A 72,089-nucleotide genomic window follows, 5' to 3' on the forward strand; every position below is an offset into this window, starting at 1 on the left:
AATCAAACGTCTTGTCCTGCTGCCTTTTTACTTTACAATTAATCTGTGAGCTAAAGCTTTAATAGAATAAGATACAGCCAGTTTCAGCGCACTATTCCAGTTTTCTAAAAACCTGGATCAAACACTTCACCAGCAGTAGTTTTTGGTGTCGTATGTTTTTTAAAATCACCTCTTAAAATACCTTTAAAACAGAGGTAAAGTGATATTACAGTAATGCACACACTGACATGATTTGCACACTCATTCCTGGCCGTAGTCGCTCCACTCCTCTATTGCATAACTGCGGTTCGCTCCTTTTTTTATCTCCTGTACCGCGAGGAGGGTGGAGTCACAACCAGTGATGTAGTGGTGAATTCAAAAGTGGGTAAGCGATGTCATCCAGTTGGAGATCACCATAAGGAAAACCATCACCATAAGGAAAACCACCACCAAGCCAAAAAAAAAAAAAAAAAAAAAGCCTCAGAACAAGCTATCCTTGTATAGTTCAGTTTGAAGCTACTTTTTTATTTTGTTTTGTATACTTTCAATCTGTCCCATAAAGATTTTTTATCAGGCTAAGGGCAGTTTATAGTACAACGACTTATGATCGGCCGATGGACATCGCTACAAAGTCACCAACATTCCATCATCGCTCAACTTTGATTTTGGACGATGTTGCTCATAAAAAGTATAAACACTAGAGCAGTGATTATCAACCTTTTTCATATCAGGGAACCTTATTTAGTCCACATTAGAGCCACAGACCCCCATTTGATGAGATTTTGTCTCTCAAACCCAAATCTGAGAATATTTCTATTGTCAGATATGATTTTGTCCAGAACTCCATGACTGTCTGTATTGTAGGTAGAGAGGTAACAGAGAAACTATGATCAGAACAGTCATTCTTCTATATTCTCTAATTGTGTTAACTTCTTGTAAATGAAATAATGCTGAAGTTTAATTATTCATCAGTTTGCTGGGGACCCCCTGGAACCCCCTCAAGGACCCCTGGTGGTCCCCGGACCCCACACTGGTCCCCGAACCACTGCACTAGAGCGATTACAGAACGCATCGCAGAGGTTCAGTCATTTGCTCTCATGTAGTTACTTTACTTTATTACTATAGTTCTAAATAGCAACTAGTTACTTTACTAAGTTAGTCTTTATTAAAAGTAACTCAGTCGAGTGCTTTCAAGTTACCCGCTTAAAAACTTAACTTTTATGTCTTCTGGTGATGTTCTCACTAGTAGGCTATAGAAATAATCACCGAGTACACCGCTGTTATCTACTTATCTGTCATCTACTTAACACGCAGCTTTCATTTATTCGGGGTCTGATCGCCTTTATGGTAAACTAGTAGCCTATATGATCACAGAGGCAGCCTTGATTAATCATGTCTGGTCTAAAAAATAAACAGTGGATAGTTTTCACAACACATTGGCCAGTGCTTTCAGTTCTCAGATGTACAGGTAACAATAATGTTCTTACCCTTTTCTTCCATCAGTTCAAAGTAATGCAAATATTCCCAGATAGTGAAGTTTATTGTTGTGTCTGTTCTGAAAGCGAGTCCACCGCGCGTCAACCAGCTGCTGCAGTCTGCTTTTAATAACGCAAATATATTTTCTTAATTGCACTAATTGAAAATGTAACCATTTGAAAGGAAAATAATAATAATAGTTTGTAAACCAGTCTGCAGAATAGCCTAATGTACCTACATGTTATGTAACTGTTTTTGCAATGTTATTTTTCACTCTTTCTTTTTAAATAAGAAGTTTCATTCAAGTAAATCTATTGTCTTTATCCAGGTCTAGATAAATAGCATAAATCAGTGATTCTCAACATTTTTCATATCAAGGGCCCCTAATTTAGTCCACGGACCCCCATTTGATGACATCTTGTGTCTCAGACCCAAATCTGAGAATTTGTCCAGAACTCCATGACTGTCTGTATTGTAGGAAGAGAGAGAACAGTGAAACTTTACCAAAACAGTCAGTCCTCTGCATTCTCTAATTGTTTTAACTTCTTGTCAATTAAATAATGCTGAAGTTTAACAATTCATCAATTTGCTGGGGACCCCCTGGAACTCCCTCAAGGACCCCTGGTGGTCCCCGGACCCCACGTTGAGAACCACTGGCATAAATTGTCTCCTCAGTGTACGTTTTATTCTACAGTCTATTACAAAAGTACGGTCTTCCAGGGCTGTTGATTACCGATTTAATTTGAGCTCAGAGAATTAATCGACGTTTGGATAAGAGAGTGCCATAATGTTGTCATGACAACTGAGCCAGCGATGGGATCAAAGTTCAATCCAATTTAGGCCTCAACGAAGGGCGCAACGACCATCGCAACGATGACAGATCGCCTGTCGCTGGAAGTATAAACAACATGTCATTGCGACCGACGATCATAAATCGCTGTATTATAAACTGCCCGAAGATTTCTAAGCAGAAGGTATACAGCAGATAATGGAAAGACAAATCAATGAGACTTCCCAAGTGGGATAGCCCTCACAACTTAAAGGTGAAGTTAAACAAAACATAAAACAGGATTTATGCATGATAATCCTCTAATCTTGGACAGTTTAATCAGTATTTATTAAAAAAACCAGCAACTCTCTCACTAAAGCTGGAATCTGGAGACCAAAGCCTCAAAAATCTGAGAAGTCAAGACACAAAACCTGGAGCTCAGAGCCAGGCTCGTGGCTTCACAGAACGCTTGTTTGAAGTATTACATGCAAATGGCTTTGATTCAGTGTATAGTGCCAACAGGTATGAAGCAGAAAATGTGCTCATATCCCCGGTACAGTCACCCACAAAGCCAGTTTCTCATTCACCGTCTGTAGAGCAGCTCCAAGTTTTTTGTCATGAATTCCTGGATCTGAATTACGGCTCTTGGATCTCTCCTTTCTAGTTTTGGGAAATCGTTTTTTTTCACACATTCACACATCAAGAGAGGAATAATTCCAGGAAATAAAGTGGATTTTTCTTCCCCCCTCTCTCTCTCTCTCTCTCTCTCTTTCCTCTGATTCTGTGACAGAAAACATTCACAGAGACGCTGAAAATCCTGACATCGGCATCTTTATTGCACAACATTCCCATAAAATTGGGAAAAGAATAATAATTTGAGGAGACAATATTCTTAAAGACAATCTGTACAAATAAATGGAAATAAACTTGAGTATGTACAATTTACATGAACCGTTACGCACACCGTGGCCTACTAAATAATTTATTCATATACAAAGAGGGAAAAGCAGATATAAATTCATACCTTTTTAAACGTAATGGCGGGGCGGGGGGGGGGGGGGGGTTGTACAAAATGTAGGCTGATATAGCGGAGCATCTTCCATACAGTAACAAGCATGTATATATATATATATATATATATATATATATCTCAATTTTTCACCAGCAAAACAAAGTTCTCCAGAAGCCTCTGATGCATTCATGCCACATGTCCATTAAGACTCAGGTTATATTCAGGGTGCGATTTGGGTTTTTAAAAAAGAAAACAAGAGTGTGGGGGGGATTTTTTTGGAACGGGGACTGTCTAGTTCCTGGAGGGAAAAATTGCCATTTCATCCTGCATTTTCTACCAATACAAGCTAGCATACAAATTAAACATATATTGTATACATAATGTTGATCAGCAAGCTCTGTTACATACAGTATTTGAAAGAGGGAGCGAGAAGCCTAAGCAGCATTCAAATTTTAAAATGTAATGTGTGTGAAATTTGTCACGAAAACCAGAAACCACTTACAGGTTAAATCTGGTTGAGCAGAGTTAATGGACTCAGTCTGGAGTTCATATTTTCTCCCTTTGCTTACAATTCCCAGTCATGAAGGGAAATTTACCAGCACAGTACAATGGGAAAGTACAATGTGGGTTATGCATAAATCTGGAGCTCAAGGGTTCCTCTCTGTTTTTTGAAGGAAATATTGGGTGCAGTCACTTTTGGCTGCTACAGAGAGAATACAGATTAATTTCTAGCAGCCTTAACGCAATCAGCTGCTGGCTTTCATTAAAAATAATAATAATAATAATAATAATGAAAAGAGGTCTGTCTGGCCCCACCGGAGATGAAACTTTATGCTCATAGAGGCAGGGAATCCAAAAGCAGAAGGTGGGAAAGCAACACTAGTACACCCCCCCCCCCCCCATTCCCCCAGCAAATCGCACCCTGGTTATATGGCATAACCTCCAAAATCACACACATATCAATGTCATGGAAAAATTACAAAACAGTAAAATAAAATAAAACAAAAGTATAAGTGGTGCTACTGTAGTTTTCCATTTTGCATTCTGTGGTATTTTGCGAATAAACACGTCCTCCAAACACAGGAGGATGTTTGAAAATCTAGTGTGTAAATGATACATGTTTTAACCCACTGTAAGGCCGACACTCTTGTTCCTCCTCTCCCGTCTCTGAAGCAAAACGTCAAAAGCCGTAAACATCGTATGAAGGTGGCGAAAGCTATAAAAGTGTGAAAATATTTCAGCATTTTGGTTTTAAAATAGATGTAGATAATGCGTGTTTTAGCTTTTTTCCCACAGTAGAAAGGGACCCTTCTCCTTCATCACATTCTGAAGCAAAAATATGTCGGTTTTTTTTCTTTGTCCAACGATCATCTTAAAAAAAAAAAAAGGAATAAAACAACAGTCTTCCCTTTTTTTTCACAAAGAACACAGCATAGAGTCCGCACACAGTTCACGCTGACATTCCTCTGATTAAAATAGCATAAAAAGTATACCTCAGGGTTTTCTATGGGGCGGTTGTAAATGTGTGTAGTATCCATTGCCCATATTAAGATCTGAGGTAGTGCTGTACCTATGATAAGAATGTCAAAGCCACTTTTAGCCATTTCAAAACCAGTTTGTAGAGAACTAAAAATCACTGTGTGCATCGATTAATCCCCACTTGGCCCGAAAAATAGGCTTTAAAGTCAGAATTTATGGAGGCGTGCATTGTAATTTAACAAAAAAAATTCTCATTGAGATATCTCAGGGAAAGTTCGCTTGTAAACAAATACATGAAGATAAACAAAATAACATAATTGGCGTAAGTGAGATTGATAATGTTCTCAATGATATTTACCATAAAGTAAATAAAAATAAATGTCCATCCCATTCCCTTAAACAGGTAGTCCTTTGCTTCCTATGACTGGGTTTAAGATTGTACAGAAAAAAAAAAAACACAGTAGAAATGAAATCCATTGTTGTTATAGATCTTAATTTTCATTCTCAACTGGAAAAATTAATAAAGTCTTTGGCTTTTGTGTCCAAAAGAAGAAAAGAAAGAAGTCCTGTTTTAAAAGAAACATTCAAAAACAGGAGCAGGTCATTTCAGGGACGCTTCAGTCGTCAGCAGAGCCTCGCTCCCTCGGCGGGACTGTGGTCTCTGACTCCCCCTGGTGGTACAAAATCAGTATTGCACCAAATCCAGCAGCAGCAGCCGCCGCCAGCTCTCTGAGGAGAGGAGGCGGCGGCGCCGGCGGTGGCCGTGGTCCAAGAGGCCACGCTCTGCGAAGCCCCGACTCAGCCTCAGCACACAGGTCAGGAAGCCATGTTGGGGCAGCTGTGCAGGAGCGTGGACGGCCATTTTGGGGCCAGAGCGGCACCGCCGGGTCTGACTGGTTTTCCTCAGGTGCCGTCGCAGTCTCACAGCAGGATCTGGGCCACGTAGGGAGAGTGAGTGCTGGCCACCGCTGCCAACAGGGGAAGGTCGCTGGACTCGATTCTGGAAGGATAAAAGAGCCAAAATCAGAAAAGGATAAACTCCAAGCTGGTAGGTCTGGAGGTAAACACAGGTGTCCTACTAGAAGTGACATACACTACCAGTCAAAAGTTTGGACACACCACATTTTTCTTTATTTTTGCCATTTTCCACATTTTAGAATAATAGTAAAGACATCAAAACTATGAAATAACACAAATGGAATTACGCAGCGACCAAAAAAAGTGTTAAACAAATCAAAACTATCTTATATTTTAGATTCTTTAAATTCTTTGCCTTGATGGAAAGGCAAAGGCTTTGGAAAGAAATTCATACATAGGCATCAACTTTCAAATTTCAAGCATTTAAGCATAAAGCCTTTAGATCAAAATGGTCTCGTCTTCAGAATTTCTGCATGAATTTCTGAAAAAAGGGCAGGATTGGAGCTTGAAATAAAGCTTTTATACCATCTGTGAGGTTGGAATGAAGAGAACTGCTTACCCTAGGACCATGCCCAGCTCTTTGACATGGACTCGAGTCTGGCCCTTCAAATACTCAGCCAGCATCTTGCTCTTGAAGTAGATCTCCTGCAAGCGGTCCTCAAGGTGCATTATACACTGGGAGAGAGGAGAGAGACGGGAACGTGCACGGTTGGTAACGCAGGAGAATCAATGTGGTGAGGCAGCCCAAAAAAGGAGGGAATACAGCAGATAGGGTGCCGAGAATACAAATCGGCATTAGAAATTAATAGGACACAGATATATTCAATTTGGTGGAAGCTTTAAACCAAAGCATCTTACAATATCATGAATGCAAACATTTTTAATCTGGATGACCTCAGTGGGAATTGAACCCAGAAAAACAAACCAAAAAAAACAATCCTCCAAACCCTAAAATCCCTATAATAGGTGAATGTGTTTCAGACTAGACTGAAATCAAAGTCTTGTACAATCAGTCCTTAAAACAGAAGGCCATCGAGCCGTTTCTTTACACCAAAGTGTAAATGAAGTGCTCACAAGATGGCATGTTGACTGGGTCGCTATGCAACTTATTCTACTTGCTTCACAAATATTATAGAAGCAACTATGAGGGGTGTAACGTACAAAGTTGGGTGAGAGGTTGAGTTTGTAGAGCTGGTGAGTGGACTGCAGTAAGCTGGAAACCAGGCTGGACACCAGCACCTCCTTCCCCAGCTTGTTGACGTCTGTGGCCCGTCTCTGGCTGCTGGCCACCTGCACTGTCCACTTGTCTGTGTCTGCTATAATGCAGACAGCCTCCGCTATGGGCTCATCCAACACTGGATGCTATGGAAACGGGACAGAATGTTCATGTCAGACAGTACAGCATATACAAAAAAGGGGAAAAAAAAGGTTTCTTACATATAAATATAAGAAAATTGTGAGAGAACATTCTAAGGAGGAATAATACAATAATTTTTGTCCAAATACCTTAAACTTATGAATTCTGCATTGTTCAGAAAAAGCAATATAATCCGAGCCAGTATTTAGAATCTAGTATTCTGTATCTCTATTGGCAGTGGAAAAACGTAAAGTTCCCTTCTGAATAGATCCAAACACTTCAATCCATTACCTGCACAGCATGGGTCAATTCCGCCATGAGGCCCTGCCGTAACTTCTCGTCGCTGGGCATCCCATGCAGTACAAAGTCTGGCACGTAGGTGGGGCAGTAGCCTCCAAACAGAGACCGGCCAAAGTTGGCGATGGTTGGCTTGGAGTAGTTCTCCACCAACTTTGACCTGTTAATGGAAAAATATGCCATGAGATTTGTGTCAAAAATATTTATCAAACGATGAGGATGAATAGTTGCTGTTCTCACTTGATTACAACTAAAGCTTTGACAATATATACTGAATTGCACTTCATGCCAATACAGCTGACTGTGTGTGTGAACTGGAAGAGAAAAGTCTGTGAGTGTGTGTGTGCCTGAGTGTGTGTGTGTGTCCTCCTACTCACCCAGGGAAAGGCACCACCACTTCCTCCTGCCAATCCTCCGTCTCCTCGCTCTCACTGTCCCCCAGCGCGCTGTCTGAGCTCTCGTTGCGTGGGATCTCCCAGTCGTTGACTGGCGCCGCCTTCCTCTTTTGGTCCCCTTTGTTGTCGCTGCCGTTGTTGTTGTTGCCATCTTGGGGGATGGCGCCCGACACAACGATGCCCTTGTCCTGCTCAGCAGAACAGCCCCTGCAGCAGCAGGTCTCGGCGGAGTCTGTGGACCCACACCTACACCTCCTCTGGACCTCCATCGAAGTCTCCCCCTTCCTGTCCCCCGTTCTACAGGACCCTACATCTCCACTACCTGAACTTAGACACAGACCCAAACCCAAACCCAAAATCTGACACTGGACGGCCTCTGCGACACGGGGCCGAGGGACTCCCGAGGGGTCCAGCAACTCTTTGTGCATTTTGTCCGTTGCACTGGCGTCCTGTCGTTGTTTGGACACGTCGTCTATAGTCCTGGTCTCAACAGGGTTCTCCAGGCTGAAATACTCATCAAACTCGCTGTAGTCCATACAGTCGGGGCTCCATTGGGGCATCTTACTGGAGACCCGCAGCAGGGCTGGAGCCTCCTTGGTCTGTTTGGTTTGGTCCGCTAATGATGCGCTGCTGTTGCTGGTCTTTGAATCTGCTCCTTTCATCTGCTGCTGCTGCTGCTGCTGCTGTTGATGTTTTTGCTGTTGTTGTTGATGCAGTAGCAGTTGCTGTTGAAGCAGTTGTTTGTCCTTGAGGTGTTTCTTGTGCTTTTTGATCTCCTCCTCCACTTTCCTCCTGCGGCTCTCTGTATCCGACTCAGGAGACATCGAGTCTCCGATGAGGAAGGTAACTTTCGTGGCCGGCTCTTCCTCTTCTGTCAGTGTCAGCGTCATGGGCCCCGTCGCCGTGTTTCCAGGCATCCCCGGTACCGGCACTGCGGCAGGCAGGTTCTTATCCGGGGGCTTCTTCTCTAGAGGGATCCCCAAGATTCGGGGGGCCAGCACTTTAATGGGCTTGGCCCACACCCCTGCCTCCATCCCAGCCTCTGCCTCTGCGTCCTTCCCCTCTGGGCTAATTAGAGTTGGGGATGAGTCTGGTGTCAGGGCCGTGGGTATGGATGGGACCAGGAGCTCCAGGTCGCCCTTGGTCTCTGCATCCAGCACACAGACCTGCTCCCTGGGGGAAGCCGAGCCGACGCGCAGCACCGTCTCCAGTCTGGCCTCAGCGTGCAGCGGGCTACCTGACTCCGTGTGCAGCTCCCTGGTTTCAGCCGCCTCCTCAGTCCTGATAATAGGAACCGTGCCTTGGCTCCGACAGTGACTTTCGCTGTGTCCGGTCTGAAGCACGCTGCTCCTGGACCCTTGACTCTCGCTGCTGTCCTCCTCGTCTTCCTCGTCCTCTTCTTCGTCTTCCTCCTTGGGCGTGTCCCCGGCACCGGGCTCCGCCTCCGTGTCCGTGTAGGTGCTGCTCTGGAGGCTGTTGTCCGAGGGGTAGCTGCTGTCCTCGGCCTCAACCTGCCGGCCATGAGCCCCCTGGGACAGGTAGTCCCCGCTGGGCTTGTGGACGGTTACCAGGACGTAGTCGGACTCCTCCACCTCTCCTCTCCTCAGGGAGGTGGTGATGAGGGAGCCGGGCATGACGATGGCCTCGTCCTCGGCGCTGTCCAGCATGTGGGTCTCCAGGAGCTCGGAGCAACGGATGAAGTAGGTGAGGACATACAGGAGCCGCTGGACCAGCTCCTGTCTGCGGCCGACCACCACTGTCCTGGACAGACGCACCGGAGAGCCAATGGCACCGTACAGGTCACCTAAAAACACGGACATCAAGAGATTGGAAAGTAGCATCAGTGAACAGGTTTTTATATGTGTCTACTTATTTTAATAATGAATATGTGTTTTTATTTACTTGACTGTTGCTTTTTTATCTTATGAAATACTAAATATTAGAGGTTACACTGTAACCTCTGGAGAAAGTCTGTCAATATTCATATTTTAGTGGTTTGTAAAATGCCAAGGTTTTCTTTGATCTCAATTGAGCTGTGATAGAGAGAGGACAACACAAATTACACTTTTTCTGGACTGATAAAAGCATCTTCAAGTATTACTGTTCCCTGTTTTTAGTACTATACAGTTATACATATTTTAACACTGCCATGCTTCTCATCTCTTCTTTACTTGCTTTACTTCAGTGATCCATTTCTTAAATTTAACATGATACATTGATGCACCGCTCTGCAGTTCTCTAGTCCGAACACCGGGTGGCACTGTTTACTCAGTTTCCAATTGTTATCCATTGCACTTACAGTGAGAATGCTGACTATTCAATAAACTCTTTAAGCTGTCTGATATTTATAGCATGTCATTACTTATATGCATCTATAAATCAACACACCTATTCACACATTTGGGCTCCATCTATTTTTGCTGAAATGTATCCACGGGTTTCCACTAATCCAACGTGCTCCATTACAAGCAAGCACAATGTTTCCGACCCCTATCAACTGGCCTATACTTGGAAAATTATGGATTTTTATTCAATTTTCACACTATACTCACTCATTTTAACACTTCAACTGTGGCTGAACTCAACTGCCCCTTCAGTTTCCTCTTAATTATCCTCAAAGGTAAGGAAAAACACTATTATCTGTGTGTTCATGTCATCCATGTGTTCTCATTTCAAACCTTCATTCTAAGCTAAAACATGTCTATATGAGTGGCAGAATAAAACCTCAGATGCCAGTTTCTTAGGGCAGTACCATTACATCACCATTAGAAACTAGGAGGCTCTATATTGTCCATGTTTCCTTTTTTTTTTTTTAGCTAGCATGACACTCTTTCACAGGAAATGCTGGTACTGAGATGAGCAAAGCGTGGTTATGAGTAGTGCACTATGACACCTATGACTATTACACTGACAAACCAATGAGAGAGATTAAAGCGTTAGTGGATAATAGAGATTAAAGAGAAGGGCTGAGAGCTTGTCCGAACTGGTCTTAATGTTGTAATCAACAAGAATGGTATGTTAGGATGCCTGGAGTCTAGATGAAGACCGAGAACAGGCGTCATGTTTTACTTGTTAACTACCACAGGTGTTCTTCAGTGCTTTGAAGAATACACAAGTCTGTGTGTGTGTGTGTGTGTGTGTGTGTGTGTGTGTGTGTGTGTGTGTGTGTGTGTGTGTGTGTGTGTGTGTGTGTGTGTCTCACCTAGCTGTGCCCACAGTGGGTTGTAGGGGTGTGTCTTGGCCAGCATGTCGACACTCTGGGAAGAGTGCTTCTCTAGGAAGATTTTGATTGGAGGCTGCCCATTAGGCATGACTGTGGGCACCCAGGCCAGATGATTGGTCAGGATGGCTGTCAATAACGCAGGGAGGAATCTGGAAAATAGGAAGACAGCTTGGTCAGCAGAGAATAGAGTAGAATCGAATAGAATAGAATAAGAAGGTAGAATAAATGATAATAAAAAGAAAAAAGGCAACTGTTTATAACCGATGTGGACTGTATTTTTTTCTCCCTTTCCCCTCCAGATCTTGGTTGGCCAAGTCAAATGTTCTCTCACTACACACACACACACACACACACACACTTTGGTCAGGTGCTTTCTTGACACATTCAGTGCCACGCACACACACACACACGCACAAACACAACGCATGCATGACACACATGCATCGATACTCAGCCACATGCCAATACACACATGGATTGTGCTCGCATGACACTGATCCACACACACACATTCTATTAGTGTGATTCACTTCTCAGTCTTGACCACAAGTGTCTACTTCCCTTCCTGTCCCATGACTCACAGTGTCATGGTGGTCAGGTCCAAGCGTGTGTCAGAACACAGTTGTAATAGTGCACGTCATCGCAACTTTCAGTCATGTGAATAGTGACTTGAGGCCTGAATTAAGAATTTGTGTGATACAGTAATCCCAATGGTTGCCAAGGAGACGCAAGGCTTCATTTGAGGGTTAAGTAGCTGTTTGGTTGTCAACATAACCAGTGTTTGTGGGAATAGTGACTTGAAGCCTGAACTAGGAAGTGATGGTTGCCAAGGAGACACGTGGCTTCAATTCAACATTTTAGAAAGTGTTCGGGAATTTAGAGAAGGTAAGAAAGTTCAAAGCCAGTAGGGGTGGAGTGGGGGGTCTTGACCATTTACATCATCTTTGGACATGGTAATCCTCAAAATCTTTGGGTTTTTGTTGTTTCGATTCTGGCGACATCGTTGGTGCCAAGCGGTCTTCGCTGTGGTGTTTTTGCGCCGCGCTTCCCAGTGATCACTTTTCACTTTCTAATCAAACAGCGTGGTCAGTACTGTGACGTCTTTTGCCTCAGATTTTCTGCTGAAGTTTGAGTTTCTGCAGGTGTCGCCCTTTTCTTTGTCTGTTCAGCCATGGTAGCTATCACTGCTCACGCTAACTAACCAGTTCTCCTTTTATTTATTCCAAACAAACCGCTGTTGCCGCTGCTGGAAATGTAAAACTCATAAATTCCTCTGCGCCAGAGGTTTTTTCCTACCCAACATCGGGTATTTAGAACAGCAAAGGTAAAAACTTTCATGAACTGGGTATATGATGAATTACAGATTAGCAAAACAGGGGATTATTACTTTAAGGTCATCTTGAAGTAGCTGATTCAACACACTTGAATACTACTGAAATCAACTGTTCTGAATACTGGGGGATGTTCAATAAAGTCCTTGCTACCAATTCATATATGTACAATTAGCAGTGGTTTGGCATGGCTTTGTAACGGCAACAATAACCGGCTAGAGACTGGCAGGGATCCTCACATTCACAGCTCCCTCTGAGGCAGACAAGTAAATACTGAGTGTGAAACATACAGAGACTGTGTGTGTGTGTTTTTGGGTGGGAGAGAGAGAGAGAGATAGACGATAGTGCGTGTGCGTGTGAGAGAGAGAGAAAAGAATAGTGTGTGTGCACTGTGCAAGCATGCATGTGTGTCTCTGTGTTGATAAGTCAGGAAGTGCAAGGGAACAAAAGATGTAGAAAGACTATGTGTGTGCACAACATTTCTCTCTGTCTGTGTTCATGTGCGTCTTTCCTTCTTCGCATCGGTGTGTATGTGTGTTTGTCTTTCTTTGTGTCTATATGTGGAAATAAAAGCACTATACTATAGCAGTTTCTCTGTCTGTTCTCAGGCCCAGCTTGTTTATTACAGGGTTCCCGCCATTTCTTCATGCTGTTTTTTTGTTCAGAAATGTTCTAAAAGAGTGAAGTTTCCACTACATGTGGGTTCGCTGTGGCCATACAATGTACAGAAATAGCGGAAAACCACTATGTAACGTAATAAATGTGTGAAAGAAGTGTGAAAATATATTCTGGTATATTCCTGTAAAATTAAAGTGATCCATTTGTAAAATTCCCTGGATTCCCCGACTTCCTCATAGAACTGATCAAATTCCCTGGCTTTCCCTGTCTGGAATACAGACGAATCCTCTCAAAATCCTCTCAAAATCCCATGATATCCCAGAAATCCCATGACCAGCGGGGGCCCTGGTGTGAGCACAGACAGACACTCAACTGGTTCTTGGAGGCCTGCTCCATCAGCAGGGAGAGCTCCCTCATGAAGTGACCGCAGAGCTGGTTCTTCTCTGGGGCTCCAGACATCATCGTCAGCCAGACGGGCTCAGCCACCCGGGGCATGGTGTAGAGGTCACAGATGGTCGTCCTGGAGCGGGAACGAGAGGGAGGGGGGGGGGGGATGAGAGAGGGGAAAGAGGGCAGGGAGAGAGAGAGAGAGAGAGAGAGGGGAAGGGAGAGAAAGAGAGAAAACAGAGACAGAGAGACAGAGACGGAGCAGAGAGAGAACAGACATGTTATTGTCTCTTGGGGTGAACAAAAGAGATCTCAGTTCACAGAGCTTCGCTGTCTGCACTGAGGCCCTGGGAGACCCTGGTTGTGTGTGTGTGTGTGTGTGTGTGTGAGAGACAGTCAGACATACTCATGCATGCACACACACATAAACAAACCCATGTCCCTCTCCCTCTGTACAGTGTCTGTGTGTTTGTGTGACTATGCATGTGCGAGTACGCCTCTATGTCTATCTGTGTGTGTGTGTGTGTGCCTCAGTTGAAGCATTTGTCCATTGAGAAGGACTTGGAGTTTCCATGGAGCGTGGTGGGGTGTGATGGTGAGCATGTCTCGGCAGCGGGCCAGGCTTTGACACAGAGGCAGAGGGGGAATCTCTGCAGCCTGAGGAATGTGGAGAATCGGGGCGTTTTTATCGGCGTTGAAATATGTACTGTATGCTGAGTGAGGAAAACAAGAGCCTGCTACTGCAGCTGCTGGATTCTCGTTAGCTAATGCCGGGGATGCACAGTTTATTGAAAAGAGCTGTCAATTTTTATTAGAGGACAAGGTGTTTCGGACCTTTCAATGTAGTAATTCTATTGCGTAGAATCTCCTACACAGCTTATGTAGTAAAAGCTGTGTCCATATCACAATTGCAGTCTTTGGCAAAATGGCTAACACAATAGCATAGCTGAGGAATGCTCAATGATCAAGTTAACATCTATTGCCTTAGCCAGTTACAATCACCCAAGGCCATCTCTCGCTGACAAACCTTCACCATCACACACCTAGTGATAAGGTTTAGCTCTGTCAAGACTGCACTGTTTCCCAAGCTTGCTCTAGTGTTTAAATTACAAGGCTAGGTGGAAACTGCAGGAGGTCTGAGGTTGTAAACAAGGTTAATTCTGCACCCAAATCAGAACCTGAGTGACCTAAAAGCGACCCCGGTGACGGGGCAGATGCTGACAGGCTGCATGCTGAGAGAAAAAACAGGTGTCACACAGTGAAAGTGACCTTCACCAGAGCTCCACTATTCCAGGGATCATACTATTTTGAGATGCTGTGTTTTTCCATGGAGGAAAACAAGAACGCACCTACGTAGTCTTTGCTGCAGGTAGATAAGGAGAAGTAACAAGTATGGGTGCAAAAAGAAGAACTAATTTGCAGTGTATCGCAATGCAGCTGTTGCAAAAAGCTCCGTCGTCGTTCCTCTTAAATACAAACCCCTTAACCTGTCCTCTCAAGGTTAGCATGAAGAAGTGACAGCTCACAGTAGTGCGCCATGGTACTAAGCAGTCTGGATTCCATAGCAGGATTTAGCAGGGCAAGCCGGAATGAAGTCAATGCCACTTGTCACTCAATACGCCCCAAACCATGTCTCTGACTCGCTCTGCATGTCGTTGTCAGCGGCGCAGCAGCGATGATCTCTCAGTTGGACTGTAGCATCAAATGACCTAATAGTGCTTTATTCCATTCCTGTGTTATAAACAGGTTGAGTTGTCCCTGGCCCTTTTAAACCCCACTTGACCCCACGGTGTCTGGTATATATTAGTCTACTAAAAGCTCCCAGTGGGCAGAAGTCTGAGGCCGAGCCAGCTCACAGGAGGAGGAGGGGGATCTAGTCTCACCCTCTGTGCACCAGCTGTTCAGGTGAACTTTAAGGAGCGCGGCTGTGACGTGAACTGAAGGTGGCGCGTCAGGCCGAGGAGCCAGTTTTAAACCGCCCCGCTATGGAAGGCACTTATTCATACATTTCTGACCTACAGGCTTTTGGCTTTGAGCTGTGCTGTGCTGTGCTGTGCTTACGCAAAGTTGGTTTAAAAAAAAAGAAAGAAAGAAATAACGATAACACATTAGGATGAAACTGGTCTGGTCTTTATGGTCCATGATGATAACACATAAGGGTTAGGGCTGCACAGTTATGTATTAACTGAACAACTAGATATTGTGATCACGATAATTAATCATGATTATTAGTCTCAATGATTTGTGGAAGTATTTACTGCAGTTTTTGTATCAGATCATATATTAACATCTTAAATGAAGTCAAATGAAATGTTTAAATATTGCTTATTTGCCAATACTGGACAACTGTTTTATAAACTAAAATCGCAATATGCATGATTGATTGTGCAGCATTTTCGAATCCTTGTTCAGTGAATTTTCACTAGTTCTGCTTTTGTTTCACTTCGCTGTATACTATTATGGGGACTGGTGCAATTCTGCCCACAAGCCTTAAAAAAAAAAAGCACCATTCTGATGAGGCTTGAAAGCTGCAGCATGCCACACTTTGAGGTGGTTTTGAGAAATAACCCAAGGTGCAGGGGGGTGGAGTCATCTAAATGCCGCTAACCCTGGCAGCATCTTGCTTCACCCACTACTCCCGCTTGAACTGCAACGGCAAACCTTAACATAATCCCAATATAGGCTAGTGTGAGTTTTATGCACACATGCCTCTGCAAAGTGCGGAGCTTATCTTTGTCTGCCTGCGTGGGTATGTGTGCGTGCCCGCCCTCGCACTGCGTCAAAGCAGCATCAGTATCAGGGAGCAGGCATTTCTACCCTTTTCCCTCTGTAATGTTCCATGAAGTCAAAAGCCTAAATGGCAAAAACCCAGACCGGCCCTGGCGTATATTTAGCCGCTGTCTGAAGGTGAGATTTTAAAGATATTTTGTTTGTCCCAGGCAATAGCGTTCCTCCTGCTGGCACGGACATATTATTTACTATTCTGGTGCTCGCGGCCAGTGTCTGAGGTAGATAGGGTTGCCACTCAGGAGGCTTGGGTTGCTGTGGCCGGCTGCCAACAAGCATATGACTGCAGCGATGGGGGGACCTCAGATAGGGAAGTGCCAGCCAGCCTGTGTGTGTGGCGAGAGAGAGAGAGAGAGAGTGTAGTGGTGCAGGCAGCCGTGCACACACACACACACACACACACAAATGTGCCCATTGCATAAGACACACACATAAATATGCTTGTGTGTTTCATGCTAACTTGCATGTCTCACAAACTTAGTTGTATAAAACACAATTTTGTTATCATTCTAAACAGTGGTATTTTTTCTTTCAGTCGTGTGATTTTGTATTACTGTTTCTTCTTTTAAGTCTCTCTTTAACACTAAGTCTCTTTTAAACTCATTTTTATAGACTAGCCTTCTTGCTGTTCTTTTACCATTCCTAATTTCCTTTTATTGCTGCCTTGTTTTTAACTTGTTTTTATTAACCTTTATTGTCTATTAGTCCCTGTTTTTGTACTGTTGTGTACTGCTTCTTTTATTTTGTAAAGCACTTTGTAAACTTTGTCTTGGAAAGGTGCTATATAAATAAAGTTTATTAATATTATTATTGTTATATGAAATCACAAATGTAGATTCAACCATTTTTTACTAAGTCGTTTGAACTACTTGTTCTAAAAAAACCTCTAGTTAACAAAACTATAGCTTATAAAACCATGCCATCAAAGCAGCTTCCCCAACACTGCCCACGGCCCTAAAGCACAGGACTCCCAGCATGCATTTCAGCCAGAATGGAACCATGGACCCTCATGTAATGTGCTCAGACAGGTAGGGAACAGTGTGTTCCCTCTCTCCCTCACCCTATATACTGTATCTCTGCATCTCTTACCGTGCTAACTGTGCATGTTATTAATTACCTTGCCCTGGCTCAAGTTATAGGAACGCAACATGAACATATGAGGATGGTCAAAGGCTGCGTACATCATGCCAGCCTCACACACAAACCGCGGTGTGTGTTCATTAATCATTGACTGCTCTGACATCTCAGCACCACACATCGGTAACCGGAGCAGAATTACAGAATCAACGTTACCTCACCTCGCCATCCTCCCTGACCTTCCTTACGCAGATCCCATAAACTTAATCTACCTTGTTGCCCAGAGACAGAAAGTCCTCACTGACAGCCATACTACTATATACATATTACTGCCCTAATGTAAACGTAATGCTGACAGAAGGGATTTGGTTCAGTTGTTTAAATGATGAATGCAATGAAAGCAGTATTTTAGGATTATTGTCAATTTGTAGAAACATAATGTGACAACTGCCGTGTGAAGAAAAGTAATATAAAATATAAAAACATCTGGGTAACTAGCTCTTCTATGATACAATAAAACTATTGTACTGTATATAGATCAAAATATGTTGATAGATGCTGGATAATTCCCCAATTCCCAAAGTCTTGATGACATGGAACATAACTGCAAGAACCTGTGATACACACATACTTGGAAGGAAACTGACTTTTTTTAAACCACTGGCCACACTGGCTGGTTAATCCCAAAATTCACCGATAATTTTCACTATTCTACCAGTCAGCTACAGGTAATTTTTGTACATTTTTTAGAATAGGACTTCCAAATAATGGCTGGTTACCCACAGAGTAGACAAACTTACAAAACACACAATTTACCAGCGTTTGGAGTGGTGTGTGCTTTTCATTTCCCACCCTGCATGCATAACTATCTCTGTTTGTATACTACATAACTGTGAGATTCCGTGAAAAGGGACAATCTAGGCTGGTGCAGTGTGAATACATGCAGACAGACACAACTACTGAACTAAACTATGCTTGGAATTAGAGGCATGTGAAAATGACCACTCAGGCCATTACAGCTGCCCAAATGTTAGTGCTGTAACGTGTGTAACGCAGGGCAAGTATGGGAACATTTTTTACTTGGTGACGTACTTTACGGAACATTGGGACTTCACTATTGAACTATGCTTGGAATTGTAAGCCAGTGACCAACCAGGCCATTACGGTGGCCTGGGGAAAATATGTGTTAAGCAGTGTCGATGTGGGCCAGAGACACTGTGACATGTGAAAAATGTCAATTAACTGGCTTCCTCTGCCAGAGCTCCTCTTTTTTTTGTCTGTTTTCACCTTAAATCTAGTCTTAAATCAGAAATTTAAACTAAAAAAAATACTACTTTGGAAGGATTTAAACTGCAAGACGGTGAAGAAGAAATCACTCGGAAGAAAGTAAACCGGTTGGTGACATCCGCATCAAATTGCCTCTGTAGTCGTTTCATGCCTCTTGTCTCCTTGTCTTTTAGGCAAATCAGCACCGTGACAGAAAGATATTTTACTGTTCCTTTACCTCGCCTTTCTCTTTCTATCTCACCTGCATTTCATGCAACCTATCCTGCCTACATTCAGTGACTTTACTACCAGGAGACAAACTCCTGTAGGCTGCAAACTATAAACGAAACTCTCATGATGTGCAGTCAGGATAGGTATCCAGAAAATGAATGATATAAGAAGCCTGAGCCTGCCCTTGTGACTACCTTCCACGGGAATTTCCTCATCAGATTTTATGGTGCAGAGACATAGAAAATAAATATAGGACGTGGCTTTTAAGTGCATCGTGCGTTTCCTGGAAACAGATCTTAAATGTCAGGTTTTTCTCAGTAAGCAGAGATGAAGTGGAGATTTTGGCGCTGCTAAGCACATAGTGAGAGAATGAGAGTTTGGCCACTGTACACAGAGACTGAATGAGAGTGAGATCTGGGCTTTGGTGAACCGCCAGTGAGTGATTGAGGGTTTGGCACCAATAAACATGCACAGTGAAAGGCAGTGAGCATTCTGGCTCAAGAAAGCAGGCAGTGATTGTCAGTTTGGCTGTGGGCAAAGTGGGAGTAAACATGTTGTTGTCCCTGGTAAACGCACCGGTTTGATTTACGCTACATGACCAAATACAGCGACACATTACATATGGCCCGAAATTCAAACATACGCCCCGACATCTGCACAGATCCTGAACAAGTCCTGTGGTGTGTGTGTGTGGGGGGGGGGATCACAGATTCATCCCAAGAGCGGAGACCGCCAATCTCGAATGAGAAGTGAGAATCGTGAGTTCCTGTGAGATTAGAGGTGCTGATGTCAGTGACGAGTCAGCATGATAACATCAGTTATAAAATTAAGTGTATGATACCAGGGCCTTGCCATATGTAAAGGCCTTCTCTTAATGTTTATTTTAACTTATTTTATTCTATTTTAATTCATTTTATTTACTTTTACTATTTATTGTATTCCATTTCATTGATATCCTACTTTTATATGGTGATTTTTTCTATTTTTAAGTCCTTTATCTCATATGATGTTTTGACTTTTTAAACTCTATTTTTCTTGTTGTAAAGCACTTTGTAACTCGGTTTTGAAAAGTGCTGTATAAATAAAGTTTATTATTATTATTATTATTATTATTATTATTGTAGCCTAATTGTCTACTGTGAGCATATTGAGGACAAAAAACAAAACAAACAAAAACAAAACAAAACAGTGAAATCCATCATGTGTGTAATGCAACGCAATTTCAAAATTGGCTTGGATTTTAAAAGTCTTCTAGAGTGTCCCCAGTCTAACAAAACATTTTCACATCTTGTTGCCTGAGGACATAATTTGTCAGCAGGGAACAACAGTGTTCAATATCAACCACTTGTTATGAAAAAATGAAGAGTTTGTCTTCTCCCCTATGAAGCCTCACATGGTCCAGCTATGAAGAAGCAGCTAGAGAATCAAACTGAGAGTACTGGCTCGAATAAACAAGCAGCGATTCTCAGTTTGTGCTGCAGATAAACACAAAGTGAACAGGAGGGAAGAGTGTAGAAGTAGCACTGCTAGGGTTAGGGGTTAGAGATTCACATACAGGCTACCAATGCTAAAAATCTATGGAGTCATGTTGCTGTTAAAGCGCATCTGACAACAGCGTCAACAGCATCCTGTTATGAGATATGAGAGTAAAGACATGTATGTGAGTTTGTCTGTGTCAGTCATAGTGAGTGAATCCGAGTTGTGGCCCCACCTGAACTCGTTGAGTCCTTCCACCATTCGGCTGTAAGCCAACGCCCTTTGGCTGGCATCAGCTGACCGGCGACTCTTCATGGCCTTGAGAGTGACACAACACACACACACACACACACACACACACACACAATTTTAGAAATGGGCACAGAAGTTGATAAACACATAGTTAGGGGCAAAGGGGGGAGCAAAAAATGTGACGAGGGGGGGAGAAAGGGGGGAGGAAAAAGGGAAGAAGGGGGATAAAACCGGCAGTCTTCCAACACTGTAACGCTGCCAGCAACAGACACCAGTAAACAAAACCACAGACATACAAAGTATGACCATTCATATGGATGACCGGTCAATCGGTCTGACAGCAGCTCCTCTCATTACAACAGCAGGGGATATAAAGTTTTTATTTTGGGTTCTATTCATGTCTCAGTACTAAACGGACTTCACTGACAGGCAAATCTAGAACATCTATCAGGGATGCGATCGGGAATGCAAACACAGGAAAATCATGATCTCCCACTGGAAATGAATGGGAGTTGTGCGTCACAAAAACAAAACAAAACATGAAGGCAAACAAACCCCTGACAAATCGCCATCCCTGATCTTTAGACAAATAATCAAGACTGGATCAGTTTCAGTTCTTCTACATGGCTGACTTTAAAAATACACACACCACATCAGTGCAAGAAAGACAGAGGGACATCACTAAAAGCTCCTCCCTTGCTAAATATGCGGTCCGTCTACAATCGAAGCAACAGACCCACACGTACGAATATACCCCATGATTCACCTGTTCGATGGCGCTCTTGAGTTTGTTCATGTGGCTTTCGAAGAGAGGGAAGTGGGAGAAGAAGAAGTCCTGGAAGCGGTTGTTCTCCTCGGGGTCGGGGGACAGCAGGAAGATGACCCCGATGGCGATCTTCTTCTTCCGGGCCACGCCAAGGCTCGGTCCCCCGCTCTCGTCGGACATGTTGAAGCTCTCCTCCACCGACCTGAAGAAGACAGGAGGGAGAGTTAATGTCAGAAGCGCTGCTCAGATGTGCATCGTTTAGCTATCATATGTCTGATTTTGTAATCCACATTTGAGTAAGCAGTCTTGTCTGCTAGTGACATCTGCATATAGCAACTGTAAGTAACTGCCCATACTTCCAACCGACACGGTCTACTTAACATGTGAATCTTTTGCTGCAACTACCCAATTTCCCCATGGGGATCAATAAAGTTTCATCTTATTTTTAACTTTTTTTTTTAAATCTGTGGGCATTTGCCTGTTTGCTTTTATTGTTTTTATTCTGTGTCCTTTTGCTTGCTCGTTTTTAATGTTTTTATCATTTGTTTCTTGTGCTTTTGCATGTGTTCTCTGTAAAGCACCTTGGGTTGCCTTTGGGTATGAAATGTGCTATATAAATAAATTTGCCTTTGCCTTTTATTTTGCCTACTCTAGTAGCGAAACTGAAAAAAATACATTGTGTCTTTCAGTTGTGTCTCATACTGGTGAAGCAAAACAAACGTCAGGAACTGAAAAATACATATCCGGCTTTTCAGCTATTGCCTCATGTAAAGTTACAGCAGGAGAAAAAATGTACAGAAATGTGTAGCCATCACCTCCAGAAGATTCTTATGATTTTGCATACATATTACCCCATACAGTGTGTTGAAACAGCAAAACAGGCTGAAGTAGTGTTTAGATAGAGCCTCCTATGCTATTGGGCAGAAGAAATAAGCCAAATTTCTTTCTTGTTCTGTGGCAGCAGGTACAAAATGTGAACTACTGTTTAGATGTTACTTCTACACATCCTATATGCACAGTACTTAAAAATATATTTTTATCTGCTGTAACAGCTAACATTACATCTCTTCAGCAAGAAAAAAAAAATACATGAAGCGACTTTCAATCGTAGCATCTTGTACTGCTGCAGCAGGTAAACAAGATGTTTTAGTGCCGTCGAGCTGAAGCTAGAGTCTGGAAGATTAGAGCACTCTGAGGCTGATAGCTGTGTTTACAGTGACAGGCTCACACAGCATCCTCTCTAGTCAGAGCACTGTGTGTGTGTGTGTGTGTGTGTGTGTGTGTGTGTGTGTGCGTGCGTGCAATTATTTGTACATAGCAGTAGTGTGTGTCATTTCCCCAGCTGCCTGTTGGAATCTGAGGAAGTCCTAGCAGGATAAACTTTACAAAGGCCTCACAGAGGCCCTGAGCAGGGGAGATAGAAGGGAGGGGATTAGTGAGTGTGTGTGTGTGTGTGTGTGCGCGTGTGCGTGTGTGTGTGTGTGTGTGTATGTGTATGTGTGTGCGCGGGAGTCTACATTAGGAAAGTTGGACCACAGATAGGAGATATGAAACGCTTGTTTATCTCCTTGTACATCTCCTAAACACTCACTTCAGCACCTCTGTCTGTGCATTTGTGTGTGTGTGTGTGTGTTGTATCACGTGTATGCATGTGTGCTTGTTTGCGTGTGTGTGCGCATGTGTGAAAGGGTTAGAGAATGGACTAGGCAGAGAATGTGCCACTTGCAGAAATCATGGTGAGTGTCCATCAAAGAAAGAAACGTGTGTACAGATTACAGATTATATGAGGTGTTTGTGTATTTGTGTGCATATGAGAGTACATGTGCATCCATGTGAATGTGTTTGTATCTTACACACATATGTATGTGTGTATTTGTCTCACCATCGGGGGAAGACCCCGTTCTCCAGGCTGGTGGTCTGGCTGCGGAGCCATCGGCGCTGGTAGCTGGACGCACAGCTGCTGGTCAGGGAGGAGCCAGGAGACGGGAAGGGAGTGATCAACAGGCTGCTCAGAGAGGCTGTGGATGGACAGATGGAGGGAGGGAGGGAGGGAGGAGTGAAGGGAAGAGAGAAGGGGAGAGAGGAAGACAGGGGTGAAGAAGGACGGGGAATAAGGGGGATGAGAGAAGAGAGGAGAAAGGTCGAGGGGGAGAGAAGGAAGGACATACAAAAAGATGGAAAGAGAGAGAGGAGAGTAAGATGTAGATATTCAGAAAGCAGGGGAAGACAGAGGTGAAGACGAGGAGAGGAGAACAGAAGGAGAGAGGGAACAGGGTGGGGGGGATGGTGGGTGACAGAAGAGAAAAAGGGCAAGAGTGAGTCAGACAACGGGTGTGGAGGGTTACTCATTCTGAACGGCATCCACATAGTTCTCTCTCTCGCTCTCTCTCCCACACATACAGCTACAGAGAAAGCTACAGAATTAGAATAAAACATCTTACTAAGACAAAGTTAAGAACTCAAAACAAGACACCCCCCCCCCCCCCCCCCCCACCCCCACACACACACACACACACACACACACACACATACACCTCTTCATCATTTCCCACACACAGCCCCTTAATTACTGGATAGCTTTCATACTGGATCCAATATCAGCTAGCTAGCTAACTGTCACATGCTGCTGTTGTTGGAAAACCTGGCGTAACACCAGTTGGACAAGTCACTGACAACCTGTCCGCACACTACACTACACTACACACACACACACACACACTGAACACATGCCCTGATCACACAGTTATTTATGCCCCAGGCAGTGGGCACTGATCAATGGTCACATGAGCTATGTAGGAGGTGTGTGTGATCTTTTTATGCATGTGTGTGAAGGGAGAAAGAGAGAGAAAAAGAGAGAGACTACTACTAGGAGGTGTGTGTGTGTGTGTGTGTGTGTGTGTGTGTGTGTGTGTGTGTGTGTGTGTGTGTATGTGTGTGTATGTGTGTGTGTCAGAGATAGATAGAGCTCTCCCGCCCAACACAGCGGGGGAGGCGGAGTGGGAGAAGATGAGAAGAGGAGAGAGGACGCGGCTCAAATTAGAAGTTCATTTACTAGTAGCAGGTTTTGGGAGCTGCTATATTTAATCCTCTGCATGTGACCCGGGTTCGAGCAGAAAGCGCAATTCCTCACGTACCAGCCATGCCAGGGGGATACATGGGGTGGGGTGGGGGGTAGAAGAGAGAGGGGCAGGGGTCACTTTCCATTGCACAAGGTTTTCCAGAGCCTAGAGGCCCCGACGATGGCATACTCTACCTATGAGGGGTTAATGGATGGAAAACTGTGTGTGTGCGCACATGTTAGGCTACATCCGGAAAGTCTCAGCTTAAGCACCACAGGTGGAAGAGACCAGAGAGCTTGCTCAACTCCCACTCTACCAACTTCCCCCTTGAACAGACAGTGAAGTTAAAGCAGGTCAGTGAGGGTTAACCACTTTGACCCAGGAAGTGCTTGTAACAAAACCCATTAGATGCATCACACGCGTTTAGGGTAATCAAGTCTGCGAGAGATTAAACCATTTGCCGAACCGATGGTGTGTTTGAGGCAAAATGAAGGGCTGATGTGCAATAAAAAGTGATCTGGTTGTATATATTCATAAATTTTTACACGAAAAAAACAGGAAAGCAAAAATAGTTTTCTTGTGTGCAAACAAACAGCACTTTTACTACTTTTTAATACTTTGTCTATACTCTTACTTGATGAACCTTTTCCTCAAATAATAATAAAAAAAGGAGAAGGATACACTGGTCAGGTAATTTTGGGAACTAAAATGACTGAACTGCCCTTTTTGCATCTTATTTCACCATCTTGGCTGCTTTCAACTACAGCAGACATTTTAAAAGAAATTATATTGTGAAAACTAACAACTACAATTCGGCATGATTAATTGCACAGCCCTATTCCTTCCTGACATGACCTTCATCTCCCCCGTTGCCTCACCTCCTGGGCCTTCCCTGAGAATAAACGAAAGTCTGACTCAAAGCTCAGGTGTGGAAGTGAGAGCTGCGTTGAGTGTAGGTCAATCCAGGCTTTAGCTCCAAGTCTCATTAACCTACCTGACCTGGCGATGCCGCTGTCCCTCTCGTCGTAAAGCCCTCGGCCCGGCATGTCCATGGGGTGACTGTGGCCTGGAGGGAGGGAGGGAAAAGGAGGGAGAAAGAGGGAGAGAGAGAGAAGGGAAGGAAACAATATATGCAGAGGGGATGGGGGGGGAGACGACAGACAAAAAGGAGACAGAAAAAAAACACAACCTGTGAGAAACAGACCAGTGTGATCAGTATAACGCCGGGTTCAGACCGCAAGCGTAAGCGCCGCGAAGCGTCAATTCACACGCGAGCAGGAGCCTGGCTGTTCACACCAGACGCGCATTTCTCCGCGCCGGTCACCAAGCGATTCTGCTCTACAGGAGGAGAAAACCCTGTGGAAACAGGCTGTAGCTGCTGACACTGTGTTCCAACAGCCACCAAAGCTTCATCTGTTCACTGCTGTCCTTGTAGAAACACTGCTGACAGCTCACTGGACTTTTCCACATCAGGGATGAACTTTATATTTTCCATCTTCTTAATTTCCCCCTTTCTTCACAAACTCCCTCATATCAAAGCTGTCACGTTTATTTGTTTGTTTTCTCAGCAAGAGTCGTGACTTGTGATCAGGCAATAATTAGGAAAGCCTAGGGGACCGAGCTATCTCTCGCTCCCCCTCTCTCTATCTCTGTCTCTTTAAATAATGACATATAGGCCTAAATAAATTAAGTAGCCTATAAATAAACAAACTTAAACATGTATCCTTGTTTACTTTTGTGGTAACTCAATAACAGATGCAATTTTCAAAAGACAAGTGATAATTCAAAACCAGATAGATCATCATCCTACAATGTATTGCATTTAAAACTTGCATCAGTGCAGATTGATTCATCAACAACAACAGTGAAGACCCTGGTAAGTTGATCATTTAATATATTTGTGATTCTGTGGTGATATAATGGAGATATGACCATCTATAGTGTTTTCTATGGCGTTTTCCTGTGAAATGCGCGCCGCGGCTCGCGGAGAAAATAGACCAGACGCCGAAACTGGCGCTCCAGATCGCGAGCCGGCCGCGGAGCTCCGCGCTGAGGCGCGGCGCGCCCGGTCTGAACGGTCAAATCGGTTAACATGGGCGCCGAAAGGAAACTGGCTCCGCTTCGCGGCGCTTCGCGGCGCTTACGCTTGCGGTCTGAACCCGGCGTAACAGAGCAGGACGCATGCTGAAGATGCTCCGCTCTCCCACCACCACCAACACAGCTGATAGGAACCTTCTACTGCTCTTCTACTCAACCACAAACAAATCGAGTCTAATGCTCCTCTACTTTATCCCTCACATCCTCAGTGTTCATGTCTAGAAGGGCAGTTACAAACAGTTGCATGTAGTGAGGCTAATTTATTTCTCGACTGCTGAATTAAAAAGGGCCAAATTTATTTCTCCACAGTCAAAATGGGGTTTGAAGAATAGATGTGACAGATTGGCTGGTAGACAATTCAGAGTTTACAGAGTTTACAGAGTACAAAGGGGCTAGTAACTGACAGCCTTACCAATAGCCGCCAGCCAAAACTGCCCAAGGCCTGATGGCTTATTCAAAACAACTGTACCTCAGTTAGACTACGACACTACAACTCTGACTTGCAAAGTCACTACAAGAGGCAAATAACGGTTCCTGAGGCTCAGAAAACAAGAAGGTACTGGGAGAGACTCTACCGTCAAATGACTCTTACTGATTGATTCTCATGCTGTTAGCACAGCCTTTATTTCCTAACACCAAAAATTACAGGAAGTGTCACAACACAAGCAAAACAACTTGTTGTAATGGGCTGTTGCTTGTTGACTCACACCCCGTCATCGTAGGATATCTAAACCAGCTGCTACAGCTTTGATATAACCTGATACAACAGACACATCGATATGGATGTCAGTAAGCATGTTGGCTTGTTCTCAGATGTCCTCCTCGTCAACACTTGGCGGGAAAATGGGAAAAAAGTTAACGCTACTCACAGCAGAGAGGTGTGAAAACCACAAAAGCATCATTTGAATGTGCAGCTGAAAGCGTAGTTCAGGATGGGCTGTTGATATGAGTTATGGGCCAATCAACAGGGGCTTTTTCTGTAAGGCATCTGTGTGTGCGTGTGTGTGCGTGTGTGTGACTGTGTTCCTGTGGCACACTATTCCTTATGGCCATTCCAGCGTTGCATAACTGACAGAGCTACATGCCATGCTAACCTAAGGGTGCCCTAAACAGGGTTGTGGGCAGGCAGCACTGCACAGGAAAAAGCTCTTTTTATAGACCTCACCACCTCGACACTAACACTCCACTACAGCAAGGGCAGAGGTTTCACCCCTTGGGCAGGGCAAGAGGAAGGGGGGGGGGGGTTAGAGGAATACACACTGAAAATTTTCTGCAAATAAGCTCTCTGGTTAACTTGCCACTAGTGGTAGCACTTTTACCCTGAATTATACATTTTCATGAACAGAGAATATCATGATAAAATAAACAGTGTCAGGCTTGGAGACAAATTAGTGTCACGATTGATATGGATGGTAATTTCTTTTTTCTTCTTCAGTTAGCTAACGACATTAGCTTATTATCTTTAGCTCATTAGATCAATCATTAGCTACGCTAGCTAAGTGATTGACAGTCGCTGATTGTGGTTGCCTAGCGATAGTAAAAGCACATTTCCAGCACTTCTGCCTGTCCAGGCTTATCAAAATCAAGGCAGAGAGGTGTTCCTCACGTTTTCAGGCCTATAAAGCACATTCTGTCTGTGCCTAAGTGTCAGATAAATACTTCAAGTGTGAAATGTAAATGTAAAACACATATGCTTTGAAGTTTATGCTAAGCAATCTTGGTCCGTCCACTAAACATACACAGTGTACAAAATCATTATCATCCTATTTAGTCTTTGTTGTAAAACAAAGTTGATCAAAGTGCTTATCTGCTGAAAATTCAGTCTATTCCTTTGCAGTGATGATACATGGGATACATGGGCAACTTTTTAAGGCAATGAGATGGGCAATATTGCCTGCAGAAAGATGTTAAATTACTGGCATGGAAACAAATGCAGATATTATAGTGGTCAAAGGCTTTAAGGAACAAAAGTAAGCCGAGAACAGGCGGTTCTGCATTTAGCTCCGTGCTTCACTCTTACTTCCAGTGATAGAAGACAGAGGATTCCCCACTGTGGTCACCCATGCGATACATGCCACTTTTCAAGAAATGGATTTGTGGCTGGACTGTCGGCGGTTTAAATTCCTGGACTGGCTGAAAAAAATCTTGACAGGGGAAGTAAAAGAGAAGCTCTCTCCCTTTCTTCCTTCAACTACTGCCGAGGTGCCATTGAGCAAGCTGGAGCTGCATGCATGCTCAGTCAACTTTCCCTGGATCAGTAAGGGTAAAAAAAAAAAAAAGGCAAAAGCTGGCATTTCATATCGGCAAAATAAATGTTGGCAGTGTTGGTCATAGTTTACGGCTAAATTGCACATCTACAATGCCTAAAATAATTGCCCAGGTATCATGGATATAAGATCTAAGTGAGTGAGTGAGGAACACAAAGAGAGGGAGGGTAAGGAAATGCAAAAACTATTACTAGAGCTACAGCCACCAACACCAGTGAGCAGATAAACCCATGCACCATGCCCGCGTGCGCAGTACACTTGCAGACCTGGGTCAGATAGTACTTGCAGATATGTTTTTGGTTTGTTTTGGACGACTTCATGGCCAATGGGTGGGGTAGGTCTCATGGGACACAAGCACTGCCAAAAAATTTAGCCAAGCACACGGAAGCAATTGAAAGCCATTATACTTCTCTGCGATTGGCCAATGTGGCACTCCAAGCAAAACACTACGAATGCAACACCTACACACACACCTACAGTTCGCTTTCTTTGGAGTGGAAAAGTTTACTTTGTTGCATTCATTTAGGTTCACACTGCCCAATTACAAACAAACCAGGGCTTGTAAACAAAAGTCACATGGACTCACATGGACTCACATGGTTTATTGGACAGAGTTTTGGTAACCTGTTACCCCACCAGGTTAGAGATCTTGACAGTGGGGGTGGAGTAAAAAAAACAAATCGAATTCCAGCCCTGTAAATTTAGCTAAGCATGACGGACTTGTCTACTCTCTCCGCTGTAATTTACCTTCTCTGGATTTGCCCTCGGTTCATTTCGTTATGCTAGGCTTTCCAAGTATGAGTGTCTGGTGGCACTGCTTGCTACCAGACATCAACATCTGTCTCCTGATACCTATGAAACTTATTTTCAGTCCTAATGAATCACACCGCAGTTCGCTTGGCAGAGGACTGAGACCAGCATTTTCAGGTGTTTCGGTGTGGTTATTTGGTGCTACCCAGAGTTAGAAAAAAATGCTTCAAATGTGCTTGGTGTGAACGCATCCCATGAATTATTTCTGCAGGTATTAGATGACCCAAGATGTTTGCAGACATGCTCCGATATCGCATGCTACGACTGTCGCTACCACTACTAGCGCCAAAATGTCCACACAGGCATGCAACTGCACAGAGTCAATGCCTGCACAACCAATTGTGCTGCTGCTGCTGCTGCTACAGCCTACACACAAGCATGCAACTGCACACACCAGTCACGGCCAGTTTGAGCGCCAACCTGAAAAGAAAGATGCGCTCTTGATGAGGCGCAGAGGGCCTTGTTCAGAGAAGGCCCGTCGAGGGCTGCAGAGTTGAGAAAATCCTGCGCAGCACAAACAAAAACAAAGAAAAGAAGAGAGGGAGGGAGAGGAAAAAAAAAGAGACAAAAACAAGATATGAACCATGGTTAGTGAAGCACTAAGGAGGAAGGCTGGCCGACTCTGGTCGTCCAGCCCTCCTGTAGTAAACACCTGAGTTACAGGAAGTTTTAGTCCGACATGACATGATGAAGATCCTCTGATAGGTCAGTCAGACAGAGACAAGTAAGCTGAGATCACTCACAGAAAACACAGGCTAACCAAAGAAACAAAATAAATATATTACAGGCTTTACTGTTCAGATTTGTGCAAGAAAACCTTTGTCTTTTCTGTGAGGATGACATGGAGAAAATTACACATTAAAGACCAGGGTAGAATCTGCCAACAGTTCTTAGTGTTGGAAGCAGGTGTTTTCTGAATCCTAGTCAGACTTGTGTGGTGTTTGTGTCAGACCTCCTGCAGTGACCTAATCATCTGATTCAGTCCATCTCAGAAAATGATTATCTCCACCAGTCACATCTGCAGTCAACATCAGGCATGCACCAGATGAGTCAGAGCAGGGATATACCGCTAAGAGTGTTTGGTTGGAAACAGTTGATACCGTCAATTTGCTGAGAAAACTGTGTGCTTGCAAGGCCTGTTTGAATGTTTTCCAACTGTTTGTGAGGTTACTGGAGGGGGGGCTTTAAGGGAGAGCTGTTGGCAGATTCAATCCAGCCTGGTTTGTATTCAAACAAGAATGTTAGAGGCGAAGGGAGAAACAAAATCTGTCGCGACCTCACCGCGCTGAGAGCTGAACAAAAGGAGACTTTAAATTGTAAATTCTAAAAAATGTTTTATCCATTCAACTTCTTTCTTACTTCACTTAGTGCAGCTCAAATTATTGTTTTTGTTCAGAGGGAAAGGGATGAACGCTGACAGTAACTGGGGCAACATGAGAAAACACAACTCATCATCTGGAATGTGATTACGGTTAATTTGATTTGATTTCCAGTAAATCACATGAAAACAATCCTAATGAAATAATCCATGCCATAATCAGATTTGCGTCACGTTGAATATGCAGGCGGACATGCCCTGTAAGGCCTTTTTAAGAAAACCACACTACAAAGAGCGCCTAGTTATCCTCAAAAGAGATATCTCCTAGCAAACAATTTCTAGGTGAACTAAACTGAACTCGAGGATTGTCATTGACACCAAAAAGACCGTAAACCGGTTTGATGTGGCTGTTTGGGTTGCTGTGGTTACCTATGTTCCCTAGGAGACCGTTGGCCCCGGTGTTCTGATCGGGCCTCAGGGTGTTGGGGTCCTGTCCAATGAACTCTAGGCTGTCCTGTAACCTGCCCGAGATAAAACAGAACAAGAATACAGTTATTAGGTTATTTTAATGATTTCAAAGCACGTACCCGCAACACAAAAATGTACATATGCAAAAAAAAATAAAAAAATCCAGGGATGACCCAAGAAAGTTTTCATTGTAGTCCAAGTTGCTTATTTGTCACAGACAGGACACACAGTACATAGGACAATGTAGAGAAAGAGCGGGTCCAGATAAATAAAGAGACAGAAGGAAGGAGAGACAGAAACAAACACAGAGGGAGGGAGAGACCGAGACCGAGACAGAGACAGAGACAGAGACAGAGACAGAGACAGAGAGAGAGAGAGAGAGAGAGAGAGTATCCCTAGTTGAGGAAACATTTACAGAGGAAATATGGACAATAATTAAGAAGAAAGAGAGAAATGAGGGAGGCAGTGCATCTGTGTACACACGCATGTGTGGGCTTAAGGAACAGGCTGCCATAGAGAGCAGAGCGAGAAACAGGGTGTGAATGAGTGAGAGAGTGTGTGTGTGTGTGTGTGTGTGTGTGTGTGTGTGTGTGCTTACGTGTTGAGACTGCCGTACACGCTGCCTCCAGTCCTGGCGGTGAAGACTTTACTCAGCATCAGCTGAGGCGGCGATCTGGTATAACAACAGTAAAGCATGACATGTGATGCGTTTGTGTGTTTGTCTGTGTGTGTGTGTGTGTGTGTGTGTGTGTGTGTGTGTGTGTGCGTGTATGGGCGACACGATGTATGCAAATGTGACTAAGAGATGACACACCATCACTACAGCTGAAACATTTCTCCTCCTTTCTTCCACATCCATCCTCATTCGTCTTTTCTTTTACCTCATCTATTCACAGCTTCTCCTCTCCTTCCTTCTTCCCCCTCTGCCTTCTTCCCTTCCTTCCCTTCCCTGATTTTCATTCTTCTTCAGTGGTGCACAACACCGATACTGGCATTGGATACTGGGTCGATAGCAGGCTAAACTACAGCAGTGGCGTCAAAATATTCCCCAAATACCAAAATCCAATACCAAAAGCCACGTCAAATGTCAAAGCGATTTGACTTTTCTGCCCTTTTCACACATGAAAAGATGTTACATCTCTCCAGGGGACTAAAACAGATTTTATCTCAATCCTTTTTGTTCAATGACCAAAAAATGAATGGTCAAAGTCTGCTTTTGTTTCTTTCAACTTAATGTTTTGTATAATTGATGCATTGGATGGGTGAACTGTAACTGGGTATCAGACACTGATACATCTCTATTCCTCTTACCTAATCTGGTGGATTTTTAGAGTGGAGCCTTTGTAGCTCATGGCCACAGAGCCAAACATCATCTCCCCCAGCATGACCACATCGGACGAACACCTCGAACCCTGGAGGGTGGAAGATGAGGAGAGGAGAGGGGAGGAGAGGAGGAAGAGACAGAGGAGGGGTAGAGGAAGGGGTGTGTGGGATAAAGAGATTTTAAATACCATGACCCTGAAAGAACTTGTAGTGAACTGGATGTGTTGTTGGTTGCATCTCTGGTATACAGTATACGTGTATGTGTGTGTGTGTGTGTGTGACTGAATGTGTGTGTTACCTGGAAGCGGAGGCCCTGCTCCTTAGGTTCCCGTGTCTCGGAGGCGCAGGAGGAGGAGCTGTCCAGGGAGCTGCTGCTGCCCCCTGTGGGACGGAGCTGGCAGCACTTCCCAAACATCTTCACCTGGCTCTCACTGCAGACCCTCTGTGGGATAAAAACATAATAGAGAATTGACCAAACACCATGAACCCAGGCTCAGTGAACTCTGCGGGACATCGATGTAACATCATCAGACAACCACAAGGCACTCATTTGATTTAATAATTACAATATTTATTTACCCCCATTATGTAATATACTATTTTAAGGCTTTGAATGCAAAGATCAATCTATGAGAAGCAAAATAATAAAATTAAGCAATCTCCCACAACATGCCTGTACATATACAAAATTTGACTTTGGCAGATAAATCAGTAAGGGTCACCTACCACACTAGCTAGTAAATTTTAGGGACGATAACATTTGAATGCCTTGGTTATATTAAATTCTGTTGCGCTTAATGAAGAATTACCAATTTAGTGTGTTTAAGTTTTAAATTTACACACTATACTTGATTTTGAAATAGCACTGAACATGGGTATGGTGACACATATATATACATTTTTTTTTGGCCATTAAAATTATTTTTGCCAGGTACATTTTTGTAGTTTACCAGAAAGTGGTAGGCGAGAGAAAAACTTAATTTCGGCACGTACACAGACACACACACACACACACACACAGTAGAGAACAGGGTAGGAAACCACCTTTATCATCCACCACAGGCCACAGTGACTCGTGGAGTCCAAGGCTCACCAGCCACTTTCACTGTTTCACCAGCCAAACAGAATTCCCTTGAATATAGAAGTACCTCCAAAATAAAAATATCTGCGGCAGCCACAGCTAAACATTTACATTTTCTGCTTGGCAAGTGTTCAGTTCACATCCTTATAAAGAACAAGGGACTAATAAGAAAACAAAGATGTAGTAATAATGACACCATGGTTTTGGTTTCGATGGTTGAATGAAATGAACGCAACAAAAATAGGCGAGAACCCATTGGCCGTTTTGTGTACAAGTTTGTTAAATCACCAAGAGAGACATTAATGTTTTTAGTTCTGAAAAGTCTATCCTCATACATGTAGTATAAGATTATAATGTAGTCAAAAGGATTTAATGTCAGGGGGATTTCACTTACGGAGGCCTGTGCTGTATACAACATAATTAAAGAAATAGGCTAAAGACACAAGTAACCTATAAAAGGCTTAAAACAGTCACATTTCCAGCTAATCCGATTTCACCTCAACACTGCAACAACATTTTAACCAGTCCCAAAAAATATACTAAACCCAGTAGTCCTACAGCTGGTGCTCTGTGCTAGGAGTTGCACATATTGATGCAAATAAATATATGACGCTGAATTGTTGCAAATAAACCCAACCAAGAGGTACTTCTGTAAACAGCAAACTAAGAGCAATGTGAGAGCTCAATCAGTCTGTGTCATGTGCCTTCTTAACTTGGCACCCTATTCAAGAGGAATGCATTTGGGACGGGAGGGGCGGGAGGCGGGACGAGGGGGAGAGGGGGAGGGGGGGGTGCGCGCTTGGCCAGGCTTCGGTAATGGCTCACTTGAAACCACTGTCAGTGTGTGAGAGAGGAAGAGAGAGAGAGAAAAGAGAGAAAGACAAAGAGAAACTGAACTAGAGAGCAAGAGACGGAAACAGAAAAAGAGAGAGAGAGAGAGAGATGGTTGGTTTCGATTAATTTTGTTCGGTTCTGTCTATCTGTAAATAATGCATGAATGTATGCAACTTCCTTTTATTTGTTTACATTTTTCTGTTAATTCTTATTCATATACATGAGTGCTTTGGTAACACAAGCATACTTGTCATGCTAATAAAGCCATTCTGAGTCTGAGAAAGAGTGTGTGTGTGTGTGTGTGTGTGAGTCAGTGTGTGTGTGTATGTGGGTGTGAGTCAGTGTGTGTGTGTGTCCGCTGCAGTGCAGTGTGAGGCGTGTACACAGAGGCCAGCAGCATGTGACTGCCAGTCATATGACTTTCCCAGGAACTCGTGAGCGAGCAGCACTGCAATCATTCCCTCCCTCTCCCCCTCCCTCTCTCGCTCCACCCGCTCAAACTTCATCCCTCTTTCCTTCCTACCACTCTCTTTATCTCTTTCACGTCTCCTTCTCTAGCTCTATTTCTTTCTTTACTTCATAAGCTTTTTTTCTCCTTCCTTCCCTAGCTTATTCTTCTTCTTGTCTACCTTTCTCCTTCCCTACCTTTCTCTCTTTTCTCTCTATTCTCGCCTGACCCTCTCTTTCCCTTCCCACCCACCTCTCTCCTCCCTCCTCTCTCTCTCTTCTTTCCTACCTCTCTCTATCGCTCCTTCCCTACATCTCTCTCCTCCCTTTCTTCTTCTCTACTGCTCTCTCTCCTCCCTCCTCTCTCTTTCCTTCCTCTTCATTCCCTACCTTTTTCCTCTCTTCTTCCCTACCTCTCTCTCTTTTTCACCCCTTCCCTGGCTCTTTTACTTGCTCACTCGTTGCGCTCTCTCTCTCTATCTCTCTTCATCCTTTCCTCCCTGCCTCGCTCGCTCCTGCTTTCTCTCTCTCTCAAAAGGAGCTGGCAGGAGGAAACCAAATCCTCTGGGTAGAAAAAAAACAAAAAACAGCCATCATGTGATAGAAGTCACACAGTAGCTGGCTAAGCCCTAACCATGCAGAATGCACTGAACGCATTGGCAATGACCCCAGACAACACACACACAAACACACACACACACACACACACACACTGCATAACTCTTCTTATTGCATTTCTCGATGCATTAGCTAGGGCTTTGGTAATGGCTCACTTCAAACAACTGTCACTGTGTAAGAAAGACAGAGACATACAACCAACAACACACACACACACACACACACACACACACACACACACAGCATAACTATTCTTATTGCAGTTCTATATCTGGCATTGGTCCAATCCAGTGGTACTGCTTCAGTAAATCCACATGTTTATGAGTGTAGGATGTTAAGCAAATAGACGATCCTATTTCCACTGTCAGGGTGATAAAAGTGAGCAGGAGGTGTGTGTGTGTGGTGGCAAGGCTGAGGATGTGACGATGAAGAGAGGCAGATGATGGACAGACAGACAAGAGAGGGTGAGGCAGTGCAGAGATTGAGACAACCAGACAGACAGAGAAAGCGGTCAGTACAAAAACAGGACTGGCTGAGAAAAAGATAGACAGGTCAGAATGTAGACATAGAGAGAGACAGACAGAGAGACAGGTGGGGAGAGAGGCAGGAGGGGTAAGAAAAGGTAAACCGAGAAGGAGAGAAAGAGAGTAAAATAAAAATTTGGAGGTAGAAAGAAAGATTTGGAAAGGTAGAGAGAGGTAGGGAGAACCAGAGAAAGTTAGAGAGAGAGAGAGACATTTACAGAGGTAAAGTAAGAGAGAGATATAGAGGGGTGGAGAGGTAGAGAAGGTAGAGAGAATTAGGGAGCGACGGAGAGAGGCATAGAGACAGGTAGAGAGAGAGATTTGAAATGGGTAGAGAGAATTAGAGAGAGAGAGGGGCAGAGAGAGACAGGTAGAGAGGGAGGGAGACAGGTAGAGAGAGAGAGAGAGATTTAGAAAAGGGTAAAGAGAAAAGAGAGAGACCGAGTGAGAAATTTAGAGAGGGAGAAGAGGGTAGAGACAGAGAGAGTTAGAGAGAGACAGACAGACAAGCAGAGAGTTAGACAGCCAGAGAGAGAGAGAGAGAGACAGAGAGAGAGACAGGGAGTGACACGGCTGTCATGTGAGGATGAAAGAATGCTGCGTACACATGGGCTGTCAGCTGATGCTATTATTATTGGAGATAAGAGCACCAGAACAAACCGGTCAGGGTCCTCGCACCGCAGACAGAAACACACAGCGGCAAGGATGGCGGAAAAACATATTACACCAAAATAAATAAATAAATAAATAATAATGATAAAAATGAATGGTGGACGTGCGTGCATGACTTTGCATGGAAAATTGTCTTGTTTTGCACACACTCGTGGTTGGTATCCAAGAGACCTAATTAGCACATTTGATAGCAAGTATGCACACACCCTGATAAAGATTGCTATGCTGTTGCAATACTGGTTTTATCATAATTGCATACATGGGTGTGTTGCCACTTTATGAATGCCGCAGTGGAGAGCTCTGTCCGTCTCGTACACACACACACACACACACACACACACTCTACCTGTTTGACAAAAATTAGGAATGTCTCACTCAGCACACAAACCTAAAGACGGATTTCCCAACACATTCCAACACAAAATAACATTTGTGCCCTTCTCTCATACACCATTGCCATTTTGTAAAAATAATTTCCAAGTCATATACAACACACACACACACAGTCAGGACACCCAGCCTCTCCCACAGGACACATTCCCTGCCTTCCACTCTTGATCCCCTGGTTAGATGTTGCTCGCTGTGGGACTGCGGGGCGTCCTGGTGGATAAACAGGATAAGGTGCAGCGCGTGTACACTTAACATCATGTGTTTGAATCCGTCACATGACCTTTGTTGCTAATCATGTCTGCCTGTCTCTGTCTCACTCCTCATATCTTCCCTCATCTATTTGGTCATTTCACATTTGTGTGAATTTATTTTCTAAATGTATTTTTAGGGTTTTGTGCAGTTTTAAGAAAGCCAAATTTAAGACTTTTTGAAGACCTTTTTACTGCTACCTGGAACTGAATTTAAAACCAATCTAAAAAACAAAATAAAGGAACAAAGCTGGCAAAACCTGCCTATTGCCAAATGAACACAGGCTCTGAAACAGAGTAAGAGAAAGGACAACAGGAAAATAATTGTTAAGCGGCATTAAATCCAATTGTGTTTAGTAAAGGAATCATATGCAAAAACATGTTTTGCATATGGTACTACCAACTCTGTTCTGTACTAATCTAAAAGTGAACATGTAGTGCAAAGAAGCCTGTCCTTGCAAGGTGATAATACCATCAGTAACTGGATTATTTTAATACTTTGAAAGGCCTTAAATTTAGATTTAGAATTATCTTTTAAGGACCTGCGGATTCCCTGCCTGTATTAAATCCCCTGGAATTATAAGAAGGGCCTGGAACCAACTGTCTTTCTCCATTACTATGCACAAAACGGGGGGTGGGCTTCCAAATAAAGACAAAACAACATGGCACTCACAGTGATGGGGGTTTCCTCTGCGCCCCTCTTTTTGGCATTGGAGTCGAAGAGGACATTTCTGCCGCGCCGCTCACAGTCTTGGTACACTATCAACCTGATCTGACTGGGCTCCAGCTGGGGGATGGGCCAGCTAGATGGAGGGATGGATGGAAGAGAGAGGGATGGAGGTAGGTAGGGAGGAAGGGATGGAGGAGAGATAGGAAAGTGGGAGGCAGGAAGGGAGATGGGAGTCAGGTAGAAAGAGAGGGAGAAAGAGATGGGATGGATGAAGAGAGGGATGGAGAAAGATGGGGGAGGGAGGGAAGGTTGGGGGGAGAGAAAAAATAATGACATTAGTACAAAATTACTGTACAATAACAGTGCAGTGTCACATTAAACTGTCACCTACAGCAAGTGGGAGAAAAAGATAAAACGGCAGTGAGAGAAACAGAAATAAAGTGGCAGAATGAGAGAAGAGAAAGTCACAATACATCTCACATATTCTTTAAAACACTGCATCTTTCACACACACTTCTCTAAGTCTTTCTCTCAAGGAATTTCAATTCAACACATTAGAGAGATAATTAAGCCACGGTCCAATAACAAAACACTTCCCAAAACAAGGGGTGAAAAATCCAGCGTGGCTGTTAAAAGTTTATTACTTGTGATTTGGGGCATTTCATTCAGTCTTAAAAGGTTCTTTATAGCACCAAAAAGAGTTCTGCAAGCTAAAAAAAACATTTTCTGACGCTATATAGAAGCCGTTTTGTTGTATAGCAACAGGTTCTAGCAACAGTGGAGTTCCCTGAAATGGTCACCCGATTTCAGCCTGGTATCTGCCAGATATCCGGTAACATTTCCTCCATATGTGTAGAAAAAAGCTTGAGTAGGAGGGAAAATGTAGAGACGTAGTATGCTTGTAATAAAGTCTGTTTAAGCCGTCATCCCTCCTGGTGGATATGGCAGAGGCAACACACTCCATGCCATAGCTGCCATTCCTCCATCTCATACCTCAACCAGTGGGGAGGCAGAGAGATATGCCAAGACCACCCACTACCCACCCACCACTACTGCCACTATGGATTTACAGTGCGCTCAGACAGCAGGCAACCACTCCAGCCACTCACTGCTGCTCAGCCCATTTTATCCAAGGCGAGTTGGTGCTTTTTATTAAACCTTTATTTTCCCTGAAAGATTTGCCAGTGTTCAACATATGTACGTATGCTCAATTTCAGCACTGCCCTGCTTTACATTGATACAGTTATACACCTGACAGCTGTCCAGTACAACCAGTCTGCTACTGTTGGCCACTCTGCTCCAGTGGATCAGTTGAGTCAGTTGCTCAAAGCACTGAGCCTTTACTGTCTGTCTTTTGTACTACTGTCTGTCTCCTGTATTGCTGTCTTTCTTTTTTGAGTTGTTTCTCAGTTGTTTCTCGGTTTTCTGTAAAACACATATGTAAACTCTCTTTGTTTTTAGAAAGAGGTGCTAGTTTATTATATTATTATTTAACCACAGTTTGCGGAAGGGGAGTGTCACTTTCCCCACCCAGATTGCCCCTGGTCTGTGTGCATTTACAAGATCAGTTTTTAAGCAATAAAAAGGCAAGACATATTGCCATATTACAGTTTTTAGTTTTAGCAATAATTTGAATTAGTAGTAGTAGATTGCTTGTCTCTGTCTCTCTCTGCAGTGGAAGATTCCTCCTGGCAAGCAACACTTTCCAAAAGTTAAGTAAAATATCTGGGCTCTGCTGTTTTTACGAGCAGCCACGTTATCGTCTGCTCCATGGCTGTTGCTAGGTAACCTGTTATTTCATTCCAGCTCATATTTTGAATCTACCATTGTGTCCATAGGAGAACGTGGCCAAACTTTCCATCAGTGGCGGTGGGCACCAGCACATCTTCACAGAGCTCTGGCACACTCGTCTGCCTTTGGGGAAACTTGGCCCCCTGTTTGATTTAGTGGGCTATAAACATGACAGGGGATTGGACAGACTGACAGACAGTCGAGGATTTCTCTCTAGTCTGAAGGGATAGACGGGTCAGGGAGATGGACACGGGGGTGGACCTAAATATAGCCTTTTATTGGAGGGCAGGGGGTGTCCCTAAAGACAAGTGTTTATAGAAAAGGGGTTGAGGGTGGCTGACATGGAACAAGAACAGTTAAGTCTATTTAACTCGTAAACAAACACACACGCACATGCACACACGCACAGTATTTCAGTTGTTGGTCGCAGTGCCTTGATAGGTCAGGGAATACCTGTGTGTTTGTGTGTGTGTGAGAGACAGTATTATGTGTCTATGCTTGTGCACACTGTCATGCATGTGTGCTATATTTACCAAACACTGGAGTCAAAGTATGACCAACATTCCTGGAAGTAAAGCTATTCAGTCTGGAGGAGAAGCGCTGCCCACCTACATGGCCCAAAACCACCACCCAAACTTGAATGAGGCGTGGACATTCAACAGATGCATGCTTGCTGCACCTCTGAGAGAAATCGTTTAGAAAATTCAAATTATGTTCCATTTTTAGCCATCAGAAGGTGCAAAGCATGGTCTGGCAGGTAGTGATTCATCTCTACCTGCAATATTTCAGATAGAAATAGCTGCAGTGGCTGTTGGTGAAGCACGAATGCAAGGGGAGCATTTTCTTTATCGGTGATCGCTCTATATTACTGTATTCTTTTCTCCATTGTCTGTCACCCTTACTATTCATTAAAAACTTGTCATCTTTCAGCGCTACTTGAAATTTCCCCTGGATCAATGGCGCCCAAATACCTCCTGGGAAATAATGGAATACATAGAAAATGAACAAAACAGGTACAGCTATACCCGCATATACTTTATTTTTACAATTTTTCACATTTTAGAACAATAGCAAAGACATCAAAACTATGAAATAACACAAATGGAATTATGCCGTGACCAAAAAAGTGTTAAAAAGTGTCAGAATTCTGCGAGAACCGCGACACAAGAGGTAAATTGGACAGAAGCAAAGCTCAGAAAGTGGGTTTTAACCCAAGACGAGGACAAGGGAAGTATCAGGGTTGCCTTGAGGCTCGGCCGATGCTGAAACCAGAGGACAACACACTACTCTAGTTGAGTCTGTAGGGGATTCGGCATTCCACGGCAGGGCCAAGAATATCCCCTCAAGGCATAGACAGTAAACCCCCTTTGCAGAGAACAGACACGTCTCTCTCTCTTTGACACACACACACCTCACATCTTACTTTGGCTAGCAACACTTGGCTCCATCTGTTCATACAGCTCCCATAGGTCCTAGTGGACCCAAGCCCAAATATCAGTGACTTCAGAGGCATGCAACAAGTTCTCACAAACAGGCCAAAGGACATACTGTTCGTTAACCGTGAGGCTTATCGTCCAGACTGTCCAGTCCTACCAGGATAGATCTTCTCGAGGTTCAAAGGTTATTGGGTTATTAAAGGTTATTCCAGTCACAGGGTTTTTGATACCATTCACAGGCACTATTTGATGGAGGCGCCACCATGAGAAACTTCCAGTCAGCAAATACACAATTCAACATTTCCAACTGGAGTATTATGCAGGGAGTCTGTAAGGGGACATGTCTTTGAAGCTTCAACAATACAAATCTAATGCTGGTGTAAATGCAATTTTATGAGTTAATCATCACGGTTGTGGTTTTTAAAATTCAGCTGCGATATTTAGATGTGTTCCTATTTGCGGTTTTCCATTTAATTGTCCCAGTTACATAATCTAATGGTTCAAAACCAGGCAGTAGCCCATAACTCGATGCCACACCGCCATCTTGGACCAAGACAGGTGAGCTGGGTCGGACTCTCTTATTAATACATTACTTCTGATTGGTGAAGCTGACTACAGGCTAGTGTTATATTACATCTGATTGGAGGAGCTTACCGCAGGCTCTTGACTCGCATGACCAAAACACTGGCAAGGTAGCACGGACGGGCCGCTGTAGAACGACCACAACAACATTAGAGATGAACATTAGGCGCCATAGGGTATTTCATCTATTTCTTATGGACATCAGTGGTATTATGTCACATTCAGTCAGCTAGTTGTGCAGTTTGACAGCTGCAGAGCACAGAGGGTCGAGACTCTACCGTGAAATGACACTCAGGGTATGCTGGTCGTGTTTTAGACCAACTAGTTGTTTGGAAACATTTGGGAAAGCCTTTATGAAACTTCCATGCTACAGAAATCAATGGTAAACCACCTTGTGGGACAATGGTGGGCAGGACACCCACTCTATTGTTTGGCCTGAAGGTTGACTGAAATGAATGGTTTTTAACCTGCTAGGTATGGCAGGCAGTTCGCACAAAAATGTCTTAAAGTTTCCCTCTTGGCTCGTATCCCTAGGGAGACCCAACCTTTACTGTTACCCAGTCTAATGATGACCCAAGTACTAAATACAGTAGGTGATGTAATACATGCCTGGCCTACATAAGGAGCTCAAATTACATTCTATGGGGCTCTGTCGATATTCAAAACACTGACTCAACCAATTACGCATCAGGAGGTCTTTTTCAATGTATCGGCATACTCTAGTATAATTTCTACATTTGTAATACACAAATGGTACTCAACCACAAAAGGTACACCTAACACAATAACTGGGGAGAATATAGCTAGCCTGTATACAGTATTTAATTTGTATTCACTGAGCAGTGGTGCGCCCCAACAGCAGTAATTACCACCCCTGCTATAGAAAATGTGAAATGAATAACAAACAAATTAGTAACACAGGCTCACCGATAAAACATACAGGCTTAATAAGAAGCTGTCTATGCTTTGTTCAGTGAGGATTTAGAGTATATACGTTTGGCCCCTAAGCGTGTTTGCTTGCTATTGGACTACACAGGAAAACACAACGAACTCGTTGATTACCACTTTAATCTCAATGGACCTACCGGTTTAAATAAAGTAGAAAGAAAAGTAACAGCAACTATAAATATGTCATTGCCCAGGAATTCTGCAGAATCATGCATCCCCTGTTGTTTTTTTAACTCTTCAGGCTTATTTGGAGATTAGATTGGTCATATATTTTATTTGAACTGGCATTAAAAAGGTCTTAAAAAGTTTTCACTAGTCACCCTCTTTTGCACTTTTGTTTTTTGCTCAGATATAAAGAGATTTTCCAGTCATAATTGTCTTCATTCAGATTTTGCTCAAAATATCGCCATAATATCTAACTATAAACCCAATGTCATGTATCAAACTGAACTGTTAGCTGAAGGTATTGTTACATCTTGACGTGTCATGTGTCGACCCTTTCTGGTCCCTGAGCCCTAGCTTAAACCGCAATTCTGCAGACAATGCTGCTGGTTGATGTTCAGTAGATTCAGTGGCAACATCAGTCCGCTCCTCCTTGCTAATCCTGCTGAAAAGCAGCCAAACCTCGAGTCGTTCTCAAGCCCTGAGGTCAGCACACAGATGAGAGAAAGTGGAGCAGTTACAGAACTGTGTAACATAAAATTAGACGGAGAGAAAGAGAGAAGTAGAGAGCAAGAGGAGGAGTGAGAAGAAAGAGAGAGCGAAAAAGTTTTGTTGTCCCCATGATTGAACAGGGGACAGACTATGGATCAGTCTCCGTCCGTTTGTTCGTGACTATTGAACTGATTTTGATGAAACTTGCGTAAATTATGTGTCCAAGTCATTTTCAAAATTACACTTCCCGGCCCAAGGGGGTACTACAATTACAGGTCAAAACAAGGTGACATATTGGTTACAGATTAGCCTAGAGGGGGTCTGCATAATTTGTGGGGGGATGACAAGTTTACTGTTACCTTGTTTTTTTTACATTACACCAGAGACAGGCTGATAAAAAAAAAAATGTAGAGGAAAGAGAGAAAAAGGAGGGGGAATGAGGAGATGGGAAGGAGAGAGAGGAGAGAGAGGAGAGAGAGGAGAGAGAGGGAGAGAGATGAGAGAGAGAGAAAGAGTGAAGAGAAAGACTGAAAGAGTGAAGAGAAAGAAAAAGAGAGCAAAAAAGCAAAGAAGAGGTGAAAAACAAGAAATCCCAGAAAGAGAATCGCCAAAACATCTGGGCTGGGGAAAACCAGTAAGAAAAAAAAAGAGAGGAGAAAAGGCAGCTAGTGTTGAAACAGACAGAGTGAAAGCCAAAACTAAGCTTAAAAAATTGGGAAGAGAAAGGTCACAGAAAGCAGAAAGACAAACACAAAAACATCTGAGATAGACAAAAAGCATCTGAAAGACAGAGAGACAGAGAGAGAAAGAGAGCGAGAGGAGAAGGAGGAAGTGTCCCGTCAGCGAGCTTGTGACAGTCACAGCGCTGACTGAGGAGAGAGGAGAGTCATTCATAAAAGCAGCACATGACTTCATGACTGTTACATACTTGTACTGCTTTGACCTCGATTGTCTGAACCAAAATGACTCAAAATCTCCCTCTCAATACAATGGACCCACGCAAACACACTTCTAAGGCATTTGCTTCCTTGAAGAACCTGTCAATTAAAAAACGAAAGCCCAAACGACATCGTCCCTTTTGAATTTAGACTACATTTAAAAACACCAAGAAGCCAACAAGCATTGCTTTAACTACTACTGAAATGCGTCTCGCCTATTTCTTAAAAAAGTACTGTTAAATATGGGATGAAAACTCCGTGAACAACAAAACCGCTTTAACTTAAACTCCGTCTGAAGCTAAACAGAAAGGACACAGACTGTTTTTTTCTCTCATCCAAAAAACACAAAGGCGTGCTGCACAGCAAACCCTCTAATCCATATTACATAACTTAACCCCACTAGACTGAATCAATCGTGGCCATCGCCAACGCCTGGCGCTGAAAAACTACCGCCTTGCTACTAGATCCAAACCCACACAAACTTAGCCCCTGCTGCTCGCTCTGTCCGGCTGAAAACAGCCACAGGTTGTCAACACTCAGGCAGAAGACACAACTAAAAGAAATAACAAACCAAACATTACACCTACACCTCCTTTCAGCAATACCATCATGCCCACTTGGAGGCATGTAAGCCTGGTTAAACATTACTGGCTCCTACCTGGGCATCATTGTGAGTCTGCCAGTCTTTCCCCAGCCCTCTCCCTCTCTCTATTCCTCTCTCCTCTCTCTTCTCTCTCTCTCTCCCAGCCAAAGCAGGGTCTAAGAATAGCGGTGAACTAAATTCACACAACAACATGAGACTGTCAGGTGATCGGAGGAGCACTGTGTGTGCGCCGGACAGTACAGAGGCAGCAAGCCTGGACTGCCGACTGCCAGAAAAGCACAGTGATAAGAGTCAGACTGCGGGGATTTGTTTGGTGTTCTTTCTAAATCCCCTTCTTTTTTTCTATCTCTCCTTCTAGCTCCCTCTCCCCTTCTTTCACTCGTTCTTCCTTAGACAAATTTAAAACACATAACATAAATGTAGAGGAAAAAATATTCTTCCTAAAAGCATCATTTACAAACAATTAATAGAAACTGCCCAGAGCAGGGAAGAGATAGTGAAGTGAATGCTTTCCTGCAATCTCTCTTTGATTCTTCCTTTACAGATGGATTATGGATACTTTTTTATGATAAATGGTAATTTAGTCCAGTGCATTGGTCCAGTATGAAAGAGTGAAACTTGGACTTGCCACTAAAAAGGATCTACGGTGCTGCTATAATTGCCTTCTTATCGCTTAAACCTCACTTGTGTTTCATGTGAATTCATGAACCAAGACGGCTGTGGGTAAGACCGAAAGTTTTACACCACTTCCTTTTCAAATGGGGCATTTCTACTCATTTTCACACATTATGCAAGGTGTTACCAACAAGAAGGGCTAGGTGTAAAACCCGATTTTTCAGTACCAGTTCTAAAACAATTCTTTCTTCAATACCTTATTTTCTGCAGTTAGAGGCCATCTATGTGTCAGAGTAAATTAGTTTCTATGTAACAAATATGTTTCACTTGCTCAAAATCGAAATATAATAAACCAGCCCAGGCTGAATTGTCATGATGACAAACAAGCAGGGAATCATGGGGGAAGTCATTAATCCTATATTATAGGACTATATGAGCAGTTTCATTCTAAACCGCTATATATCCACTTTTGAAGTTTGCTACCTGACATTCCTCAATATTTCAATAGCATACAACTCTTTACTAGCAACCCTTAATGTGTTTTTCATTCATGCCAACAATCATTTTGTCAGAGTGGGTCAACTTCTTCAAATGGTGGATATCTCACTTTGAAATGCAACTCTACAGAAGAGGAATCTCCACTGCAAATAAATGGGAGCTACAGATCTTCATAATTCCCGATTCCCGATGAATTAAACATAAAAAACCAACATCCCTGACAGTGATACGCTTTCCACAGCAGCAAGAGCAACCATAGCTGCTCCTGGCCAAAGTGTACACTGATAAAGGTCGTGACAAAGCAATCAGGTTTCCTTGACTGCAGTTAGTCTGACATCAGCCAACTTACTGACCTCAAGGAGCTGTCCCTCTCTCAACACACACTGGAACACATGTGTTTGTGTGTGTGTGTGTGTGTTCGTTCCTGCCTGGGTGTGTCCATTTGGATAGGCGGGCAGTCAGCAAGGACGAACACTGCTTGAATGTGTGTGTGTGTGTGTGTGTGTGTGTGTGTGTGTGTGTGTGTGTGTGTGTGTATGTGTATGTGTCAGAGAGAGACAGTTACATAAATATCCCTTCAGTCCAAGCTGTGTGACGTTCTTCCGACTGTGTGTGACAGGGGTTTGTGTTTGGTCCAGCAGCTTGTCCTCCCTATGCCACAGTACTCTCTCTCTCTCTTTTTTTGGTAAAGTTTTTTTATGGCATTTCTGCTACAAACAGCCTCCAGTGTAGCGATACCAGAATTTCTACTCTGATACTAATACTAAAAATACAAAAAATCTGTTACTAACAGTACGATCAAAAAACCAACAAGCCATGTCACAGAGCAACGGTGATAGATGATTTGCTACACTAAATGTTACCACATTTGACTTGGAAAGTTTCCGAATTCTGCGCAAATTAGAGCTTGCAGAACATGTTTGGTATGTATCAAGCATTTGTAAAATTAAATATTGAATTCAATCTTTTGCAACAGTATCACTGACATTTTGGTTATCGTGACAACACTAATCCCAGTGGAGAGTAACAAGAAAGACAGCAGAAAAGGGTCAACACTAGGGCTGCAACTATAAAATGTCAGAAAATGGTGAAAAATGTCGATCAGTGTTTCCCAAAGCCCAAGATGACGTCCTCAAATGTCTTGTTTTGTCCACAACCCAAAGATATTCAGTTTACTGTCATAGAGGAGTAAAGAAACCAGAAAATATTCACATTTAAGAAGATGGAATCAGAGAATTTTGACTTATTTTTCTTAGAAAATTACTCAAACCGATTAATCGATTATCAAAATAGTTGGTGATTAATTTAATAGTTGACAACTAATCGATTAATCGATTAGCTAATCATTGCAGCTCTAGTCAACACATGACAAAGATCATGTGCTGGACTCAAATCTGAGACACTGAGCACACAGCCTGCACTCTGGTCCAACAAACCAAACCAACAACCAAGATAAAGCAACACTGGGTGAGGGACACAATGTGACAGGACACAGTTGTCTTCTGTCCGTTATTCTAGGAAGTAGAACAGAAATATTCTGAGATGTCGAGATGTCTTAACAGTCTTGCATTAATTGCATGACAACTTCTTGTTTTCCCAGATCTTCTACTGTGCATTTAAGCTGTGTGTCTTTCTTCAGTTCCTGTTGCCCAATAAACCGCTCGGTGTATCACAGCCTTACATGTATGAATACCGGCTAGGCGTTTAAGTTCAGGCTGCAGCTCTTTCTGTGTGGTGATGCGCCTTTGCTCATGTTGAGAGAAGTGCGTTATTTGTCGCCATTTTATTTTTTGCAGTGGCATAGAGGAACAGTAAATACATGCTTGCACGTCCAATCTCAATGCAATCTAGAGTCTCATTAGGGATAATCCTGTACGTACATCTTCATAGACTCCACCAGCACTGATGAACACACAGAGCCGAACCTAATGAAGCAAAAACACTCGCCAAGGTACGTCTGCTTGTGTCCTTTTTCCTTTCAGTCTATATTTATCTGTTTGTCTTTTTGTGAACTGTACTTCATTGCAATCCCAGTGAAATAAAGTTTGATCGCTTGATTGATTCCCTGCCATGTAGAAACTGGTTGTTTGCTGAATAATGCTGATGGGCTGAAAATTAACCCACCCACTTAGAGGGAACACTCCCTGGCTGCTGGTCACACTTTCTACTTTGGCGAAACACAATACTGGCCGCTCACCACACCTTATTCACATGGATACAAGGCAAGAAGCCATGACACACACACACACACACAGAAAATGAACGTCAATGCCAGTAAGTCTTGGCTGTGGCTGGAAATTTTTTTCTACCAGCCACCACAGCAGGTAACCAACTACTGTTTGGCAGTTCATTTGGGTCATTTAGGTTTAAGATGCCACAAGCTGTGTTACGGATTACTTGGAATGAAGCATTTCCAGTACATTTCTGCTTATCTGATGAAGGTCTAATGACCGAAACATCAATTGAATACAGTGAATACAAGTGCTGAGACAGCCTGCGGGAAGTTTTGTTCTCTTTAACTGGCCAGTGATGTAGTGAAATATGTGGGTAGGTGGTTGCAATGGCGAGTTTCTTACTCTGACATGGATACACACACACACACACACATACACACACACACACACCAAATGCTACACTTCCCTTAACTAACAATAGCCTTGCTATGACTAAGTTATAGTAAACAGCAACTCCCTGAAAGAGCTGGCCCACATGGCCTGGAAGCACCTGACTGCCTGCAGTGAATACAGGTGAGGACTTCTGCATTCCAAAACTCACATGATTCTGAGTGTGAGAGGATGCTGCAACGCCCAGAGGCCTACGCATTCATACCTAGCCTTGTTCAACCAGTGACAGGTTGACCGAGGCTATTCGTACAGCCAGGGGGTAGCATACATTTGATATCAGCTGGGATCAATCTTTACATTTAGCCTACATTTATGGAGAGAAAGGGTCACAGCAGCCAGACAATAGCTCAATAGGTCATGTATGATAGAGAGATGCAAGGTAAGAGCCAGGGGAAAAAAATGTAGCCTAGAGAATTCATAGGCCTATTAAAAAAAAATCATTACATACAAAATTATATAGAATTTAGGTTAAAATAAATCCTTGCAGGGTAATATTAATGGGTATGTTTTCGTGGGAAGCTTGTCCATGCCCAGGCAAACAGCTCTTGGCATTGGGAGCACAAATGTCATGGTTTTTTGGCAATCATTCGTCTTCCCTGCCTAGTGTCCTTCACAGGTTTAGAATTTACACTGTGTGTGCGTGCGTGTGTGTTAGTCAATGACTATGACTGTAACTGTGCTTGTGTCAGAACTTCTTCTGAATCAGCAACACATGATAGGAAGGGAGTGATAGTGAAAACTAATGCGTGTCTGACTGTGTGTCGCAAAGAATCACATGAATGCATAAATGCGATGAGTACGAGTGCTGGAAGCAACGCAAATGAGAATGAATGCTCTGTCATTAGAATTGCATTTTTGATGTACAGGCTATTCTAAATTCAACATCTTGACTATTTTCAACTGCAGCAAGCATTCTACATGAAATGCAATTATTCTTTGCTCTTATTGAGATAGACTAACAATCGGCAAATAAAATGAAACACGTCAGTATCGCAGAATTCTCCAATTAGTAGCCTAATAGTGGGACCATAAAAACAATATTCGATTAGACAAGATTAATTGTGCAGCCTTATAATAAACTTGTAATAGTCAAAATCCTACTGGCAGTCAGCATATCCCTGCCTCTCTGTCGATCTCCCCCCTGTCATTCGTTGTATTCCCCCCCCCACCCCCCGCCACCCCCCAGGGTAATCAATCTAGAGGCTGGAACTAGGCTAAGTAGGTGATGTGACAGAGTGAACTTTCTGGTTTGATTTTAGGATCCAGCAGAGGAACTTCACACAGTGTGTTGTCTGTGGAAAGCCAAAGCCACGTCACAATGTTCTTAAATTTTCCTTCCAGGTTGAAGAAAGGCCATACAAATGAATGAATGACATGCCATACTCTATTCTTTGAATGCTTTTATGCAAAGCACCTTACCGTACTGTGCGTGCATACACTTTTATCACCCAGTGGAAATGAATTAACTGATAAATACTAGGCCAAAACATAAATTACAACTAAATCCTCACTGGAGTGTCAATGTAAATCAATGAACAAAGGTGACTGCGGACAGACACAATGTTCTACAACACTCTACATTCATTCTAGTAGCATATGGTCCTGGAAATAAACTGAAACTAAAGAACAAGAAACCTAAAACGCAGAACGGGACAAGAGTAACTTGAGATTCATTTTCAATTATGTCCATAGATCATGCTTCTAAATGTATTTCCTGTGCTCCTCATTTTCTTTCAGTTTTTCAAATTTAGGACCTCGTATCACTGCAGAGCCCTGGATAAGACATAATGATCACCGCTTCCATCAACTGCTCAAACACTTAAATTTTGAAAGTCAATCAATAAATGACTACTAAAAATAAATGCCACTGTACGATAGTCAAACTAGCAAACTACACAACTCAGCAACTCAGTCTAACAGTCCCGCGATGTTGAATTTAATTTTGTGGAAGCACCTCTGCTGGGAATCGAACTCGTGTCTCCCGCTTGAGAGTCTGCAGTCTAATTCCCTGCGGGCCACGTGACCCATAAAGTGAACAGAGTTACCGACCGACCAACTGACAATACCATCCATAGAGCCCCTGCTGTCACGGGGATAAAACTATTTTAAAAAAATTGGTATGGTGAGCCAAGACCCATTTATGAGATACAGAGATGTTTTCATAATGCTCCGGGCATGGCAGCCTAACGGAGGGGATCTGGTTTAAGTTTAGATAGGGATTGTCTGTGCTAGCAAAATAAGACTTGTGTTGAGAGCCAAAATGGACCAACTCCAGGATCTCCTTCAGATATTTTACAGTATGACCCAACAACACAAAGCAGGAACTAGCTGTGGCACAAAGAAGGAGAACAGGAATCTCCACTGGATGTTGGATGTACATACAGTATGTATAGATGAATGAATAAATATGTAAACAAATGTCTATAAATGTTCAGCCGAGCGTCACATGTAGAGTGATGCAGGCTGCTGTCCGTAGTATGTCTTGCACTGTCCCTTTGCCCTGTATGTGGGCTCTTGTTGTCCTTGTATCATATGACAGTATGTGCTCTGAAACTGGAAACTGTTCACGAAGAAAAAACAGTGATTGAAGTGATTCTGATTCTGGGACTGAAGGGAGTGAAGTCCTTACAAAATTACAGCCTGGACCTTTAATTTGCTTTGCGAGTTCTCCTTATTTTTACAATTTGCCCTATATTAGTATGGTTATATTTCCATTTACTGTAACCCAATTACAAGGCATAATAATCAACCTAAAGGGTATCCAGTATCCTATGCTGTGTGCCACAGGATACTGGACAGAGCTTGACTTCATACATGAACTAAAATAACATGTACACCTAACTAGATGTTAAGCCGACATACTAGCACTCACCATAATGCTACGGGGTGTGTGTGGCTTTTACGTAAAACTATATCTTTACCATGACCCTGCTGTTCTGAGAAGCCTGAGTGAGGCCACTTAAAATAGCCCTGATAGGAACCCGATGACAGCCGCTGTCTTAACAGAGCTCTGGCTGACCTGTGGTGCGTGCAAACACACACACACGCACACACACAAGCCTACAATACAAACATGCATCCATGACGCTAACATGGCTTTAAATATGCAGAAGTAATAATGGCTGAAAGTGAAGCAAGCACACGGACACACACCTCCCTTCCCTGGTCCAACCCGTAGTTTTATGGCTGTGACTGAGAATGTGACCATGTGATCGTCCCGCAGTCAGACAGGACAGTCTGAGATTGATGAAAGCCTCACGTGACACTGACACACACACACACACACACACACACACACACACAGAGAGACACAGGGTTATGAAAGTATGCAGTGGAGGAAGGACACCACTCCACAATCAGGAACCTGAGACACTTCTTTTCCCATAAACCATCAATGAAAAAACAGAAACTAAATACCTGTTGTAGTGTAAAACTTTGTTCAGTATGAAAAGTTGCGCAACTTCGTAGATGAAGGAGATTCTGGCATAATGAGCTGCACCCAGGCGTGTGCCTGCAAGCTCATACCAAATATTATTTAATATGCCTACTTACCATTTTATATGCCTATTGACACTTTGATTCCACTCCTGTATGTCACAACATTTTTAAATTTACTATAAGGCGAATGCCAGAAATATGAACCAACTGCAAACCATACATCACCCATCTGATGTTGATGTTGCATTATAGATTGGGGTTGACGTGTTGACAGTTTGTGTATTTTCATTGCATAGTGGACATCATGCATTTAGCCATATTCTAGATCAATGCTTTTTCCATACCATCCTGAAAATGCATTGTGCACCCAGAAATAAAATGGAGACGCTACGAGCTAGCTTATGAAAAGTTCTATTTTCACAGTCACCCATGAAAAAAGAAATTCAGTGGTCTGGTTTTAAGATAGGCTATACATTAAAGGGCACGTCCAGTTGTTTTTCCTGATGACATTAAAGGTGAAACACCCAGTATAAATTACTTATCATCATTTTGCTTGCATGAAGCTTCTGAAAGAAACCTTTCCTGTCAGCTGTCACTTTACACCCCTACCAATAAACATTGGATTTGATTGAACTGGGGATGCAAAATGGTGTGTGCAAAAAAACAGCTGCCACATCTATTGCCTTTCTAGTGCTTTCTCTCTCTCTCACACACACACACACACACACACACAGGCCCTCCCTCCATTTCTAGCTCAGCGCAAGCCAAGACTACATTGAGTTGTCCGACCCAGGTCAGGAAGGAAGCTTCCCCAGCAGGCAGCGGTGGCAGGGACAGCCAGGGCGGTCAGTCTGGGAGGGGTGTGTGTGTGTGAGTGTGTGTGTGTGTATGTGGTGGGGTTGGCTGGGGCTCAGGCCTCTGGCTGGGTCCTGGCTGGCCCAGGGATGAGCCAGGAGCTCTCAGCGTTATGTACAGTATGCTGTCCCTGGTCACGCGCTGCAGCTAGGGAAACAGGAGAGGCTTTTTAGGCTTTCCTCACAGGGTCGGCCAACCTGCTGCCCTCACTGGTATTTTGGAGAGGACAGCGCTGTGCCATGACAGAGCTTTACGTGGATGGGTGCAGCATTTTGCAGGGCAATGGGGGGTTGCACAACAGCAAAACTTTCAAGATTTTATCAATCACCTTCAAGGCTCGTGTTGGACTAGCGCCTAGCTACTTCTCTGACCTTTTAATCCACTACGAGCCAAATCACAGCCTGAGATTCTGGGGCAGGGCGCTTTTGTCGAAAAAAAATCCAGGTTGAAAACAAAGGGTGATTGGGCCTTCTCAGTTAAGGCACCACTACTGTGGTACAAGCTGCCTGAGGAGATCAGGATACCTTCTTCAGTGTCTTATTTTAACATACTTTTATAAACGTACTTATATTTAGTTTTTGTGTTTAGATTGATCGCTATAATCTTGTTTATTGTTATTTTATCTGTTTATTGTAGAGATGCACCGATCGATCGGCCGGTGACCGGAATCGGCCGGTTTTCAGCTGATCGGCCATGACCGGTGACCGGCCGATCAGTCTCATATATCCGATTCTGTGCCGGTCAAATTTAAGACAATTGTAAAAACTCCGCTGTAATTAAGCAATATTACACGAGAGGGTGTGCGTTACTGTGATGCTTACCAACAAAATAAAAGATACAAACAAAATGTATTCATATTGTGGGGCAATTCGCTCTCAAAATAAAAAACGTTTTGCTAGTGTTATGTCCGTTTCCCTGGAAATACATGGGGTCTGACTAATAACTGGAAAACAATCAGTCACGTCAGTAGACTCCTATGTAATGGAACCTAGTTTACTACTCCAGCAAGTAGGCGGAGCCTTAGTAACGACCTGCAACAGAGACTATTTCTAGTCCCTGTTGAGTCAGCCAGCCAACTTGAGCTAATGCTTTCTAGACATCGCGGGATTTCCCAAACTGAATAAATACCACACATATAAACACAAAACTGCCTTGCTAGCTCAATCTTGTTGTAACTAAGATATCTGCTGAAAAAAATATTTTTTCCATGGACAGATTTAGCTGCTATGTCCGCGAACTTCACATGTATTTTTAAGCTAGTAGCGCCGTGTCACCGACTCACCGACACAGCTGATGGATGGCAGAGCGTCTGGTAACATCAAGGCTGAACAGAGTTAGCGTAGCGTTATATTTAAATATATTGTATGATAATATGGCGGAGTAATATTTTGTGATGAGCACGGCTAGGTGTGTTGTCATGCTGATTTGATTACGTTCTAAATGTCTAGTTGACCAATCAGATAGCTTGGTCGGAACTACCTGTTGTATAATAGTCCATAATAGTAATAGTCCGTGTGTTGTTATATAGATCTGTTGCACCTGTTTTCTTTCGGGAAAGTATAAAGTGGGATATACTGCAATTCATTTTCATTTGGATTTTATTTGTTCAAAAAAGCTCTGTCCAGTAACCTGGAGAACTTTTTTATTTTGAGATTTGTTTGAGTGAGAGTGAGAGAAGGTCCTGTAACCTGGTGCAGTTTTGGAGAAAATGTAAGTTATTAATAGTCAATGTTTTATTATGAACATACAATTGAATTTTAATTTTCCATTAAAGAAAAGTTACAAAAATGTTTGTGTGTGCTGTCAATTATAGTTCTTAGAAAGAAAATCGGAATCGGCAGGTCAGACTTTTAAAAAATCGGAAATCGGAATCGGCCAAGAAAATTGCAATCGGTGCATCTCTAGTTTATTGTATACTGCTGTTTTTAGGATTGGTCATTTTTATCATTTTCCTTCTCTGCTCCTGTGTGAATTAGCCTACTTTGTAACCGTTTCTAAAAGCACTCTATAAAGTTTATTAGCACTATTAGTGAAACACTGTGATGCCAAACCCATGATACCTGTAAAGCCAAAGATTCTCCCCCATATTTTGTTTAAAAAGGCTAAGTATCTCTTTGGTCGGGTTATTATCAGTTCCCTTTTCGAGAGCCAACTGACAAACCAAACTAAGGTGGATTTGACTCAACTGCACCAAACACAACAGCTATGAAATCATCCAAAGGCTCTTATGACTAATAATGTGTGATAACGATTCACCAGCCAACTCAACAATGAGCCTCATCATTTCATAATCATCCAAGTGTCTGTCACTACGAGAACAAATTAGTCCATGCTACCGTACCTAACCAGCCTGATTCAAAACGTCTTGTCTCTTTCATAAACACTTCTGTCACACCGACTGCTAAGGCAATAGGTGAGTGCAATCAAACCGAACTTCCAACGTAGTTAGGTCAGTTGCGATTCTTAAAACCGAGGAACAGAATGTCATCTCTCCACTCCACACACTATCTTTGCATTTAACTTCTCCAATCATAACCCATCCTCTTTGTTTCTTCTCACTTTGTCTACCTGCTCAACTCATGTCCACCCAAATCCTCTCCTCTGTTTGCATTCTTTCCTTCCCTCCTGTCACACAAGACCTTATATTCAGGATCCTATAACCTACATATAATCTACAACCTCCTTTTCTTCTTGAACATCTAAAAACACTTCCACCCCTTCCACTGATTCACCTCGACTCACTGGATCCACTCAACCTCTTCCCAGTCATCTACTTTCCCATCTTAGATGTTCTCTTATTTCCTCTCCACCCAAGCCCTCTCCTCTCATCTGCTCATTTTCTCCTCTCTCCCCTCCCATCCCCAAACCTTTATGATTGAAATTCTATATTCTAGCCTCTTTCTTTATTTTCCTCCTAGCATCCTCTCCAACTCCTCTCCCCCTCTGCTGACCACTTGCCTGATGCCTGATGAATGGGGAGCTCATGCCAGAGGTATGAGCAGCACAGCTGACCACTGAGTTAATAGAAACCCCTGCTGCCCGTCTGCTTGCTCTAGGATCAAAGCCAGCCAGCCAACCAGCACCCACACACACAAACACTCATATCTCTGAAGCCAGCCAGGGCACCTTTATGGCCTTGGAACGTGCTCTGGCGCACATACGGGCCAAGGTGCAGGTGGCACCCGTGGGAGGAGAGGAGAGGTCTCAGGTCCACCAGTAAATATACCCCCCCCCCCCCATCGGCCCACAGGCTGAGAGCAACATTTTCCGATGCAAGTATATTTAAAACTAAGAGGGCAGCTTCCCCCCGGTGCTGAGCCTGACCCTGACCCAGAATGTGGGTAGAAACATGCAAAGGAAAACTGCAAAGCAACCCAGGGAGGATAGAGTACCCTCCTGGCCAAAACTGCATTGTCCAGTCAGGTTGAATTATAGAACCAGGATAACGAAATAACAACTTCTCCTCCTAATAATTATAATAACGGTTGTTGTTTTTATGAATAAGACCATGCTCTCGGTGCAGAAATAAAGATGCAGAATTGGATGATAACAGTTTTAGACGATGTGTCACACGATCCACACTTCCATGCACGACATGAAATGAAGTTCAGTCTTCATCACGTCCCCTGCAGCAGCAGCAGCAGCCTCTGGTCAGTCTACTCTACGGAGACTGAAGCGCAGCTCGCCGTGGCTCAGTTTGTCATCACAGGCCGACTGAGTCAGTCACATGTGCTCCTACACAGACAGACAGAGCACACAGTGTCCTCCTCTGCTGGCTGAAGGCGCTGAGAGAGTTACAGTACCGTCTGCAGGACCGGGAGAAGCCCACAGTTGTACTTTGCACCAAGTTATCAGGGTTATAGCTCCCGATAAGCAACAAATATAACGTGCCGCTACTCAACACGGCAGGATCGCCCTCCTCCTTGTTAGCATGCAGGCTTTAGCTGCCGTTACCCAAAACCCTCCACAGAAATACAAAGATCAACTCTCAAGGGAGACAAAGGAGAAAGCGGGACACGGCGTTCAGCTGAGTGTAACTTAACAGCGATGAATAGATATTTCACCACACTCGAGGCAGCGAGAAAGCGTTTATGATCAGCTACCAATTCAGTATCAGCAACAAACGGGCCACAATAACACTGTAAAGGAGTAGAAAAAGTCATGAGGTAAGCCGAGTCCCACAAAGGGACAGCGCGTGCAGCCCGCTAGCGTCTGTTAGCTAGCATTAGCTTGCTAACCAACAAAAACAATTCTGCGTCTCCCTGCACTTTGCACTAGAAATTTGAGACGTATAAAACTGTATAATATGTTGTAAGTTCAAATATCACCGCGCTAAAACTGTGTCATCCTTCCAGCCACCATAATGAGAAGCATAAATAGCGCACACATACACACACACACACACACACACACACACATAATATTACATACCTGAAAGCTGGGTCCTCTTTGCTACATCTCGGGGGCGGCGAAAATGCATTTTTTTTGTTAAAAAGTTTCTGAAAAAGAGTCGGAGGCATTTTGTACCAAAATAAATTCGGTACAGAAGGTCTCTTTCCTTTTCAAATCCAAGAGCAAATCTTGTTCCTTCTAACTGTCTCCATGGGTGTCAGAGTCATATGACAGGCATTAGTCACACGAGCTGCTTGGTAACCCACTACATTTTTCTGATTGGCCGATCAGACGCTGCTGCTCCTGCAAAATACGCGATTGGCTGATATTTTTGGCTGGGTACCACGTGGTCAGTGGATTCGCTGTGTTGATGTTTTGTCTATCTGAAAACCTGAGAATCATGACAGCATGAAATATATTCACAGAAATCATATAAGTCCAGCACTGCTGCTTGTAAGAAACAGTCAAAGACCCCCCCCATTTTATCAAATTGTTAAGGTTGTATTCACAGCTGGAACCATGCAGAGTTAAGAAAAACACAGGAGTATCCAACAAGTTATTTATTTATGCATTTATTTTACAATATAGATATTTTGTCTGACTCTCATTCATGTGTACAATTACAGAGAAATACAAGTGACTCATACATATAAAAGAGGAACATAAAATACATTTACATTAGACCTTCAGCGATTCAGATTTCATAGATTTAGCTCATTTGGCAGTGACACATATGCCGAAAGAGTAAAGAATAACAAGATACATACAAAGCACATATATTTTACATGTGAAATAGACAAAAAAGGACAGTCAAGAAAGAATGAGAGGAAGACTGGTACTTAAAATACAGGCCTGACATCTAGTGGTCGTTTTGCATCATGACATTTTTTAAATAAAAAAAAAGAACATTTGAAACTTGTTTTATGAGTGCCAACACTGTGTGAAGTTGGTAGTGTAAAATACATATATATATACATTTAAAAGTGAATTTTAATGAGCAGATGTATTTATGACTAGTCGAGTGATACACCAACACTGGCTCAGTCACAAACTGCCAAAGACTATCTGGGGAAAACACACATAGGACCACACTGTTCATCTTAAATCACAAATTTAAAATTAAAAACTGATCAAGCTGTAGTATATTTGAAATTTCATTTTCCATTTTAGTCATTCAGCAACTCATTCAGTCTTATCCAGTGTCTTACAATGAGTGAGCAGGAAGGGTTTCAGTGCCTTGCTCAAGGACACTTCAACAGGACACATGGCCAATACTGGGATCGAACCCAGGACCTCCTGAGGCCTTATGGGACCGTCTCTATAACTGCTACGTTCCTTTGCCTCCCCAATTTAAAGTAAACACAGATTTGTATTTTTTTTTTACCTATGGCATGTTTTTCCTTCGTCTAGAGACTGACAACAAAAAACCTGTCTGGACGTTTTTTGTTCTAGATTATGCGAGATAAGACGGAACCTTTACGTACAAAGTTTTGACTCTCGGGCTTCAGATGTCACGGGAAGATAAGGTTCTGTCTGCCTAGCAGCGTTGAGAGGAAATAAAACAGCACTTCTGAGTTTGGCGTATCTGTTTCTCAATCTCTGAAAGAATGCATCCCTGTCTCTGTCGTCGGCAAAGTCAAAGAACTTGGCTTGCTCCTGGTTAGTGTCTGCACACTCTTTCAGCGTCACCCTCAGAGGTTGTGTCTCTTCTTTAGGAATTATCTCACCCGCTTTGAACGTCTCCGTATCAGCCGTCATCGGGCTGGATGTTCGGACCGGGTCACCGGCGTTGTGATTGGTTAATTTGGCAGCTGGGATGGTTTTTGATCCGAGGCTCTCAGCAAGGACCGGGCTGTTGAAGCGCACCTTCTTCTTGTACCGGATGGGCTTTCTGTTGGTGAGCTGAGGGAGCAGAAATATAATTATCTGGAATTAACACATACCAAAGGTGCAAAATTATAACCTCCTGTTCATTATTTAAAATATTCAAAATTGTGTGCATCATATTTTGGGTTACAGGTAATAGATAGACAGGTGAGTGTCTTACTTTTGGTTTTGTCTTGGAGGCTTTGTCTACAGATTGAGGATAGAAAAAAAAAAAAAAATACTAGTAAAATCTTTCCTTGCTATGATTTAGATTCATTTTAAGGCATTATTGCGTTATTATAAACAGAGGAGGGTGAAAGGAATGAATAAGACGTATGACTAAGAAGGAATGACATGCAACAAAGTTCCTGAGCCTGACTCAAACCCAAGTATCTATTGAAATGTATGACTCAGATTGAGATTATTATATATCATTATTATATTATTTATTACACTTTGTCATGGTATGGATGTAGACATTATTACCTGATTTAAATGATTGTGTGCATCTTTTAGGCTCAACTTCAGTTCCTCTACTGTAGCTTCACAAAGAAAGACAGAGTTATATCAAGTCAGGGTTAGTGGTTCGATTCCCACTGGGACCACCCATGCTAAAAATACAGGCACTCATGGTTCTGTCAGGGACTTTGAATCAAAGCGACAAGTTATGTTACTTGACTCTTCCAGAAGAAAATCATCATGAACGTACAAACCTACCTGATCTCTTGCTCCTTTTCAGCAGGACTCATGGAGGCATCTGCAGACAGGGGTTTAAATCTTATCAATGAACTGTTGACTGTTTAACAGGCATACCAACACTCAGATTAGGATTCACACACCGACTACGATCTTATTCAGTTTATGGCTGGTGTCGCAATAACAACATGTATCTGAAAATTAAGGAAGCAGTAAGGAAAATAATTCTTATTTTCTGAATGCATTTTTGCAATGGGGTTTTAACAAGTTGGAAAGGCCCAAGGGTCATGAAACTCACTCCCTATATACTGTAAATGACATTTGTAAGCTTCTAATATAAGTAAACAATAAATACCCACAACTGCAGTTGTGTTTTTTTACATGACAGCAACTACATGTCGTTTGCATAATTTTTGATAACAATAAAGATTAGGAATATTACCTTATACATGCTTCTCAGAGTGGACTTCAAGCTAGTGACCATTCTCTAATACAAGACTTAAGATACAACCAATAGGCAGTGTTTAAAAACTATAATTAACATGCCTTGATGGTTAAATCTAAGACTGTTTGTATTATTTTGTATTTTGTATTAAGGTCAAAATTCCTCATGACTAGTAATGTCACACCTAAAATTACTCCTAAATTAAAAATGGTTATGACAGGTGATATATAAATTTCAATACAATTGTGTGTACAAGTCCAAATAATTATCGGACAAATTTTTGAACATTTTGTATGTGCATAAGCTCCCAAATAAACGATATTAACCAACTTTCTTATCACACCCAAATTACTGTCCGTTTTGTCCTTCCTGTTTTATGTATGGATGTAGGGTTTTATTTGAAACATTAAACAACAAACGTGTGTGTAGTCTGGTCTCATACAATTACCTATGATGGTCGAGAGGTTCGGAGGTTGATACATGTGGATGTTTTCAGCACAGCTCCCATCCAGCAAGGTGGAGTTCTTCACATGGAGATGGAGATCCAGCAGCTCCTCCTCAGCGGGGAAAGCCAATGACTCCACTGCTAAGAATAGGGAGAGAAGAGGAGAGGAGAAGAGGAGAGGAAAGAAGAGAGGAGAGGAGGAGAAAAGAAAAGGGAGGAGAGGAAAGAAGAGAAGAGGGGAAGAGAAGAGAATAGAGAGGAGAAGAGAAGAGAGGGGAGGAGAGGAGAGGAAAGAAGAGTAGAGAGGAGAAGAGGAGAGGAGGAGAAGAGAGGAGAGGAAAGAAGAGAAGAGGAGAAGAGAATAGAGGAGAGGAGGAGAAGAGAGTAGAGAAGAGAGGGGAGGAGAGGAAAGAAGAGAAGAGAGGAGGAGAAAAGAAAAGGGAGGAGAGGAAAGAAAAGGAGAATAGAATAGAGGAGAAGAAAAGAGAAGAGAGGAAAGGGGAGGAAAAGTGAAGAGAGAAGAGGAAAAGGGGAGAGGAAGGGAAAAGGGAGGAAAGGATACAGGGCAAGATGAGAGGAAAGGGAGGGGAGCAGAGGAAAAGAGGAGAGGAGTGGAAAAGGGAGGAGAGGAGAGAAAAGGAACAGATTTTAAGAGAACTCTTGATTCTTGAGAAGCCATCTTTTATAACGCAGTAGAATAGAATAACCTTGTGATCAACACACACACACACACACACCGTAGTTGTCTTCCCGGCAGAAGATCTCGGGCGAAGGCAGGCTGCTGGAGCTTGCGGAGGTGGAGGAGTAACAGTCTTCCTCGTCATCATCATCATCATCGGAGCTGACAGACGTGGCTTGCTCCGCGCCAGTAGCTCCAATGCTTTCCAGAGTCACTGCCAGGTTTTCTGCCTCTTCTTTAACAGGTGTCTCGCCGCCTCGAAACGCCTCGGGGTCAGGGGGCATCTGATTGGCTGGGTTAGAAGAAGTGGGGACTCGGCCACCGGCGTTCTGAGTGGTTGGTGTGGCGGGTTTCTCTCTCTGGTTTTCAGTAAATCCGGGGCTGCTGAAGCGCACCATCTTCTTGTACTGGATGGGCTTTCTGTTGGTCTGTGTGTTTGAATAGAGGATAAGTGTGGAAGAGGGGGAAGGAGAGAGTGCAGTGATACAGCTGTAAGTCAAAAAAGGTTGGGAGACGATAGATAAAATACTTACTGTAATCTATACCTTTTATCTCCAAAATGTCAATATCTCCATATGTCAATGTCCAATATCTCAGAAACCAAGAAAAAAGGTCTTGTTTTTAGCTTGACCACCATGCATTTTTGAGTTTATGCAATGGGATTTTGGAGGTTGGTACTATTTTCTCAACCCATAAGAGAACCATGCATTCACCAAAATTGCCACTTGGCCATCTGACAGATATACATTAGTGTTTTGTTTTTTGTTTTGTTTTTTAGCATAGGTGGGAAGGGAATCAAACCCCTAACCCTGACAGTAGTAGTGCCATGCCACAATATAAAGTGTCTGAAATAGCTGTCAACATGTTAAAATAAAAGAGTGATATTCAAGCTAAAATTTTTACTACAGATAGGTTAATGCTTACTGGCCTCAATCAATATACCCTTATTACTCACATTCCCATGGTACAGTGTTTACGTCTAGATATCGGAACTGATTATCCATAATAAATAGAGCAAAATGTTTTAATTGGAATATGTGAAATATCTCCTAGACAGAATACTCACCCACAGTTGGATGCTTGGTTTGGCGGTGGGGACGTCTGTCTCTTCCAGCAGCGGTTCCTCTGGTAATGGCTCATAATAGTTTTTTGGCAGAAGTCTCCTGTACTCTGAAAGTTATAAAAGCAGGGATGTAGTGGAGGATGAACCCAGCTAAACTGAGTTTACTCACCTTTTTATATGCAGAATACAGTTTACGCACCTGACATTCATCTTTATGACAGACATTCATAGCATACATTACAGTAAGTAGTGTAAAACGTTTCAGGGGAGGGGGGAATCAGTGCTTCTCTGAAAATATAACTTATTTTTGTTTATATTGGTGGTTGTCTTATGATGAACTCTTTATTAAACTTAGTAGACTACATCACTGTATAAAGGGGCATCTAAGCACTGTCACCAAACCCAAAAGCTGTATCCTATTATCTTTCATTAAACCTACTTAGACTACTTAACCAAACACTACTGTCTTTGAATTTGTGGGTTCATATTATAGACTGTAAAACAAAAAAAGAGTTATGTGCATTTTTATGTGTGTGAGTTAATTTCTTACTGCCTCTTCCTCTGGTCAGTCCAGTCTTCAGAGGCGTATCTCTGTTGTCAGGTAGTCCACTATCCTGACTGGATCTACGTTGGCACTTCAGTCGCCTCATTTCCGCAGAAGGAAAGTCAAATCCCCACTCGCTTGTTATTATTAGCCTAGTATTTATGACCACCCAAGTTAGTTTGCTAGCTGCTGACTTGAGCAAGGAACAAACACTACTGAATGATGCCTTCGTGTGGTGAAGAGATGCGACTGTTTAGCCTTCACATGACTGTGATCCGAGATTGATTCGTAACGGACACCTCAAAGTGTAAGCTAGGCTACTATTTCGTTTTGACCGAGATCACAACTATGACTGGTCAGTTTAAATAAAATGGTCCTTAAACTTGTGTCAACTTCGACATTAGGCCTACTAGTCCCTTCACAGATGTTGTAGTTTCTCTCTCCAGTCTCCATGCAGCGCTTGGCAACTCGATTGAACCTGCCAACCAGCTGGTAGTTTAAATACGTAAAGGGGCAATCCTCACATTTTAAACGCACTGAAACGACTTGACTTCATTAAAACCATTGAGAGGTTCATATATCGGGGCTGAACCATGTTTTTTTCAAGGACCATTGTATTCGTGAGCCTGCATCCCTACAGCTTCAGTAATTTTAATGACAACTTTGATAACTAACGTTCAAATCTTTCCCAGCGCGCGGTGACATCCTCAGTCCTCAGTTCTGATTGGTTAAGTCACGTTCGAAGCCGTAAAATAAGACACACTTGACACAGTTAATGTAGAGCTAAATGCTAAACAAAAAAGTGGTGATCATCATCCATGGGTATCACTTAGCAACCATTTAGTCACTGTTCAAGTACTGTAGCCTAGTATTTATGATCTACATAACATACCACTGTTTTGAAAACAATGTGCCACTCTATGTAGCCTACTTTACTGTGATTTTATAATATAAAGAGGGTTTTACTCCAGAGTATAAAGCCCGTTGTTTACTTCAGTTGTTTATTTTAGTTTTTGTGGAGGGAATAGATATATATAAGTAAACTTCTTTAAGATCCTAAAGATTGAAGACAATTCGACTCATTCATTTGGACTGGCTGACATTCCCCTACAAAAAAGAACTATAATAAATCACAGCAAAAGTATAAGGCTATATAAACATCATAGGAATATTACCATAGGAGATAAAAATACCATTAAGTATGATAATGTCACTAACTCACTACCCCAGACACACTATTAAGTTATAGGTATATTACAGGAATATCACAGTAATGTTTCTATAAGATCTCAGGACCCAAATATGTTTTATCATTTCTACAACTTTCTTATTTCAATTTTAGAATTTGAGACGACCCACAAGATCTAACTAAACACACATCATCCATTGAAATCAATTCCTATGTATTTTTGACCTTGAAATTCATCCAATTTCTCTCTATTCTCTATTTCTCTTTCTCTATTTCAATTTTACTCTGGCGTTTTATATTTATCTAGACTATAGAATCACACACACAAAGACACACAAACACACACACATATATGTTGTATCATATCAAACTTCCACGATGCATTCAATTCCATTTGCAAAATCAAGAACAGGAATCCAATATTTTTGAACACCTCTAGAAGAAAGAAACACACAACAACACCAGTTTAAAATCATTCCAGAATATTTTTTTATTTCTCTGCCCTGATCCCGTTCCCCGCCCTCCCTCCTCCCTATTGCTGCACTCAATCATTACAAGGATATGGTGCTGATTCCATTTTACAGTAGAATAGATAAATAAATAGTACAATTCATCTCACTACACGCAAAAAGAGAGAGAAAAAAAAATCCATTCAAACCATTGTTTTAATAAATATGCTTACATCTAGCTGTCCTCATTTATGTACATCCACATTGTTGGTTTATGCTTTGGGACGGTAATCAACTCAAAAAAAAGCCTATACATTACTTCTTCTACGTGTAAACCCCAAAAAAAAAAATCTGTTTTGTTTGAAAGTCCATGGTGGTTCTATGTTCCCTCAGTGAATGGAAATCATAGGCCTTGACTACATTACAAAGCCTTGCACTAGCAGCAGTGGCTGTGGACGGCTTAATACAACCTGCTATTAATGCCCACAAAGAAATACTCATCTTTTTCAAGTCATATGGTAACGGTCCCAGCATTGCAGGGCAAACTGCATGCATTGCCCTGAGCCCCTGGTTTTGCATTATTTCATTTTTTTTTTTTTAATTTCTTTTTACCTGACATACTCTAAGTGCAAAGATGGATGAAAAGAAAGTGATTGTGACTGTGATTGTTGTTGATGATTGTTGCAGTAGGCCAGGCCTTCATATAAACGAGGAGCATGCAGGCTAAACTGACGATCACAGCCATGAAGAGATGAATGAATGAATGAATGAAGAGGACTATGATTTGGACATAGCTGAAACATTGAGTCGCTCTACATGGAGCGGTGTGGGAAACATTGATTTGTGTGTGGCACGGCTGCTACTCTCCCTACTTTACACTACATTCTGACACTCAGACAAAGGGGATGCCGTTTTTCTTTTTTTTGGTCTAATTGAAGATGTTTGGACACAAAAGTTCAGTCCCTGTCGTATCACAACAGAGCCGGGTGAAATTCATCAGTTCCTGCTTCCTGGCACCGCTGTCAGCAGCTTGTTCGATTGGATGAAAATCTACTGTTGTCCGTTTGGTTCAAAGTCCGTCACTGTCCCGCAGGTGTCAGCATTATTACAAATCTACACATCTCCTTGAGCTACAATACAGACAAAGACGTCACGCTTGCAGGTGCAAGACGGTGGATTTGGATCACGTTTGGTTGGTGGGTTTAGACTGATGGAGGAGAGAAGAGAAGAAGAGTGACAGGAAGGAAGTATGGATCGCTTAACGTAAAAGTGCTGATGAGTTACTGCTGCTGGGGACAGGGCATTTTTAGTTTGTTTCGGTGGATAGCAGGTAGCAGGCCAGGCTCGGCTTGCTTTCCAAAAGCATGTTAAGCCTAAGGTTTTGTATCTTTGCTCCACTGTAAGTCAATGGGCAAAGAGGATCTCAGTGTTAAGATGCTTTTTGGGTAACGAGGTCTGCAGGCCTTCACATGGAGATGCTGCTGTAGAGGGCGTCGATCTTCTCCTTGAAGAACTCCTTCAGCTCGGGTCTCTTGGCCTTTAGTGTTGGAGTCAGGAGGCCATTTTGGATGGAGAACATCTCGTTGTGGATGTAGATGTTTTTCACCTTGGAGAGGGAAATAGAAATGCATAGAAAAGCTATTAAAGTGAAACCGAGATTCTTCAGATTCTCCCCAAAGCTGTTTCTAAAAATAAGAACATTTTTAGTCAACATTTGTCGTTAAATAACGGTTACAATTGATACATATAGTGTCCATTTCACAAACATGGAATAAGCCTAGTCCACTAAAACTAAGAATAAGGATCTAAGGATCTCTGCTTACTGCAGTGCTGTGGCATTGTATCATAGAAAACATGAGTCTGTAGACAAGGTGTGTAACAAATACTGTTAGATGATACAAAGCAGTAATTAGTGTAAGTGTATTAGTGTATGACTTGGAATATTTTTTCCTTAACTTTTATTTATCCAGGGGAGCCACTCACTACTCTTTGGCTGATCTTTGCTATGTATCTGTTTTGGGTTTTTTTTTGTTTTTTTTGGCAGCAACACCTTGTTTCTTATCCATAGACTTACAGACATTCATATTTTGGAGCTATAACCAGAGTATAACCCTAAACCAGTATAAGTCTTAAACTGTACAGCTCAACTGGAGCAGTTAAGGATTAAGTGCATTAAGGGCATTTGACTCCTTACTGCACAGTGTAATCATACTTATTACACTTAATCCCTAGTTGAGGTACTGCTGGCACATAGTATCATAGATAACATTTTTACAGTTTTTAGACCAAGACTGTTGCACATATTCTCACATAATACTAAACAAAAGTCTGCAGAAAACAATTTTTTTTGAGCCGATTATGCAAATATCACCGCCTGCCTACCTGCTCAAAAGAGTGGAGGCCGCTGGCCTTGCCCAGACGCACCAGGTCTTCGAGGATCGCCTTCTTTAGTACCTGTACACAGAAGAAGGAAGTACCTCAGATTCTTCTTTATAATAATGCCTAAATATTATCAGCATATTATTTCAACCCTGATTGTAGCTAATGAGAGAGAGGCAAGAAAAACAATAGCACTGTCATATGAGACATACCGTATTTTTACAGAGGTCTTTATAGGTGCCTAGCATGCCTTTCTTCTTGGCCCAGTCAGGCATGACCTCTGGGTCTGGAACCACGATTCCCACCAAACAGGACTGGACACAACACACACAAATATAAGAGGAAAGAGTCAAACTATTATGTGTGACAGACCAGCAATCACTTCAACCACCAAGCACATTAAGGTACCAGGAATTTGTCCCGGTCAAACAGTGAGCATGGTCATTTGAAGAACAGTAGTTGTCACATTGCATACTGAATTCCACAAATAAAACCAATTTTTACAAATATTTACATAGATGCATACAAACAAAGAAGAATGCTTGTTTGAAAGGTCTTCAATCAAATAAATCAAGGCAGGGAAAACACACTCATGGCTTTAAATACACAAATGAACCGGGAGATGGATGACATTAAGATGTGGAGAAGGGAAAGAAAGGGTTGCAATGGCGTATTTCACCACATTTTCAGCCTGGCAGGATTCAAATGGGATTTATACTGGATTAACACACTGGCTCTCGGGGGCAACTAATCCCATTCATGCCTTGGAAGAATCTGTTAGGAGAGACCTAGGCGACTCCGTATCGAGGTTTATGGGACATTGAGATGTAGTGTGTGTGTGTGTGTGTGTGTGTGTTTGTGTGTGTTTGCGTGTGTGTGTGTGTGTGTGTGTGTGTGTGAGGCCTCACCTGCAGGCTGTCTCCATGAACATAGAGCTGCGCCACAGGTTCACTCCTGATGTAGATGTTCTCGATCTTCTCGGGGGAGATGTACTCGCCCTGCGCCAACTTGAAGATGTGCTTCTTCCTGTCAATGATCTTCAGTGTGCCGTTCTGTAGGAGAGGAAGAGGAGAGGAAGAGGAGAGGGTAGGAGAGGGGACGGGAGGAGGAGAGGAGAGGAGAGGAAGAGGAGGGGAGAGGGGAGGAGAGGCGAGGGGAGGGGAGGAGAGGAGAGGAGAGGAGAGGGGAGGAGGAGAGGAGAGGGGAGGAGAGGAGAGGAAGAGGAGGGGGAGAAGAGAGGAGAGGGGAGGGGAAGAAGTGAAAAGGAGTGGGAGGAGGAGGAGGAGGAGGAGAGGAAAATATGAGACAGGAAAAGGGACAAGGGGGGTAGGAAAGGAAAGGGAGGATAGCAGAGGAAAAGAGGAAAGGAAATGAGCGGAAAAGGGAGGAGAGAAGACAAAATAAAAGAAACAAATTGTAAGTGCTTTGAAAACAAGAGGAACATATTGTAAGTGCTTTGAGTCCAAGAGAAAGAGTTATTTTTAAGCAATAGCATATGAGTAGAAGTCCTATATCATCGTCTAATATATGTGCCAATATTGCACAACCTAGAATATGTTATTGCTTTTAGACAACATTTCCAAACATTAAACAAACATCCCGCTCGTGTCACTGTTGGAGTTTGAAGTGGCCGTACGTACAGGTAACCATTTGCCGATGTCCCCGGTGTGGAGCCAGCCGTCTGGGTCCAGCGTCTCGGTGGTCCGCTCCGGGTCTTTGAGGTAGCCCTTGAACACGTTCGGCCCCTTCACACATACCTGGAGGGACGGTTAGAAAGAAGGGATGAAGGGTGGGACAGGAGGGGGGAGAAATACAAATATACCTACACATACACACACATACACCAGTATCAGAGGGTCCTTAAAAAGTCTATGCTAATCTAATTTTAAGCTGTTAAAAAGTGTATAAATGTCTTAAATACAGTTATGAGAGGCCTTATTTTTTCACTATGCCATGACAGGTTTATTTGCATTGCATGTCCACTCCTTACTATTATTAATACAGAACAGGGTTAATACAATATGCAAAACTTTTTTTTTCATCATAACTGCAAACACAACTGAATTTAATGTCCCTTAACAATCAATTTCCTGATGTTGTTTTTCTTATTCTGCCCATTTATAGTTTCTGAGCATTAATTGGGTATGTTCGATTAAAAATAGACTAGCTTTGACAGCTTTATTTCTTCAATTTGGCTTTTAAATTGGTCTTAAAATCAACTCCAAGTGGCATTAAAAAGGGTCTTAAAAAGTCTCTGCTTTCTGAAACCTGCAGATATGCTGACACACACACACACACACACACATACACACACACACACATACACACAGTATACGTGACACTGTGTATGTGTCTTCCAAATCACTCTACTTACCTCCCCCTCTCCCTTAGAGGCGAAGTAGTTCTTCTCAGCAACATCCACCAGTTTGATGAGGTTACAGGGCAGCGGGGCACCGACGTGACCTGCACACATTGAGCAGAATAGGTAACATCATTATAAACTTGAACATAAACTTAAAATAAGTTCATGTTATACTGCCAAATTCACTTCCATAAATAATGTTCAAATGATAAATAACATACTGTATGTGGGGAGCAGTAGGGAGGAATGAAATCTACACACATTTGGTAGCATCATTAGAAACAAATCAAAATGAGTCTAATAAAGCTCAACACTTAACATAATTCATCATATTCCAAGTCCTCACAGAAATATAAATGGTCCTGTAAAATATTGGAACTGAGCAGTAGGGGGAGATGTTAGACTACATTTTGATGTCAGTCAACATGGTGAACACTGTCCAACATAAGTGTTTTTTTCATGGTTGTAATCACTGGCTCTGCTGCATTCACAATTCACATGGCAGTACAACAGCCTTACAGCATGTACTATGTCATCTCCTCCCTCTCCCACCTTCTAGGCTTCACCCAACTCAACTCAACTAATAATTAAGCGGACATTCCACAAAAAAGCGTGGGCCTACTTCCCGCAATTGAATTGAAATGTTTATGTGTGAGTTTATGTGTGTGTGTGTGTGTGTGTGTGCATATTTGTGTGGGCGTATTGCTGAGCACTGCCAACACTTAAAAATTAGGCGAGTCTTGCATTTTTTCGGACTGCATCTAATTCCATCTGTTCATTCCTGTACTGACATAGACATATCGAAACATAGACACATAGACAGATATATATTATAAAGGTCAAAGGTCATGACAGACATGGGTGTGCTGAACTGTCAAAGCACTTTGAGTTGCATAGTCTGTATGAAAAGTGCTATACAAATAAAGTTATTATTATGACAGGGATTTATATTTCACATCAACAGCAATTACACCCATAAATGCTGTCACAATAACCCATTTCTGTGTCAACAACACAGTAGATAAGCTCTGAGGTCAGTTTCGTCAGTGTAGTGACTCAGTGTGACAAGGCTTTTTAGGCTTGTAGGGCAGTGCAGCTCTGCCCAACATACAGTATGTAAACAGATGGTTGTGACGATAAAGTAAGTAAGTAAGTAAACTTAAACTATAAAGCGTAACTATCAGTCAAAAGTTTGGACAAACACATTTTTCTTTACTTTTACTATTTTCCACATTTTAGAATAATAGTAAAGACATCAAAACTATGAAATAACACACATGGAATTATGCAGTGACCGAAAAAGTGTTAAACAAATCAAAACTATCTTATATTTTAGATTCTTTAAAGTAGCTGCCCTTCGCCTTGGCTTTGGAAAGAAATTCATACATAGGCACATCAACTTCACTATTTATATTTGTCTAAGAAACAGACTGGTAGTGTACAAGCCAGCGACCTTTTAGCACAAAAGTAATGTTCACCCTCGAAAGAATAAGTTTCAGTGCTTTTCAATGGACCGCAGCAATGAGAAGTGAACCCATTTCAACACCAGCCGGACGAAGGTGAAGTATTGAAATGCATTTGTTTATAGCTGTGGCTGAAACTTTGGCCAGTGTCTTCAGGGAAAGACATTACATAATAAAAGTCAGGCGAGTACGGTAAGTGATAAAAAAAAAAAACAACAACCACGACCTTTGCTGTTTCATCCACACCATAAAGTCTGTATGATTGCACAGTGGTTACTTGATAATCACCATAACTGCCAAGGCGTTGAACATAACAGGAGGGTCAATACTGGCAGATATGATGAAGACTTGTCTTGTGAATCTGTTTCTTCACTGACAAATTGACAAACTCTGTGTGAGCATATTTGCGCGTGTTTGTTTGAGATAGGTCCACCTTGTTGACTTTGGCACGAAGCTGAGCAGGCATAATGACTGTTAACAACTCTGTTATCGCTCTCTCTCGCTTCCAGCCCTCTCCCTTTTTCTTTCTCACTCTCTGTGACCAACATGTCCTCCTCTCTCCCCTGCTTTTGTTTCCAGCGTGCGCAGCCTGTCGTAGTTTCACCAGGGGAGAAGCTGATAAGGCCTGAGAGACCGTGGCTGAGTTTTTTTTTATGTGACATCTGACCGGCTGAACCCAGGAACCAGCCCGAAAGAGGCAGAGTGACACACAACGCAGCACACAGTCACTATTGTTGAACATATCAAAGGCCTGTGAATCCACAGGGTAAAAAAATGAGTGTTGGCTAAACTACTGTAAGGCTAAATTTAAAGCACAAACAAAGCACAGTCAAGTTCCAGGGTGGGACACAAAGAGGAAAACGAGGGAGTTGGGGGAATGTCTGTAAATTATTCAAGTCTGGACAATAATGGCAACACAACAAAGTTTCCTAGACAAAAATAACAGAAGTTATTTCATTCTCTAAATTACGCCAGCCTCGCCAGGCAGAGATCAAGGGCCAGCTGCATGAAGATAGACCTAGTCTTAGACTTAAATCTGACCTTAAGTTCAACTTGCTATGGACACTTATACTTACCTGTTCCTACTACTTATTGTGGTGGAAGTTTACTGAAATAAAAGAGACTTGAGAAACAAGAGAGAGTTTCCTCTCTGGTTTATTCGTACGTTACACCTACAAGCGGGCACAGACAACCTTCAACAGAGTTTCAGGC

At 42.7% G+C, this 72,089-nt stretch overlaps 2 protein-coding genes across 10 annotated transcripts in view; both read right to left on the reverse strand.

Annotated features, from left to right (window-relative positions):
• Positions 1-3,045: 3,045 nt before the first annotated feature.
• On the reverse strand, positions 3,046-57,494 carry fnip1 (folliculin interacting protein 1). Of its 6 annotated transcripts, XM_071541526.1 has the most exons (20): positions 57,337-57,494; positions 37,926-38,055; positions 32,737-32,880; positions 32,427-32,527; positions 31,714-31,788; positions 31,077-31,168; positions 29,750-29,833; positions 25,150-25,221; positions 22,979-23,114; positions 21,097-21,298; positions 20,314-20,396; positions 13,228-13,374; positions 10,885-11,054; positions 8,618-9,486; positions 8,419-8,548; positions 7,665-8,325; positions 7,282-7,447; positions 6,795-6,995; positions 6,193-6,308; positions 3,046-5,715 (listed from the first exon to the last, which is right to left on the reverse strand). In XM_071541526.1, exons 1-20 carry the CDS (start codon positions 57,423-57,425, stop codon positions 5,637-5,639), a joined length of 3,747 nt encoding a protein of 1,248 aa, XP_071397627.1. In that variant the 5' UTR covers positions 57,426-57,494; the 3' UTR covers positions 3,046-5,636. The 6 variants fall into 6 exon arrangements, with proteins under 6 accessions (XP_071397627.1, XP_071397626.1, XP_071397625.1 ...); XM_071541525.1 differs by having other exon boundaries at positions 7,665-8,992; positions 9,077-9,486; positions 37,926-38,061; positions 57,340-57,494; XM_071541524.1 differs by having other exon boundaries at positions 7,665-8,548.
• Positions 57,495-64,770: 7,276 nt separating this feature from the next.
• acsl6 (acyl-CoA synthetase long chain family member 6) overlaps positions 64,771-72,089 on the reverse strand; it is a 29,586-nt gene continuing 22,267 nt past the window's right edge. For all 4 annotated transcript variants that reach the window (XM_071541539.1, XM_071541538.1, XM_071541537.1 and 1 more), the window contains 6 exons: positions 69,427-69,515; positions 68,693-68,809; positions 67,961-68,104; positions 67,265-67,366; positions 67,056-67,127; positions 64,771-66,279 (listed from right to left, as the gene is read on the reverse strand). In XM_071541539.1, the coding sequence (XP_071397640.1) occupies positions 66,139-66,279; positions 67,056-67,127; positions 67,265-67,366; positions 67,961-68,104; positions 68,693-68,809; positions 69,427-69,515 (665 nt within the window). In that variant the 3' untranslated portion in view covers positions 64,771-66,138. The remainder of the gene's footprint in view (positions 66,280-67,055; positions 67,128-67,264; positions 67,367-67,960; positions 68,105-68,692; positions 68,810-69,426; positions 69,516-72,089) is intronic.

The sequence above is a fragment of the Centroberyx affinis genome, unplaced genomic scaffold (assembly GCF_046629955.1).
Source record: "Centroberyx affinis isolate AG114_WGS23_722 - 3 ecotype Tasmania unplaced genomic scaffold, CSIRO-AGI_Caff_v1 ptg003896l_1, whole genome shotgun sequence".
NCBI classification, from domain to species: domain Eukaryota; kingdom Metazoa; phylum Chordata; class Actinopteri; order Beryciformes; family Berycidae; genus Centroberyx; species Centroberyx affinis.

Bases quoted from the DNA above. Each gene is read 5' to 3' on its own strand.
- fnip1 (XM_071541521.1), bottom strand. From the start codon at position 57,425: ATGCCTCCGACTCTTTTTCAGAAACTTTTTAACAAAAAAAATGCATTT. The intron at 21,299-22,978 runs GTGAGACAAATA...TGTCTTCTTCAG, and splicing joins AACGGGGTCTTCCCCCGATG to GTCGGTGGAGGAGAGCTTCA. The intron at 11,055-13,227 runs GTTGAGTGTCTG...CCTATTTTCCAG, and splicing joins GAGCAGGCCTCCAAGAACCA to ATTCCTCCCTGCGTTATTGA.